The sequence below is a fragment of the Gigantopelta aegis genome, chromosome 6, assembly GCF_016097555.1.
Source record: "Gigantopelta aegis isolate Gae_Host chromosome 6, Gae_host_genome, whole genome shotgun sequence".
NCBI classification, from domain to species: Eukaryota; Metazoa; Mollusca; class Gastropoda; order Neomphalida; family Peltospiridae; genus Gigantopelta; species Gigantopelta aegis.
This window is the reverse complement of record NC_054704.1, coordinates 43,691,790-43,763,878: the sequence shown is the minus strand read 5'-3', so window position 1 is coordinate 43,763,878 and position 72,089 is coordinate 43,691,790. Positions and strand designations below refer to the sequence as shown.

General features: G+C 35.7%; 1 protein-coding gene and 1 non-coding gene across 7 annotated transcripts; both read right to left on the bottom strand.

Annotated features, from left to right (window-relative positions):
• Positions 1–1,441: 1,441 nt before the first annotated feature.
• Trnan-guu lies at positions 1,442–1,515 on the bottom strand. The gene has a single exon. It is a non-coding gene; the product is annotated as a tRNA-Asn (tRNA).
• An 18,171-nt stretch (positions 1,516–19,686) lies between these two features.
• Positions 19,687–63,238, bottom strand: LOC121375852 (amino acid transporter AVT3B-like). Of its 6 annotated transcripts, none has more exons than XR_005958362.1 (19): positions 63,024–63,238; positions 57,040–57,089; positions 53,285–53,477; positions 50,716–50,743; positions 47,847–47,912; positions 46,179–46,245; positions 45,817–45,897; positions 41,851–41,928; positions 38,792–38,842; positions 34,735–34,804; positions 33,982–34,046; positions 33,335–33,401; positions 31,499–31,547; positions 30,830–30,898; positions 29,883–29,956; positions 29,078–29,229; positions 28,229–28,382; positions 27,524–27,583; positions 22,324–22,400 (listed from the first exon to the last, which is right to left on the bottom strand). XR_005958362.1 is itself a non-coding variant. In XM_041503521.1 (18 exons), exons 1-18 carry the CDS (start codon positions 63,141–63,143, stop codon positions 22,139–22,141), a joined length of 1,587 nt encoding a protein of 528 aa, XP_041359455.1. In that variant the 5' UTR covers positions 63,144–63,238; the 3' UTR covers positions 19,687–22,138. The 6 variants fall into 6 exon arrangements, 4 of the variants coding, with proteins under 4 accessions (XP_041359455.1, XP_041359454.1, XP_041359457.1 ...); XR_005958363.1 differs by lacking the exon at positions 22,324–22,400 and adding an exon at positions 25,568–25,624; XM_041503521.1 differs by lacking the exons at positions 28,229–28,382; positions 38,792–38,842 and adding an exon at positions 40,228–40,263 and having other exon boundaries at positions 19,687–22,400.
• Positions 63,239–72,089: the final 8,851 nt, after the last annotated feature.

The following is a 72,089-nucleotide window of genomic DNA, read 5'->3' as shown; positions in this document are numbered from 1 at the left end:
ATTTTGCTCTTTAAAAGACCCAACGCTGTTGTGGTTTCAGTACCATATTTTACATAGAATTATACCAACAAATACCTTTTTATATAACATAAAACTGATTGATTCTAGTATGTGTAACTTTTGTTCACATGATCCAGAAACACTGCAGCATCTATTTTATGACTGTCATAAAGTCGTTGAACTCTGGAGTATTATAGAAAAATGGTTATTACAAAAAGGTGATTATACCCAGTTGAATAGGAACACAGTCTTATTTGGAATTATAAATAGTAAACATATATTTGTAAACTCATTAATTGTTAACGTAAAATATTACATATACAAATCAAACTTACAAAAGCGTACACTAAATGAAACTGGTATCAACAATTTTATTAAAGATAAGTTACAAATAGAAAAATACATATATTACAAAAACTGTTTACATACAGAATTCGACGACAATTGGGAACCATGGTTAAAAGTTCTAGAAGGCCACAATTGAGACACTTAGTACTTTTTTAAAGTGTATAATTTTAAATATGACGCCAGTTTGGAAGTATATTTATAACTTCATTTTAAGTTTTCTCTTTTCAATCTTCTTTTTATTTCCACTTTTGTCACTGCTCCTTTTTTATATATTAGCATATTGTCTGCTATGTACTTTGTAAGGTAGTGAATTCAGGACCCAACCCTGACACTATCATAACATATTTCTGGGGCAATAAACTATTTATTAAAAAAAAATAATAACAAAAATATAAATAAATAAACTAAAAAATAAATATTAAAGGGACATTTCTGAGTTTGCTGCATTGTAAGATGTTACCGACTAATAAAATATTTCTACGATTAAACGTACATATTAAATATATTAACTTGTTTAGAATATCAGTGTGTTTTTGGTCGTCTTAAAATGGTCGTCTGGAGTTTGTCTTCAAATAATTTCGTAACCCCCCCCCCCCCAACATATTACATATTTTAGGAAATAAAATGAAATTTAACCTAGTACAAATATTAGAACGATCAGAAACATGTTTAATATACAGCCACTAATATGATATACAGAACAATATATTTGATATATAATTACAATCGTTAAAAAGTCTCTGTTAGTCGATAACATCTTTAAAATTGCAGCAAATTCGGGAATGTCCCCTTAAAAATAATTAAAAATATATGTTAAGAGCGGGTTTTTTTCTCCAAAATAAATAACAAATCAAAATTAAAAACAATTAAAAAGATATATTGAAACTTATCGGAACTATATATTTTATATTTACGCAAAAAAAAATAATTAACTTTTCATTTTATATGAAGCCAAACTAAAATAAATGGGGGGTGGGGTGGGAGAAAGGAAGGAAAAAAAAGAAAAGAGACCGCCCACCATAACATTATTGGCTGCTATGTTTGAAATGTGTAGATAATGCATTTTCATAATATAAATTAATTGCAAAACGTTCGTCACTGGGTGGACTCGAACCACCAACCTTTCGGTTAACAGCCGAACGCGCTAACCGATTGCGCCACAGAGACTTCATTGTTATAATCAAATGCAAACACTTGATCAGAGTCATAGGGTTTAACGTGCCACATTCAGAGCAAGCTGTTGTAGTGCACGCCTGTCTTGGGAGCATGTGTCGACATTTTGCCGGCTCCTCCATCCGGGACAAGTGCAAACACAATAAACTATAATGCTTATGTACATAGCCCGAGTACACTGCCGTTCGAGAGAGAGACGGACTTTTATTTTCCATAGTTTGACACCCAATACACTTCATTCATTCATTTAGACGGACATTTGAACGGTTAATGTTTACTCTCTCAGCAAGAAGAAACCCGACAGCACCCCCTTTCAATAATGTTCCGGTTGAATACGTAGGTGCTGACTGGATTCTTCGTATAGTGTGTATATTCGTGATTAATATGTTAATATTTGCTATCAGCGAACTCGAAAATGATCAATGTTCAATGTAATCATCACAGTAATGGTATTCAATGTCAAACATAGCGTTATTGTTGTATTAGAGCGGTAATCGTTGCCTACCCTGTGGTAGGTAGCAATTCCGTGTTTTCGCTGCATAGTTATCTCTGGCTGATAGAGCGATCATAACCGTCCAAATGTCCGATTCGGAGTAGGTAGTGTTAGGTTCCCCAAAACACACATACAAGAAAGGAACAGAAATGTGAAGAAAATAAAACAACGAAAGAAATACAAGTATAAACAAAAATAGAAAACGTCAGAAAATTTAAATGTAGAAGGACAACACTATAAGAAACCCACCTTCTCCGGGCAATATATCTTCTTGGTGTAACCGATATGTACTTGTATGTTTCTTGGCTTGAGTCTTCTGTTCTAACAATGTGACATCGCCAAAGGCTTTAACATTAATGTATTGCCCGGGGAGGTCCTTAAAGCAGCAATATCGCCTTCCTATCTTAAACGTCATGATCATATAAGATCGTGTAATAGAAAAGAAAAGGAATATTTCTGCCAAGAACATATTTCATAATAAGACGCAAATAAGACGTGACCCGTAATCCGCACATGTATACATATGCGTGATCCGTAATCCACATGTGTAAACGTATCCGTAATCCGTAATCCGCATGTGTATACGTATGCGTGATCCGTAATGCGTTATTCGCATGTGTAAACGTATGCGTGGTCCGTAATGCGTGATCCGTAATGCGTGATCCGTAATCCGCATGTATATACACATGCGTGATCCGTAATGCGTAATCCGCATGTGTATACGTATGCGTTATCCGTAATGTGTGAACCGTAATACGCATGTATATACATATGCGTGATCCGTAATGCGTATCAATCACTTCCTGTGTATATGGGTTGAGTATATTCCATTCACGCGTCCTCCTAGCGCGAGTGCTCCGTCAGTAAGAAAGCTAGACGGACACTAGGACAGTTGTTAACACTCTCCTTTTTGTTTGTTTGTTTGTTTTTGTTTTGTTTTTCAAATTGAAGAATTTCAAACCAGATCTGTGCAATGACTTATATATGAATTATATACTCCCAATGGCGAAGAAACTATCAAGTCAAATGGTTTCGTTCTTATAAGTATTATTTTTGGTCATACAGCACCCTCAACTAGCGAGTTGCTTAAAATAATCATTGGGTGTTTGGGGGAGGGGGGGGGGGGGGGAGCGAGTCGTAGCCCAGTGGTAAATCGCCCGCTCCCTTTTTGTGAGCCCATTGGGCTATTTCTCGTTCCAGCCAGTGCACCACGAATAAGATATCAAAGGCCGTGATATGTGCTGTTCTATCTGAGGAAAAGTGCACATAAAAGAGTCTGCTAGTGGAAAAATGTAGCGGGTTTTCTCTGAGGACTACGAGTCAAATTACCAAATGTTTGATATCCAATAGCCAATGGTTAATAATAAATTAATGTGCTCTAGTGGCGTTATTAAACAGACAAAACTTTAACATAATAACTTTCGTAACATTTCAGCATAAAAGGAAGCCAGGTAGACAAATTAGCACGTCATTCATTAAATGCAGTTCTTCTTAATTATATCATAAAAGACTCTACTGCAAACGGGCACAGCTATAACTGGCTACAAAACTTAACACGCCTATTAAATAACCTAGGCATGTCCGATGTTTATGTCGAAAAATTTCCCATCCATAAAAATACAAACTGAGCATGTTAAACGAAGGCAATTAGAACAGTATCTACAAACATGGCATAACAACATCAAGTCTACATCCAATGGTAAACCATGCTGGGGCGGATCGGGGGGGGGGGGGGGGGGGGGGGGGGGGGGGGGGGGGGGGTGTCCAAGGTGTCCGGACCCCCTCAAATTTGAGAAGTGATTTTTTATTTAGGATATTTAGGTTTTTTACAAATTTATTTAGTTGTTTTAAATTATTATTATTTTTAAAAAATCTAATTATACCAAAGAAAATCCATGTGAACCGTGTGTAATTTTTCAATAGTGCCATTTCATAATGTTATGGTGCCCTTTTTGTCTTGGACCCCGCCCCCCCCCCCCCCCCATCAGAAAAGCTGGATCCGCCCCAGACATGTTTTATTTTTAAACAAACTTTAAATTTGGAAAAATACTTTATTAAATTATCCGCAAAAATTGTGGACCATCCTTCTGAAATTCAGAACATGTAATCACTATTTACCCATAGAAACAGGACGCTGGAATAGCATCCCAGTCTAAAACAGATTATGTACAATGTGCGACGAAAATGATATTGGAGATGAATATCACTACTTATTTAAATGTAATTATTTTATGAATACACGCAAAATGCTTATAAAGTCATATCATTATAAAAAAAAACCCCACCTAGCACACTTAAATTCAAAGAACTGTTTAATTGTAATAACATAAGCACCCTCCGTAAAATGTCAAAATTCATTTCTGAAATTACAAGTAAATTCAGTAAACCATAGATAAACATCTTCAATATCATTTGATACTTTTAAAAGTACTGACTTGTAAAAATATCTCTGCTATATTTGAATGTCTTGTCTTCATTTTTAAAATGTGTATATAGCTATTTTAAATTATGTTTGTGTATATTCTACGAAGAACTCCTGTTGTCATCTTGTCACTGTAAATAACTATTGTACAATAATTCCTCATATGCTGTCGTTTGACGGCCTGGGTGAACCGAAATAAAGTTTCAAGTTTCAAAGGTACCAATGTACTCATTAGGCGTGACAATTCGGGCAGTTTTTATCTGGGTAAAATTTCGGGCAAATCAACCCCTCCAGCCCCCCCCCCCCCTAAATCAAAGAGTCCCCATACGCCCATGATAGCAACATTACGTAACTTGATTTTATCTTAAAAGGTTGGACATACGGATCGCTAGTATCACAAAACTGTAGGAGGCTCCCCCCCCCCCCCCCCCACCGACGCGCCTGCCCCGTGGAAATCCGGACCAGCTACCCTGGGCTTTGCCTGCCTGTTGGACCGCAGACCGGATTGGGCGCGATGCCCCCCCCCCCCCCCTTTGCGAACCCTTTTTCCTCCATTGCTTAATTAGTAATATTAATTTAATTAATAATTAAGTATTATTAAATATATTATAAATTTAATAAAACATTTTTATAGACCAGCCCGACGGAAATTGGTACCTACTAAGTGTAATTTTAAAATATATACCCTGCATATATTTATTTTGTATTTAACCGGGTGCATTTTAAAATTTAATTTTTGTAACTCTTCCCCCCCCCCCCCCCATTACATTTAGACCATCTAAAAAAACTTTCTAAATTTCCCTTTCATCTCAACTAAACCCCCCTCCCCTCCCCCCTTCCTGCCCCGGAATTGATCACTGGCGAAGTCAGAAGCTAAGTCCGGGGTGGGCGTGCCTGAACCTAAATTGGATATGGGCACGTTAAAAAAGTTCCACATTCCACACATTCAGAAAAGTTTTATTCTCCCTTGAAGCAAGCCTCCTGCCGATAACAGATACAGCTGGATAGATACGGGTCTAGATAGGGGAGAGAGACGGGCAATCTAAGTCTCGTAACGGCCTCAAGCTAGATTTAAAAACAACCAAAAACATGTTTTATATTCAGACTATCAAATATGTAACATGGCGTGCTTACAAATTATAATACTAAACTGCCAGGGACTAGGGCACTCTCAGAAACGAAAAGATATTTTAAATTATCTAAAATGTAAACAAATTGAAAATTTATTGTTTGCAAAATACCCATTTCACACTTGATTTAGAACCATATATAGAAACACAGTAGGGATACAAATATTTGTTTAACTCTTTTTCCAGTAATGCTAGAGTAGTTGCAATAATATTAAATAATACATTTGAATATAAAATACACAAAATGAAAACTGATTATTCAGAAAACTTTATAATACTGGATATCACTATCAACAAAGAACAAATAACAATAATAAATATATATGGACCAAACAATGATAATCCGAGTTTCTTTGTAAATATTCTACAAGATATAGAAAAGTTTGAAAATGACAAATATATAATATGTGGAGATTTTAATTTAGTACTTAATCAAGATCTAGACACGAAAAACGATCTACATAATAACTATCCTAAAGCACGAAAGAAACTTTTAGAACTTATGGAAACATTTGATTTGAAGGATCCTTTTAGGGAGTTGTATCCAACACTAAGAAGATATACTTGGAGGAAACCAAACCCACTAAAACTAGCTAGATTAGACTTTTTCCTTATTTCGAATAATTTGATGCCACATGTTGAAAACGTTTTAATAGTGTAATATTGCTCTTAAAGTTAAATACAATTCAAAAGGGTCATGGTTTATGGAAATTTAATAATTCATTGCTGTCAGACAACGAGTATGTAAAAATTACTAAAAATATTATAAATAACATAACTTCTCAATATGCCATTTTAATCTATAATCCAGAATACATCAACTTGCTTCCAAAAGATGAAATACAGTTCACAATAAATGAGCAATTGTTCCTCGAAACATTATTGATGGAAATACGGGGAAAAACAATATCCTATTCGGCCTATAAAAAGAAAACAAATAATGAATTAGAAATGAATTGATGTGAAGAAATAAAATAATTGGAAGAAAATAATACTACAGACATAAACAATTTAGAAGATAAAAAAACATGAACTAATAGAGTTGAGAAGAGAAAAAACTTAAAGGGCATTGCATCCGAGCCAGGACAAAATGGATTGAAGAGGGCGAAAAGCCAACTAAATATTTTTGTAACATGGAGTCCAGAAATTACTATAGTAAATTAATATCAAGGATAGAATTAAATAACGGTACAGTAGTAACAGGCCAAAAAGATATCTTAACAGAAACCAATTTTTTTTTTACCAAACCTTATATTCTGCATTAACTGAAAAATCAAGTACTAACATAATTGAGGAGCTATCCAGTTACAATTTTAATAAGCTAACAAATGAAGAAGCACAAGCGCTAGAAGGAAAAATAACATATGAAGAAGTTTTAAATATGAAGAACGAGAAACGCCTGGCTCAAATGGATTCACAGCCGAATTTTTCTAAATGTTTTGGGCTGATTTGGGACATTTTATAGTCAGATCAATGTATTCCTAAGCAAAATAAACCCAGACAATTTCTTAAAAATTGGCGACCAATAACTCTTTTGAACTCTTTTGTATTGCAAATAGAATTAAAACGGTTTTAGATAAAATAATAGATAAAGATCAAACAGGTTTTATAAAAGGAAGGTATATTGGAGAGAATATATGTTTGATATATGACTTAATGCAATACACTGAAACGCACAATATACCTGGTCTGTTAGTACTAGTGGATTTCGAAAAAGCCTTTGACTCGGTATCATGGACTTTTATTGAAAAAGCGTTAGAAATATTTAATTTTAAAAGTTCAATAAAATGTTGGATTAAAACATTTGATAAAAATTCCATTTCTAGCGTTCTGCAAAATGGTTATTTATCAGAAACGTTTAAATTAGAAAGAGGATGTAGACAGGGAGACCCCCCTGTCACCGTATATCTTTATAATTTGTTCTGAAATCCTCTCAATTTTAGTTTAAAATAATGCAAATATCAAACGTATCACTATTGATGGCGAAGAATATCTAATATCTCAATATGCTGATGATACTACTTTTACTCTTAACGGATCTCCAGAGTCTCTGTTCAGTACCATGACATTACTTGATTACTATTCTAGAATGTCCGGTCTGGATAGGCAGCAAAAAACATAGTAAAGAAGATAGTAAAGAAGTCTATCACCATACACGTTGGAAATTAGAATGGGGAGGAAATCAATTTATGTTACTTGGAATTCATTTTACAATAAATTTAAAAGATATGATAACATGTAATTTTACCTCTAAGTTAAAACTTTGGACACCAAGAAAGCTGACTGTCTTAGGTAGAGTTACAATTATAAAAACATTAATAATACCTTTAATTATCAAATCCGTCAAAAACAAATATAAAAAGAACGTTTTACCTGGTAAACGTTGGTTAAAGGTACAGGCTTAGTGCTTATAAAACTTTTAGAGTCTACAAATTACATGCTTGTGACGTCATTTGAGATTGAGTCTGGACTCTAAAAGTTTTATAAAGTTTTATAAGCACGGGCCCAGGTTTCAAAGTAATCAATAAATACAAAGCCGAAAATTAACGGTCTCATTCTGAAGGCATTACTATAATATATCTGTAGTTTGACGATGCAAACATTTATGAAGAGTTCGATACATAGATAATAATACATGAGAGCCGTTAGTTACTATTTATCTCACGAGTTGTTTTAAAATGTATCTAACGAGCGAAAGCAAGTTTGATACGTTTTTAAACGAGTTGTGAGATAAATGGTATCTAACGGATACGAATGTATTATTCTATTTCTTACATATCCTCAGAAACCAGGTTTTAAGCAAATTTCAACATCTTTTTCGACTAAAAGTTATTTACAGCCGTTGAACTTGTAACTGACTTACGCGTCACAGGCCCATAATTGTCAGGTTAAGTATACGTCACATTATAATCGATTTCCATCGCGCTGGTTTTTTATTGGACACATTGGTGACCTGGTCATCACCTAGGTGCATTTGTATTTGTCTGCAAGTCACTCTCCACCATTGTTCCGCAATATTGTATACATTGATGTTTTTCATTGTTATAATGCTGATAAGTTGTAAAAATTTAACGCAATAAAATAACTTGAACTTGAAAAAAATGTCTTGAAATTGTGAACACACATACATGTGTTAACAAGTATGTGTAATCATAAATAACATATGGTGTTCTCACCAACGGGTGTGTAAGAAAAAGAAAAACAAGCGATATGGGATAATATTTTATAGGGGGTGGGCGGGTGGGTGGAAAGGAGCGTGCTCCGTGTTTGCATTCTCTGTGTTTGCTATTCCTAGTTCTGATGCAGGGTTGTTTTACCCGATGGTGACGAATGCAGCATATGTATTCTGGTAGTAATGGTTTCAAGTCTAGATCTATATATCATTTGCGCTTTACAAATACTGAGATAGATTTTGTTGATAGTTTAGTGCTGTGTTGCTTTTGGTTTAGTTCAATCATATTTACAGCGTTACGTAATTGTTGCCTGGCCTCTTCGTATGAGTTATTTACACCCAGACACCATGTCACTTTGACGTATTGGTTATTGTCTTCACGTTGGCTGATAATAGTGAAACATCAGTCTAATTAAAATTAGCTCCACTATTACATGTGGATCTAAACTGAAGACTGATTTAGTTGGGGTTTTTTTTATAAATAAATAAATAATTTTTAATGTAAAATTGAAGACTGATAACCCATCCCGTACGTATTGGTATGGTTCGCTGTACTGCGGCCACTAAAATAGACTCAGTGTTGTTAGCAATCTGATTAAAATTAGTTCTACTGGTCTAAATAAGGCATTCGTAATTCACATGAAACATCGTATACCCTCAGGATAATTCGGAATATTTTCAAATTATTTTCAAATCACTGGCATGATTCTGCAAGTAAGGTTTTGATTGGTGGACATGAGCTCCAACTGGCTGCTGTTAAATCCACATGTAATAGTGGAGCTAATTTTAATTAGATTGGTGAATCATATGTGTCAAATATTCTCTAATGAAATCCGCACCAACCTATAACGGATGCCGTATCAGTTATAATTTTAAAAAAGAAAAAAAGAATTCATATCAATCATAAGAAAATTTAAAGTTAAAGTTTGTTTTGTTTAACGACACCACTAGAGCACATTGATCGGCTATTGGATGTCAATCATAAGAACGTCACAGTACAACAAATGTTGGCGTTTGCGTAAATACGTATACGTAATCCACAATTTTTAACCCGTAACAAGAACTTTCTATGCAAACAGGTTAAGCAATCTAATTAAAATTAGCTCCACTATTACATGTGGATCTAACAGCAGCCAGTTGGAGCTTATGTCCACCAATCAAAACCTTACTTGCAGAATCCTGCCAGTGATTTAAAAATAATTTGAAAACATTCCGAATTATCGTGAGGGTATACGATATGTTTCATGTGAATAACGAATGCCTTATTTAGACCAGTAGAACTAAATTTAATCGGATTGCTAACAACACTGCGTAGTCCCCAATGTCCAGGTAACATTTCGTCTGTAAATAATAATTTAAATATTGACCAATCACACTTCGCCTTTTATAACGTTATTTGGGAGCATACAAATTCTAAAAATATCGGGCGAGTCTATTTTAGTGGCCGCAGTACAGCGAACCATACCAATACGTACGGGATGGGTTATCAGTCTTCAATTTTACATTAAAAATTATTTATTTATTTATATGAAAAAAACAAAAAAAACCTAAATCAGTCTTCAGTTTTACATTACAAATTATTTATTTTATAAAATAAAACATGTTTTAAGGCATTCGTAATTCACACGAAACATGTCGTATACCCTCAGGATAATTCGGAATATTTTCAAATTATTTTCAAATCACTGGCATGATTCTGCGAGTAAGGTTTTGATTGGTGGACATGAGCTCCAACTGGCTGCTGTTAGATCCACATGTAATAGTGGAGCTAGGTTAAGTAGATTTCATTTAAATGCGTCCAGTGGGCGAGTGTGTATGCGTCTTCGATCACTCTATGCATTATATATTACGTATACGGATAAAAGACGATTTTTACAATATAATTTGTGCTTAAAATTCTGAGCGGGCGGAATCCAAGTATCGTGTATCCATTGGACGGAATCCAGATCTAGAGTAGCAACGATTACAACTGTTGTACAAATTTCCGGATTATACTATACGTGCCTTTGATCCCCCCCCCCCCCATGAATGAAATGATCTTTTAACTTCGTGCATGATTTTGTCAGTAATCTGATCCTTTTATTTCCATTTTGCTTGCTGGTTTTTTAGCAGGAATTTCAAAGTTACCAAATATTTGACATCCAATAGCCGATGATTAATAAATCAATGTGCTCTAGTGGTATCGTTAAACAAAACAAACTTATCTTATTGAGCAGAAATTAAACCATAGACAACTTGATATATCTATGATTGTTCTCTGTAATGTATTTCTCCCTCCAGCCATTGCACCACGACTGGTGTATCAAAGGCCGTGGTATGTGTTATCATGTCGGTGGGATGGTGCATATAAAAGATCCCTTACTGTTAATAATAAAAAAAAGAAAGAAAAAAAGAGTACATGAAGTGGCGACAGCGGGTTTTCTCTCCCAATATCTATGTGGTCCTTAACCATATGTCCGACGCCATATGACCGTAAATAAAATGTGTTGAGTGCGTGGTTAAATAAAACATTTCCTTCCTTCCTTCTCTATCATGTAAGATCTAACATGATAGTAGTTTCACGTATACCTGCTACATCACACACACATTTCAATATTTCGACATTTTCCGTAACGTTACGAAAACTGCCGGACACGTTACCATATAACGTAAAAAATTTCATAGATGTGACGTCAACAGTGCTTTGACTTTTTAATATGCGTATTGATGTCAAAGCGATACTACGTACATTCCTCTGAATATAGTTTTATCTTCAGAAATGTGTGAACAGAATCTCTGTTTGACATTTATAATCATATTTGTTTTAAATGTGTATAAATATAAATGTGAATGGATGATCTAATATTAGTTATTACTACCCAATGACGACTGCTAAACACACTGTGCTGTTCTGTTGCAATATTTTCTACGCGTGTTCAGTGGATCCGATAAATGATAAGATAAGGTAAGTAATGTGTTTGATTGATTGATTGTTTGTTTATAAGGATCCTTTAAGTCGGAGTAGCATTCATTTCAATTCAACTTGTTTTCGTGCTTATACCCAATTAAAAAAGTTTTATTTAACGACGCACTCCTCGCGTTTTATTTGCAGTTATATGGCGTCAGACATATGGTTAAGGACCACACAGATATTGAGAGGAAACCCGCTATCGCCACTTCATGGACTACTATTTTCGAATAGCAGCAAGGGTTCTTTTATATGCAGCATCCCACACAGTAGTATATACCAAGGCCTTTGATATGCCAGTCGTGGTGCACTGGCTGGAACGAGAATATATCTAATTAAGGTTCAAGCACGCTGTCCTAGGCACACACACATCAGCTAGACTATCAGTCCAGGACAATGGGTTAAGCGTAGTTGTTAGTGATTAGTGAGAGAGAAGAGGGTGTTACTATAGTGGTCTTACACCTACCCACCGAGTCGTTAAAACTCGCTCTGGGTGGGAGCCGGTACCGAGCTGCAAACCCAGTACCTACCAACCTTATGTCCGATAGCTTAACCACACCACCACCGAGGCAGGTGGAGTAGTATTGACGGATCCCGGCTTTTAAAGCCGCACACCCTAGTTCCATCCAGCGAAAATAAATTATAATTTGGTTAATCTACAAACCTGTAACAGACTTAGATCACGTTTTTTATCAAATGAAGTGAAAAAGCAGGTTTTATATCGTTAAATACCATGGGAATCGCCATGTCCCAATTGCTTGAAATAATTTTTAAAGTTTGTATTCTGATGTCACCGGTAGATGTCGCTCGAAGCACAACAATGCCTACGTCACGACAAATTTCACAGACTTGGGGTGCGTTCTTTTCACCTCTCCTGGACATGTTCCAACTGTTCTGTCCTGGTTGTATCACCTCTCCAGATATCGTAGGACTTAGCAAAATTATTGGTTTTAAGGGTTTGTAACGTTTTGTATTGAGATACTTACTTGTCTGAACTTTATTGTTACTGAAAATTTTCACGAACAGTGAAGAAAAATCTCACAAATGAACAGCAACAAATCGGATGTTGATTGCGCGAACCGTGCACGAGAAAACAAACCGAACCAAAATGATAACGGTCACATGGTATACCAACGTCTGTGACATTGAAATGGAAATATCCCCTCTAAAAATAGATTAGACCATGTCTGCTCAACGTTTTTTTCTCAAACGTGCGTCCGTTTTTCAGAAATACGAAAAATGCATTTTGTGGTATTACAAACACCAGGATTACCAGGATTACCAAAAAACACTTCAGGTGAATGGAAATGTATATTCTAAATAATAAACGGTAAGTAAAGTGCAATTTTATTTGTGAAAAAAATGGGTTTAATAGCGAAAAACAACGCTGTAATGGTTAACAACTAGCCGTAACTAGGGTGTGTCCCTTTAATGGAAGACAGGAAAATATAAAAGGTGGTAGAAAATGGAGATGTGGTTGGGATAATTTGCCGCCATGACCCACCACCACCTCCACCCCTAGATCGAATATTTCTGTCTCTGTAAAGCTATATTTCATATCATATATATTTTTAATTATTTGTCATTTTAAATCAAATTTAATTATTTACTAGCTACTTACGTCTGTGTGAAGTACAGAGATTATAATGTGTGGTTCAATGTCAGTAAGATGTTAGGCAGAAGCAATTTATCCTGTAGTGTTTGGGGTAACGCGATTTCTGTATAAACACACATTTGAACTGTCAATTTGGGTAAACCGATTTCTGCATAAACACACATTTGAACTGTCAGTTAAAGTTGAAAGATGCTAACAAAAAAGTAACGATCACAATTATATATAAATTTATTACTTTTCCCCCTCATTTTTCACATTATACATACTGTTTATGCAACAGATGCATAACATAAATGTTCAGTGTTAAACAGTATCCATTCAGATCAATTAAAAACAAGAAAACAGGCCCGTAGGAACCTTTTTAAAATTATTTTTTATCACATTAATGTTTGCCATTGTAACTGAAATCTGATATAGACTTTATACCCGATCTGTCAGTGCCCCTCCCCCCACTCTCAAAGTCGTTCCTACGGGCCTGCAAAATAATATTATTAATATTGATAAACATCAATAAATTTGTGAACATAGAAATTAATTTTCATGAACAGAAGTTATATTTAAATTATTATACGTTTGTCTTTGACGGTTGTATTATGGTATGGCATTGTCCGTCCATCTGTACATAAACTTTTCATTTCCGGACCATAGCATATCTTTATAACCAATTCATATAGGATCATCAAACCTTGCAGTATGTCACGTACCATAAATAAATAACTGTGACCTACTTTTCACACATTACCACACATTAAAGAAAATCTTTATCCAAATCATATCTTCCTTATCAATTCATGTAAGATCATCACACCTTGCATACAAGTACAACTTGAGATTGTGGTGTGTTTTGTGTGATAACTAGGTCACTGTGACCTACTTTTCATCAAACTTCTGACAGGTGTATCATGTACCTCTCAGGTACTCGTTTAATTTTGTTACTTTTCAAAAAATATGACCAGACCATCCTTTAAAAATACTTTTATAATATTAATAATAATAATAATAATAATATCATCAATAAAATTATATATAAAAAATAGTAAAACCCAAGAAAATACCACATCTACCACCATCATTTTAGCACAATGTTAGTCCATGGGCTTTTGAAAAATTGTGAAGGAATTACATCTGAAACAAGAGAGTGACTTTTACAAGGTTGTTCTCAAACAAATGAACTGAAAGGATGCATTATTTAACTTTTCAGAATGCCAATTATAGTGAGGCCAATGGTTTGCTAACAGATCATTAGTTGTCAAGTTTTTATTCTCCTAACATAGCTCATTTTAAACTTGGTATAAAGTGACAAGTTGAAGGACAGTGATCTGTAGTAAATGAAGTTTGTTTTGTTCAACGACACCACTAGAGCACATTGATTTATTAATCATTAGCTATTGGATGTCAAATATTTTGTAATTTTTACATATAATCTTAGAGAGGAAACCTGCTACATTTTTTCCATTAGTAGCAAGGGATCTTTTATATGCACCATCTCACACAGGATAGCACATACCACAGCTTCTGATATACCAGTCGTGGTCCACTGTCTGGAACGAGAAATAGCCCAATGGGCCCATCGATGAGGATCAATCCCAAACTGACCACGCATCAAGTGAGCACTTTTACCACTGGGCTATGTCCTGTCCCTGATCTGTAGTAGCAATGCCATCTGTAGTAACTACGTTTAGCCTTGAAGATCACTGTCACTCAACTGTATTAAACAGCCAACTGTTTACAGTAATTCCTGTACATAAATTGCCTAACACAGATTTGACTCGAATAATAAAATGTTTTTGGGAAAAGCCTAAGCGGCCCATTTTAAAGTGAAAATAACCAAAGAAATTGATTTCTTACACACCAGTTGGTGAGAACATCATGTGTTATTTTTAATAACACATAGTTATTTACACATGTACGTGTGTTAATAATTTCAAGACATATGACTGGCTGCTCCTAGGTGATGACCAGGTCACTAATGCCACACATCCAATAAAAAAACAAAACAATTACACTGTGAGTACAGTTAACGTGACAATCATGTGTCTGTGACGCACAAGTCAGCTACAAGTGCAAAGTCTGTAAATAACCTTAGTTGAAAAAGATGTTAAAATTTGCTTAAAACCTGGTTTTTGAGAATATGTAAGAAATAGAATAATACATATGTGTCGTTGTTTAAAAATGTATCTAACTCACTTTCGCTCGTTAGATACATTTTAAAACAACTCGTTGTGAGATAAATGGTATCTAATGGCCACTCATGTATTATTCTCTATATACACATAATATCATTGCCTTTCACCACCCAGTGAGTAGCTTATAATCATCCCACAACTTGATATATTTAGTGAAACATTCTGCAGAAGACAACACTATTTACAAAGTTTTCCACATCCTAGTAATCAAAACACTGACTTTCTAAAGAAAGATGTTGCATTAATGTCATGGATAAAAAGATAAAAGTCATAAAACTGTACACAATATACAACAAAACATTTACATTTATCTTGGTTTAAAAATATATATTTCTAAAAATAAAACACTAAATACAGATTACTGGTACCATATTCACAAAACCTAATAAATATATACAGTATGTACAAGAAAAATATATACATGTAATTCCAATACCAGGATGATTTAAATATTACCAGATGTTGAAAAATATTTATTATTGACGTTTATTGCCCACATGTTAATAATATAATATTAATATGAAGATTTAAATACATAGATACTTGTATCTAAACATCCCCCATATCAAAATAATAAAACATATTAATTCAAATTAAATAAAAGTGTAATAAGCACATCTAAATTTATATGTAAGTACATAAGTTTAAATATAAATGTCTAAACAATAATAATAACATTTGAGGAAGACAAATACACATATATATATCAATCAACATTATAGATGTTGATAAATAATTTTCAAAACTCTCCAAGATGGAGAAAAACAGTACTAAATAATTGTAAATGAATAAATATACCTAGACCCAGTGAATTTCCATTTAAAAGAAAACTATTTTCCATTTCATAATTTTGTAAATTCCGTTTCAGAATACAATATGTAATTAACAATTTAACTAACACAAATCATGATAAATTAAAGTAAAAAATTCTATTTATTCATGATTCTTCTGGTACATATTATATTTAACAACCAACCAACTTAATAGAAAGCGATAAGGTAACAATGCATTGCTATTTGTTGTTAAAAATTTTCACGTACATGTTAGTAACAAAAAATTGCATCAGAAGCAAAGGTCACAATTATAACAACTATATAAAGCATAATTGTCCAACAACTAACTACACGTTTTACTCAAAGGGGCGCAGGGTTGACAAATATTTATTTTTATCAACACTTTGACAGTCTCGTCATCTGCAATGTGAAGCAGACTAAGCAGTAAACCCGGTAAATACGACACTATGCGTTTGCCAATAGTACTGTAACAGGATTAATCATCAGTTTTACAGCGAGTGACAAAAGTAAAATGGTATTTTTTTCGCTAAAAATCGTAATTCTTTTTCCAAATGTAAATTCTGTTTTACACTGGGAATTCCCCTATTTCTGTCTGTTTTCTGTGATCACGGAAAATCAATGGGTCTACATGTATATACCAATCAAGTTCAAATAATTCACAAAATCAATATGTACTTTAATATATATGGTGCTGTGAAAATATTTTATTAAGGTGCATTGTAAAATCAATTCTAAAAAGAAAATACCCTGATTTAAATTCACATGCTATAAAATGTGAGGAAGAATAAATCAATTGAAATTTATTGTATTTCTTTGGACTAATGATAATTATACTCTAACAAAATTAATCAAGAGCCAGTAGATAAATTTGGGATTTTTCTTTAAATGTGGCCAACACCACCCCTCATAAAAAAAACATTAAAAAAATCCCAACAAAACCCCCTAGCTCTTTCTGTTGTACGGTGTCAGACAACATGGATTGTTGATAAACGTAACAATTTAAACGACAAGTTAGAGCAAATAAAACGAACCAGCGTGTAACAAATTCTAGCCCAATTCATAGTTGGTTTTCATAAATGCACCAAAACCACCATGTGTAGGATTAATAGAATCTATCACCATTGTGTAAAGCAATTCCAACCCAAGGGACAAACTGTTTTTGTTATGAAAACATTTTGTTCCGAGGGTTGGAATTGCCTTATCTATACCTCACAACGGTGATGAATTTTTGTCTTGCCCATTTAATTACAGTAACAAAACATAAATTTTGTAAGCTACGGTTTGTTTATTGTAGAACGATTCATAAACATTTTAAACTCCTTTAATCATACGTGGAAAAATATAGTCCACATTATGGAACAACATAAAAATTTAAAACTTACATATAAATATAAATTTGAAAATATTAATATGTTTAAATATTTTAAAAACAATGACACAAAATTAAATGACAAACAGAATTCTGAAAGAAAACATGAGTTATGACATCACGCGTACATAGAAATCGTCTAGCCCTCGGGTCCGACAGATTTATCTAGCCCTAGGGTCAGACAGATTTTTCTAGCACCCTGCAAAAGCTGGATAACACTGTCCAGTGGGCAAGAAATTTGCGTATATCATGGGTCACATTTTTCTGAAACAATGTTCAGATGTCGTTGTCTATGATCAAAACTTGCTAAACTAATATGACACCAGCAAAGAATTATCAAAATGTTTCCTGGCCCCTAATTAATTTTGTTGTGTATCATAACCAAATAATATTTAACAAATTGAGGAAATAATAATATATGTCTATTTGAACATATTATAAATAAAACACCCGGATAATAGTCTCATATATTTACACAATGTTATTAAAATAATTTGAGCAAGCAATGATTGTAAATATTCTGATAAACATATACTGACATCCAAAGACACTTTACAAACATAAAATTTTAATAATTTGATAAATATTCTTGCTAATAAAAAAGAACCAATTTAGAAACCACCTTACAAACACTTTGTATGTATCATGAAGTGCATTGTGACGTTTAGATGCTACACTCCATGACACTTTCACATGACACCTTACTCTTTGTTTATTTTCTATAATACAATCTCAAGCTTTGTAAAGTTTCTCTAGTCCGTCAGTATATATGCAACAGAACTAAATATGATATGACCTACTTTAAGCTGATATGACTAGTTCTTACATATGAAAAACAACAGTAGTGTACATGTATATTTATGATGTACCTCCACTCACCGATTCCACACCAATTATATTACTAGCTACACTACTCAATAGGAAAATATAGTTTGGCAATGATACCTTTCAAAATACATTTTGAAATTATCAAGTTAAATATAACGAAAATGCCTTAACTGTTATACTTAGACAGTTTTACTATTCAAACTAGTGTAAAACAAGCAACTAGCAATCTAATCTTTGTTACAAATTATATGTATAAGAGATCACTCTATGAACATGACAAATTGCCAAAAAAAAATCTAAATGAACTACAATTCTAGTCAAATTGGATTCAGTTTGCAGATGTTGAATTATTAATATCATTCAAATAATGTTATATGAAATTAAGTTTCAATTCAGTACATATCTGAAAATAAACATTGACACCTCTTGAACAAATATAGCGAGGTGTAAGAGACAAAACAAAAATAGGGGTTATTAAACTTGAAATCTCCTTTCATCTCACATACAACTGGCCAAATATTTAATTTATAATGACACTATTAACTGATACTACTCACGACTCGACTTTTGGATGGTCAGTTAGTCCAATTTTTTTTTTATAAAGGACTCCCGTCCCGAGTCAGGCCCTGATCATACTGGAGGTCAGACTCGGGATGGGCGTGTTCGAAACCCCAGTGGTATATGAGCATGTTAAACTAGTTACCTACCTACCTTAAAAAGTACTTGTAAAAGCAACTGAAGAAAAAAATATACTGTTCTCCAATATAAAAGAAATAATGGCTCTTGGCTTTGCTATTTATTACATACCTATTCAATCTTACTATAGTGATAAAGACACTTTCAAACCATGTAATAAATTTATTATGTATTACACATATGTGCAATCTGGACTGGAACTTTTAAATGGGGAATTCCCTTTTTATTTTTACTGCAGTTAGCGCCTTTTATTTACTTACGTCATATATGATTTACAAATTACGTCACATCGTATTTGAAACATTACATAAGGCTGCCGCAGAGTATGATTCTTAACGTTAAGCAAATCCATGAAAGGAGTTTTGATAATAGATTTAACAAAGTGTTGTTGTGACGTTAAATTAAAAACCGTTTTTGTAAAACATAAAAGAAGGTATGTAATAAATACAGAACTTCACATACGTTGTTTTCGCTTCCTATTTATTGCACTTGTTTATTTTGCGAAAGAACATACCACTCGACCGCTACACAGTCTCATGGTATATATTCTTATGCAAAATAAACTCGCGCAATAAATAGGAAGCGAAAACACTGTATGTGAAGTTCTGTATATTTATTACATAATATAGAAATGACATGTTTGCATTTCCAAATTATGTAAACTGATATCATGGAACATAATTAGTTCTTAGTAAAGGAACATGAAATTTTTAGAAGCTAGAACCTTAACTTTTTTGTGCGTGTAATACGGGTGTACATATAAGTATAACACATGCAACTGAATAATAATAATAAATGTTAATTACCGGTAACACATAAATTGATTATCAATAATCAATTATTTTAATTATAATTGTAACAATTTTAACAACTTTACTTTTAAATAATTAAATTTCTGTTACATTCATTACAACATAACATCATCCCATTGGTCCAAACTTAGCAACTGGAGTTTGTTCATATGTAAAAATTACATTGTCGGGGAACATCATATCTGATAACATCATTTTATATGTGCAAGTTGTCTTATTGAGCGTTATTGTTTATGAATACAAAATAATTCAAAATAAAGTATGATGTTTTAGTGTTATTATTAGCCTGTATGATGCAAATTTAATTGTAAGTATTGTTTGTTATTTTTTTTACGTTCATCTGGGTATGAAAACAAAAACATCTGCAAACTTTTGTGAGAATGGCTTCGCCAATTCACACAGTTTGCTGATGATTTTTGTTGTTCATACCCCAATGAATGTAAAAGAAATAACAGACAATCCTTAACAACATCAAGAATTGTCTTTCAACCACATACTGGTAGTTCTTCTCTACAAAATCAATCTCAAAAACTACCAATAATAGGAGAAAATCCAGCTGACCTGAAACCATTAACATTGGACCCAAGTGTTTTGGTCAGCAGGCTAAAGATTTAGTGATAACTTTAATTAACAACTTTCATGAGACATTATTTTGAACTGGAGTGCCATATTTATTTTAACAAAGGAGACAATCCTTTTACTGGGTATATTGTAATTATGTTAATTTACACACTATGTAGACTAAAATTAATGAAACATACTTAATGTATGTGGATAACTGAAGGAATATTTTTGTTTTCATATCAGAATAATTATCAATACATGCAGTGTGCGATTTTGAGGAGTCTGGAACCCGAGGCTCGTAAAAATCATATAGGACTCTCTAGCTTGGCTAGCATACGAGCCTGCATGCACGGCTCATAAAAATTATTTGTACAAATTACATTGATTCTTCGAAATGACACAGTAAACATATATTTCAAAATACTAGGAAAGCACAGTCTTGAATAGTGATCTTTTCCATGGTTTCATGCAAAACATTTAGTGTCTCTTCTGTTCTACTGGAGATGCATGGCAGGGCTCACTGGGTTGGTGGTGGGCTCCAAAGATTTGCAAACCTTATGACACCTAAAAAATTTAAACCAAAATCGCACACAGACATGTACTCTGAATTGATATCAAAATGCAACAGCAGAACCTTACACTATCCCTACATTTTCTTTCTTTGCTTCTGGAATACCACACAGTGAAAAAAAAAAAATGTGTTCATTAAAAAACAATCACCCTGTCTTCAAATGACATATTAAATATAAAAAATTGATATCAGAAAGAGATGTATGCAGTGGTTTTAGACACTTTCTTCACCCCAAAAATCTGCAAGTATTTTTAAAGGGACAGTTATCAAGAAGGATAATATGCACCAACGTCCTTAAATTCCACAATCTTGTATTAAACAATTCAAACAGACTTCTCCTAAATATATTCAGCTGTGTTTGTCAAAATCTGTTTATGACTTAATCTCAAACAATGTTTCCAGTGTCCATAAGATATACATGAACAAATACCTTAGTACACTATTTCGATACAAGCCCCTAAACCAGGCCTAGCTCTGGGGGAGCAAAACAATTCGCCAAACTGTCTATTAAACTTCAAAAATTACAGAAATTGTCATTTATTTTCTAAAAAAATGTCAATTATTCCATGAAAATATTTTCACTGCTTTCAAAATTCGCAATTGGCGAATTTGGCGAGTGCTATAGCTAGCCCTGCCTTAAACTAAGAATATCACCCAGGCAGTGTTAATCTGTTGCTCACCAAATTACCAAATGCAAATTAAAGTTGAATTTAAAGAATATATTTCATCACTAATTCACCAAAAAGCTAATTTGAAAATCATCTGTCATTCATAGATGTACCGCCATTTTTACTGTTTGGCTAACTAAAGCTTGAATTTGGCAACAGATTTTTTAAGCAAATTCACCAAATTGTTTTAATATTTTACAGTCTTCAGCCTAAACCCTGATCACCTCGTACACAATAATTAATTTTCTGCATCATATTCATTAGTCTTTGTTAAAAATATAATATTCATTAGTCTTTGTTAAAAATATTTATACATAAAGAGGCAGCATCAAGAACTGAACATTCAAGAACTACGTTGTTGGTGCTGCTACTGTTGTTGTTGTCTCTGTTGTTGTTGTCCCTGATGTTGATGTCACAGCTGCTCCTGTTGATATATTAAGTATGGTTGACACTGCATTTGACACTACAGATGTCAGGAAGGCAGATGCTGTAGATACTGCAGTAGACGTTGTATTATCTGTCACAAAACCATCTGAATCTGACTGTTCTGGGTGGGTTGATAAATTTGGTTCTGCAACACGCCTCAGAGCATCCCACATTCCAACTATGGTCCTGCAATACGTACAAAAGATGACATGGTTACAATCAGTTGTAAGTGAGTTACAAAACACCCAACATCTGTACATTTTCATATTGGTGGCCGACTACAAAGATTGGCAAACATTCAACTAGTCCACATTTGCTATTTCTTTTCTGCATAACAGAGGTTATTCAAGGTGGAACTATCGCTCAGATATCAGTTGATGCATGGAAATCAAGGTTTTGCTATCAACATTTGCAAGCAGACATTTTTAATATAGAAATTACGAAAACGTTGCTTGATGGTCTAAGATGGTGATCCTCTTTCAGAATGTATACAAATCATCAGTTGAAACCAGAAAGGCAAATCATAGTTTAAGTTTTGAATGGAGAATATGGAACAGACTAAAAAATCCAGAATTCTGGATACATCTGGAACATGTTCATCTCTGTTAATATATTAGTATGTCTGGTCCAAGTTACAGTTAGAGAGAGCAGAAAAACTATCATTAGACTAGTTTTTGCTTTTCACATTAAACATAATGACAGCAATGGAACCAGTGAAATCACTAGTGAATATTAGCATTCCACTGTTGCAGAATGCAGGCCTCACAGTGGTAGTTGGTGACATCCTAGCAGTGGTGTAGGAAGGTGCCAAAAAGTGTGTGGGGGCACACTTTTATATTTACACACTTTTACACTATTATAAAGCAAATATAAAGCAAAATATCTGAAAAGTGGGTGGCACATTGTCTGTCTCTCTCCCCCCCCCCCCCCCCCCCCCCCCCCCCCCACTCCTACGCCAGTGCCTAGAGATGACTTGACAAAAAGTAACATGAGGAGTGGCGCCTGTACTTACAAGTTGTTAGGTAAATAAATGTCCAAATGTCAGTTATGTGTATTTGACATTATTACTTTTTCAAAATTTTCCATGGCTTAATTTAATGCAGAGACATGATTTAGAACATTAAGTTTATTTTGTTTAATGACATCACTAGAGCATGTCGATTTATTAATCACTGGCTGCTGGATGTCAAAATTTTGGTTATTTTTTCCCAGAGAAAACCCACCACATTTTTCCATTAGCATGAGGGACCTTTTATGTGTACTTTCCCACAGACAGGACACCCGTTGATATAGCAGTTGTAGGGTACTAGTTGGGATGGGAAAAAACCCACTGAGGGTCCACTGAGGTGGTTTGATCCTACGATGTAAGCACCTCAGGCAAGCACTCTACCGACAAATAGATAACCATTTGGGGGTTTTCAGTATAACTATGCATTCTGAGATTGGATGTATGGATGGGTTTGGAATGCATTGATTGATGGGTTTGGGATGCACTGATTGATGGGTTTGGGATGCACTGATTGATGGGTTTGGGATGCACCGATTGATGGGTTTGGGATGCATTGATTGATGGGTTTGGGATGCATTGATTGATGGGTTTGGGATGCACTGATTGATGGGTTTGGGATGCACCGATTGATTGGTTTGGGATGCATTGATTGATGGGTTTGGGATGCACTGATTGATGGTGCACTGATTGATGGGTTTGGGATGCACTGATTGATGGGTTTGGGATGCATTGATTGATGGGTTTGGGATGCACTGATTGATGGGTTTGGGATGCACTGATTGATGGGTTTGGGATGCACCGATTGATGGGTTTGGGATGCATTGACTGATGTATATGTCAACGGATGCACAGAGAGATGGATGGATATATAGACACATGGATCCAATAGAAGGATAAACATATGGATGGATACATAGACAGATGGATGGAACAATAGATAAATTGATATAGTCAGATGGATGGATACATAGACAGATGAATGGATACATATACAGAGGAAATCTAGTCTAATGATATATATGGATATATAGACAGATGGATGGATATATATGGATGTATAGACAGATGGATGGATATATAGACATATGGGTGGGTAAATAGACAGATGAATGGATACAGACAGATGGATGGAAAGACAGATGAATGGATACATAGATGGATGGTATACATAGATGATGGATACATAGACAGATGAATGGATACATAGATGGATGGTATACATAGACAGATGATGGATACATAGACAGATGAATGGATACATAGACAGATGTTATACATAGACAGATGAATGGATACTAGACAGATGGATGGATACATAGACAGATGAATGGATACATAGACAGATGGATGAATAGACAAAACATATAGATGGATGGAAAGACAGATGATGGAAAGACAGATGAATGGATACATAGATGGATGGTATACATAGACAGATGATGGATATATAGACAGATGAATGGATACACAGACAGATGGATACATAGACAGATGAATGGATACATAAACAAATGGATGGACAGAGAGACATGGATGGATACATATATAGATGAATGAATGGATACATAAACAGATGGATGGATAGATACATAGATAAATCAATGCATATACAGATGAATGGATACATAAACAGAGGAAATAGATATACAGTCAAACTTCGTTAACTCGAAGTTGAAGGGGACGACGAAATAGTTCGAGTTTCTTGGAGTTCGAGTGTTCGAAATTCGTACAGCAGACCTCATAGTGAAACTGCATTGCAGTATTATCATTTCGTTGATATCGGATGTTAGTACATTTCTTCTGTGTATATGATAAAACTAAGTAAATATTAACAGAAACGAGATAAATCCGATCAATTTGACGTACATCTCTATGTACTTTTATTGTATTAATTGACAGTAAAGTAAAAAAAAAAAAAAAAAAACAACTGAAAGCACGTACTTACATATAACCGGAAGTAAGCGATAAATTAAAGTTGATATATTTTTCAAATGTCAAAACAAGGCGGAACGTAACGTTGTAATAAATTAAAATACTGAATGTCGATTAGCACTAAGTACGTTTGTTTACCAAATAAAAAATACACAATATAAATAGCAAAATTATTGTAAATCACAAAAATCATTTTAAAAACCCTCACTAACATAGCGAGACATAACATAACAAATCAAAACGCTGTATGCCAAATAGCACTAGGTTATGTACTCTTTTTTTTACATATAAAACATTCACAACAGTACAAAATAATTTATAGCTCTCAAATCACAAAGTACAAAGAGCAGAACTATCCGAAATTTTTTGTAATTAGAGATTGTTTGGCACACTTGCTTAAAAAATCGTCTTTTATTACTGTGTCTTAATCTTGCACAGACAGCAGCATTTCTTCCGAATGTTCACGGTTCTGCAAACAAACAGCGTTAATTGTTATTACAACAGTTCTTTGAAGATTACAAGACTATCCGTACTTTGTGTAATGAGGCCCGCTGCCATGTACAAACACCGACAACCCAACGCAGGCATGTAGGATCATTTCGTTCCGCATAGTCGGCGATCTATTATTCTGTAATTACCGCGTGTATCATCGATAGCCGAGACCAGTCCGGGCACTCACGCTTGGCTTGGGTGACAATTCATTTTTCTTTAAAGTATTACCGGTACAGTTAAAAGGCTCAGTCACTACACAAACTTCGAGTTTTGGAAGTGCAATATCCCTTATTTTGTTATGGTGGGACCACAAAATTACTTTGAGAGATAGAGTTTTTCGAATGTTCGAAGTTTGAGTGTTCAAAGTCTGTTATTACTAGTTTGTATAGCAGTTCGGCCGGGGCCGCCGTTTCACTTCGAGAGATCGACGTTTACGAAAGATCGAAGTTTGAGTTATCGAAGGTCGACTGTATATGGATATATAGACTGATGGAAATATAGACAAGATGGATGGATATATAGACAGATGGATGGATACATAGACGGATGGATATATAGACAGATGGACAGATAAATAGACAGATGAATGGATAAGTAGTCAGATCGATGGATATATAGACAGATGGATGAATACATAGATGAATACGTAGATGGATAGATATATAGACATATAAAAGGATACATAGAAAGACTGATGGATATATAGACAGGTGGATGGATACATATACAGATGAATTAATGGATACATAAACAGATGGATAGATTATGACATAGACACATGTATAAACACATATACAATGAATAGATAAATAGAGAGATGGATGGATACATAGACACATGAATGAATGGATACATAGACAGATGGATAGATAGATAGAGAATGTATGAATACATAGACAATGAATGGATACATACACATATGAATAGATACATAAACAGATTAATGGATAGACAGATAAATCGATGGATATATAGAGAAATGGATGGACAGATGAATGGACGTGATATGCTGTTCTTGGCGATCTCAAATGCATGACTTACCCTAGAATACTCAATATAATTAGAGACCAGTTGATAAAAGACTTACCCTAGAATATCCAATATAATTAGAGACCAGTTGATAAAGACTTACCATAGAATACCCAATATAATTAAGAGACCAATTGATAAAAAGACTTACCCTAGAATACCCAATATAATTAGAGACCAGTTGATAAAAAGACTTACCCTAGAATACCCATTATAATTAGAGACCAGTTGATAAAAAGACTTACCCTAGAATACCCAATATAATTAGAGACCAGTTGATAAAAGACTTACCCTAGAATACCCATTATAATTAGAGACCAAGTTGATAAAGACGTACCCTAGAATATCCAATATAATTAGAGACCAGTTGATAAAATACTTACCTTAGAATACCCATTATAATTAGAGACCAGTTGATAAAAAGACTTACCCTAGAATACCCAATATAATTAGAGACCAAGTTGATAAAGACTTACCCTAGAATACTCAATATAATTAGAGACCAGTTGATAAAGACTTACCATAGAATACCCAATATAATTAAGAGACCAATTGATAAAAAGACTTACCCTAGAATACCCAATATAATTAGAGACCAGTTGATAAAAAGACTTACCCTAGAATACCCATTATAATTAGAGACCAGTTGATAAAAAGACTTACCCTAGAATACCCAATATAATTAGAGACCAGTTGATAAAATACTTATCCTAGAATACCCAATATAATTAGAGACCAGTTGATAAAAGACTTACCCTAGAATACCCATTATAATTAGAGACCAAGTTGATAAAGACGTACCCTAGAATATCCAATATAATTAGAGACCAGTTGATAAAATACTTACCCTAGAATACCCATTATAATTAGAGACCAGTTGATAAGACGTTGAGACCGCGTTAGTGACCTACAATAAACACAAATATTACAGCTGTAAAACAAAACAAAGACAATTCTAAAAGACAACCATTACACTATTCAAAACACATTATCAATACAGCTGAGTGTATTACTTACCATATACAGTGAAACCTCTCAAAAACGGACCTTCTGTAAACTGGAATTCCCTTAAAACGACATTTTTTGCAGCTCCTTTATAAATATCTGTACAAAAGAGAACCTCTTAAAACCGGACTTGGTCCCGAGGGTGTCCGATTTAGGGAGGTTTCACTGTATCACTCTATTTAAAGCTACAATTTCAAGTATACTTTTAATATTTAGGTATTTAGATTTACTTAAGGTTCAAGTGAGTTTTCCTAAGCACACCATATACGTGTATGTGGGCTGCTTATACAGGACAGGGGTTAATAGCTGTTAGTGGTTAGTGAAAGAAAACTCTGTGAAATGGTCTCCCCAGTAATGGGCAACAAAATAAGCAATGTGTCTGGTGACCCTTGTACAAGTTACCACAAAATACCGGCCTGGTAACGTGGGTGTATTTCTATTATTACTGTTTTAAAATCCCTTCAGGAACACTTCGTTATTCATTCATATCACTGTTCTCACATTGCTGATACTGTATGTACCGGTATATATATAAATAACACTCAACTGATCAAACTTTAGATGGTGTAGTTTTAGTTTAATAAGCTTTCGTGGAGAACGAAGTACCATTCTCTACTTCCTTGGCATATAGTAACCACCTGGTAACCATAACAACTCTTCTTGACTTATTTTCATGCCTGAACCAGCTGTTAAAATTCATTCTGGATTGGAAGGAAGGAAATGTTTTATTTAGTGACGTACTCAACATATTTTATTTACGGTTATATGGCGTCCGACATATGGTTAACGACCACACAGATATTGAAAGAGGAAACCTGCTGTCGCCACTTCATTGCTTACTCTTTTTGATTAGCAGCAAGGGATCTTTTATATGCACCATCTCACAGACATAACACATACCATGGCCTTTGATGTACCAGTCATGGTGCACTGGCTGGAGCGAGAAATAGCCCAATGGGCCCACCAACAGGGATCGATCCCAGACTGACTGCGCATCAAGCGAACGCCTTACCACTGGGCTACATTCCGCCCCCAATTCTGGATTGGAGCCAGAAATACATACAAACTCAGCACCTTTAGGCCAATGCTTAGCCACTGTGACACTAAAGCCAGTCTTTTCAGTTACAAGCACCGAATATTTTCTGTACACTTTCTCACCAACAAGACAACATTTTATATTCTTATCATGAAGCACTGGTTTAGTGGAAACAATACACTCAATGAATAGAATATACTACACATACTGGTAAAGAATATAGACATATCACATTATATATACAAATATTCTACAATCAAATAAGAAACTTCTTCCAAATGTTTGTTACATATCCATTTATTGTTTATTACAATATCCATTATTTATTATATGTTGTAATCTTGAGTTTGTTTTACTTACACATTAAAAATCTTCAAGTGAAAGGCTCCAGGTAAGACTAATGCCAATAGGATACAACAACTGGCACCTATTAAAGCCATCAAAATCGCAAAGTTGGGTATTGCCATGACGATGAACCCTGTGATCACCACCAATATAGCACGCATAATATTCTACAAAATAGAAAACAGAATCTAGTTGTTACAACACAAACAGATATGTGATAAAGAACACCTTTTATTAAATACTATTTTATATAATTGCCATAAAATCAAATGTAATGTAATTTGATGCAGGTTTTAAGATTTATAAAATAATAATTTTAAATACATATTATAGACCCATCCATCTTGTTTTGTTAAATTGGTAATAAGAGTTCTAATAACAGATGTTAAATAAAAATTTGTTTGTCATTTTTGGTGCATTTATCGATGTATAACAGTCACAAATTGTATAAAATAGTGTAGCATAGCGAAACAATTTTATATTAAATTTGTGACTGGTATTCATCGATAAATGCACAAAAAAATACAAACAATTTTTATAATTACAAACAACACTTCTTTTGAGTTTAAAATACACAAACCTTCTGTTTCTAGTGTCCTGTCCATGACCTGTTTTACGTAATGATGTCTCATTTGACGTTATGACGTCACATTCTGAGGTTTATCGAAGGATAACATTCAGTGTTTTAGTCCAGTCAGAACAAAATACTAATTTCAGAATGGCTGATTTCTACAGCTGACAGTTTAACATTATAATTAAACATCTATATAGAAATATAAATAATTTAATCCTAATTCACATGGAGAAGAGATCCACTTACTCCTTTCCAGTACTGTTTATCAGCGTCTGGTAAAAAATATCTCTCCAAAATTTTTGTTACTGGAAACATCATAACTGCAATTATAAAAGCATATCCTTTAAACATTAGCTAATCATGTCATGAATAGATAAAATATAAAATTATAGACAAATCATGTTTTGATTATACTCTTACATTAATGACTCAACAAAATAACATGATCAAATGGTGAAGTAGTCTGGAATTATAGTTCATTATTCAGATTTGTATACTTACCTCCCCTTATACGCCAATAAATCAATGCATTCACAATTGTGATTATAAAATACATTGATGTAGATTAATTTACAATTTGAATAAATCAGAGATTATCTGGTACCAGCTATCTTTAATTTCAATTTCAATGCATATAAAGTATAACACAAATAAAGCGAAAAGATGGGTATGAAAATGTCAATCAATGACACTGGCTTATACATGTGTTAACCTTTAACAACTGTAATTATATAACAAATATATTTTGTCTGCATAAAATATTAGTGGCTGTATATTAAACGTGTTTCTGATCTTTCTAATATTTGTACTAGCTTAAATTTCATTTTATTTCCTAAAAGGATTTTTTTTAAGACAAAATCCAGTTTGGGCTTCTTACAAATATTAAGATGACCAGAAACACATTGAATATACAGACACTGATATTCTAAACAAGAAAATATATTTAATGCATATTTTTAGACGTTAAAAGATTTTATTAGTCAGAAACATCTTAGAATGCAGGAAACTCAGGACAGTCCCTTTAAGGTTGTGAGACAAAGTAAAAGTGATCACTATTTTCTTCACACACCACAATTTTTGCTCTGGTAATTTCCTTACTGTAATTGCCAAAGTTGCTATTGGATTGACAGAAAGATGCTAGGAAATACACAACCAACTGTCTGTGTTAATATGCCAGAGAAATGTATACTTACCGGGGTAAGTGAAGTAAAGGGCCAAACAGAGAAATGACTTGACAATCATACTGGAGTCAACCGACTGGCCTGAAAAACATAAATAACACAGTACAGAAAAACGTGCTCAAGAATTCACCTCCGTTATACAGCCATCTCTGGGGTTTTTTCTCTTACCAGCCAGTTAACTGTGACTTGATGTCAAGTCAGTAGTAGTTCATAAATGTATGCAAGCTCAAACCAGCCAGTGTTATGAACATTATGGTGGACAATCACATCACAAAACTGAAGACTACAATGTAGATGTGATTATCACATCTTTGCCCAGCTTACACCTATCGACTAACCAGTCAGGAGTCGGCAATAATGCTGAAGTGATGAGCCAGTTGTTAAGTGTTTGCTGAGCATTAGAAAGAAAGAATGAAAGAAAAAATTGAAAGAAAGTCAGAATGGATCAAAGATAAGAAAGAAAGAAAGATATATAGATAGATAGGTAGGTAGGTACATGTAGGTAGACAGAAAAATATTACACTTTAAAAAAAATGCTTTTAATTTATTAAAATGAAAAATACTTAGTGTTAATTACTATAAAGTCACATTATAATAATAAAGACTGGATACCACAAGAGGCATTATAACAAATGACTATACTTCACCGAGTAGTTAGTGGAATGCAATAACCAGTCTTACCATTTGGTAAATTCAGTGTGATTATCTGATTTGTTTCTGGACCAAAAGACTGTAAAGAATAAACAAAGTACAGATAATAAATTGTTAAAATTATAACCTTTAAACATATGGATAAATCTAACAACATAAAAATGCTAAAATCCTTGCAGATACAACATAAGTAATACCAGTATATTTTAAATAACATTACTTCAATACATAATATGATTTTGTAATTCTGTCAAAAATGGGTGAATTGCCATGACAGTCAAAACTTGATATGTAACAGTACATGATAAAGCTATACACAAAATTTCAGCTCAATATTTAGAGGCACTGTGAAAAAAAAAGAGAACGAAACAAAAAGACTGAAAAACAAATGTTCATATCTCCTTGCCATAAGTTTGTCAAAAATTGGTAAATCAATGTGAAAGTCAAACTTGATCTGTAACAGTACATGATAAAGTTATGCAAAAAAGATTGTGGAAATAAACCATCTGGAAAACTATATATGTGGGACAGACAGACAGACTGGAATACAGAAGGATGGCGATGAAACCTATATCCCCTTAACCAAAACACTACAGTAATAATATGTTTTGTCTCTTTAGTTGGTTGCAGCTTACTTGAAGATGTGTACATTTGTGATTTACTGGTCAGTCTCCCATCCAAACCAATACCCCATGCCTGGTATATCAAAGGTTGTGGTGTGTGCTGTCCTGTCCATGGGAAATTGCATATAAAAGATTCCTAGCTGTAATGGTAAAACTGCAGTGGGTGTTGTTTGTTAACCACTTGACAGAATTATCAAATGTTTGACATCCAATAAATGATGATTAGTAAATCAATGTGCTCTAGATGCGTTGATAAACAAAACAAACGTTATGCTGGTCACTTTTTAAAACTTCTTGAAGGACTGGACGTAGCTAAGTGACAGAGTGCTCACCCCCCCCCCCCCCCCCCCATGTCCCAAATAGTCAGTGGTGTATCTATGGAAAATAGTGCCTTATAGCAAGCACTGAAAATGTGTCCCTGTCCAAACATCGGACACCCATCGTTTAGGTAATGTCTGACTTTTAACAGAAACTACTCAGTGGTGCCCCTTTCAAGTGGCACCCAGGGAACATGCCATACCTGCCATACCCTAGGTATGCCACTGCAAACAGTGCCCTAAAGGTGATGCCACACAATACAAGTGCCTCGTACAAGAAAAGCCGGTTGTGACAAACATTACGATTTCATCAGTTGCGATACATTCATCTATTCTCATATGAGGCACTTGTATCATTTGGCAGTGCCTTAAGACTGGCATATCAAAAGCCATGGTATGAGCTGTCCCATCTATAAAAGTGCACACGTAAGATCGTTTGCTGCTATTTATTAGGCATGTGACGGAAGTCAGTTTCTTTTAGATCAAGTACACTCCAAAAATCTGTGGTTTAACATACGTGTTGAGAGCTAGTACTGCTAAACCAATACATGTTCACTACTGGACCCAACACATTCCCATACCTCCTACATTCAGGGGCCATAACTTTGTCAAAAATGGGTACATGATCAGTACAAATAAAGCTAAACACAAAATTTCAGTTTTGTATCTTAAGGCATTGCAAAACAAAGACTGGAAACTATATGTTGTACAGACAGACAGACAGACGGACAGATGGACAGACAAAGACAAAACCATATCGTTCCTTCTAGTTGAACAGGTAGGGGACTAAAAAACATTTCTGAGGAGTCGTCATATAACCAATTCTTTCTTAATTTAAAAAATAAAATAATTGTCACATTATTTATTACATGTTTTATACAAGAAAACCACTATCTATTAACAGAACTAGCTATCAGAATACGTACCAAATACCCACATGCTCCAAATGTTATATACAGTGTTGTAACTAAAACCATCGTGGAAATGAAATACCTGAAATACAATAAGTAATCAAATAAATAATCAAAATAATGATGAAAGACACACTAGATATGATTTTTGTGCACAGAAATGCATGTTTTTAACGTGTGGGGCTGGATTTAGCCCAGTCAGTTGAGTGCTCGCCTGAGGTGCTTGCATCGCAGGATCAAACCACCTCAGGGATTCATTCAACTGATTTTCTTGTTCCAACCAGTGCACCACAACTGGTCAAAGGCCGTGGTAATTGCTTTCCTGTCTGTGGGAAAGTGCATATAAACAATCCCTTGCTACTAATGGAAAATGTAGTGCATTTCCTCTGATGCCTACGAGTCAAAATTACAAAATATTCAACATCCAATAGCTGATGATTAATAAATCAAAATGCTCTAGTAGTGTAATGTTACCTAGTCATAAAACAAATGGATAGATGATATTCAATATTTCTTTTTGTGAGTTATGACACACATATACAAATATATCATGTTAATACTTACTGAGATGCAAATAAGACTTACCGGTATTGAAAAAAGCCTTCACAACTGTTATCCGTACATGTATATTAAATGTTGTATTTTATTTCAAATTTACTTACTTTTTGAACTTGAATCTCAAATCTTCATGAACTGAGGCTTCTAAAGATAAAATCATACCTGCTCCCTGTCAAAAACAATAGTAGCATAAAAACATTAAAACTAGTTAGTCATATATACTGTACACATTTATGGTATTGTTTTTCCAAATTACTACTTTTAGTAAAAACTAAACACAATTATAATGATAATGTAAAGTGTTTAATGCAACCGTAACCAAACACATACCCAGGGGTAGGGTGTGGTATATCACTGTGTATATATGCACCACAAATGGGAAAGTTAGAAAACAAATTAAAAGCATCATAGCAGGTCAACTTTCTTTTCAAAAATAAAAATTAATTTTTACTATCACAGGTTCACTTTTTCTAACAAAGTAAAATTGTGGCCCCCACCCCACCCCACAAACATACAAGCAGGAAAATAAGTTAAAATGACATGACTACTGTCAAACTGCTCTACACTAACCTGTATCAAACACTTCACCAGTAATTATAAAACAAACACAGAGTTGTCTTTATTCCTCATTATCAAACTGCTCTACACTAACCTGTATCAAACACTTCACCAGTAATTATAAAACAAACACAGAGTTGTCTTTATTCCTCATTATCAAACTGCTCTACACTAACATGTATCAAACACTTCACCAGTAATTATAAAACAAACACAGAGTTGTCTTTATTCCTCATTATCAAACTGCTCTGCACTAACATGTATCAAACACTTCACCAGTAGTTTTAAAACAAACTCACCTCGTAACAGTATATAGCTATGCATAAGAAAAATGGAAGCCCAGAGAATCGAAACTTCGCTGGATGTAAACTGAAAAAAAGAGAAGTTTACTGCTACACATAGGCATTAAACTTTATATACAATAAAAAAGATTTGACAAAAGAACTCCACACTGGTCTGAAAAAAACAGAAGGTACAGTACATATATATATAACATCAAACAGTCAAATACATTTGTTTTATGACAAACCGCACATTACAAGTTGTGTTTTTTTCCAGTACCTGATGACCCCTTTTCACACATTCTATTATCAGGAACATACTGAATGAAAACTAATGGGATAGTTTGCTCAATTACATTTTCATATAGCAGATAGAACTAAACATTCAAACAACATACATGTATACATGTACTTTCATATAATGTAACAGATTGGAAAGAAAGAAAGTGTTTTATTTAACGACGCACTCAACACATTTTATTTACGGTTATATGGCGTCAGACATATGGTTCAGGACCACACAGATTTTGAGAGGAAACCCGCTGTCGCCACTACATGAGCTACTCTTCCGATTGGCAGCAAGGGATCTTTTCTTTGCACTTCCCACAGGCAGGATAGTACAAACTATGGCCTTTGTTGAACCAGTTATGGATCACTGGTCGGTGCAAGTGGTTTACACCTACCCACTGAGCCTTGCGGAGCACTCACTCAGGGTTTGGAGTCGGTATCTGGATTAAAAATCCCATGCCTCGACTGGGATCCGAACCCAGTACCTACCAGCCTGTAGACCGATGGCCTGCCACGACGCCACCGAAGCCGGTGTAACAGATTGGAGTCGTATAAACTGAGATATGTTATACAAAATCTGTAATGTTCATTAAGTCTGTATATACAGGTAGTTAAACTTGCATTTTTATAATTCTGTGGTGTACTTAAAGTTTGTTTTATTTAACGACGCCACTAGAGCACATTGATTTTTAATCTTATCATCGGCTATTGGACGTCAAACATATGGTCATTCTGACACTGTTTTTAGAGGAAACCCGCTGTCGCCACATAGGCTACTCTTCTTTACGACAGGCAGCAAGGGATCTTTTATTTGCGCTTCCCACAGGCAGGATAGCACAAACCATGGCCTTTGTTGAACCAGTTATGGATCACTGGTCGGTGCAAGTGGTTTACACCTACCCATTGAGCCTTGCGGAGCACTCACTCAGGGTTTGGAGTCGGTATCTGGATTAAAAATCCCATGCCTCGACTGGGATCCGAACCCAGTACCTACCAGCCTGTAGACCGATGGCCTGCCACGGCGCCACCGAAGCCGGTGTAACAGATTGGAGTCGTATAAACTGAGATATGTTATACAAAATCTGTAATGTTCATTAAGTCTGTATATACAGGTAGTTAAACTTGCATTTTTATAATTCTGTGGTGTACTTAACCCAAGTAATTAATGCATTTAATATATTCATTGTACACTGTAATTACATATTAACTGGTCATGGCTAAATAATTACTTTAGAAGGGGGATAACTAACCAATGTGGAAAGATATGCATATAACATAATGTAACAAAATGTACCATGTCAGATTGGATGTTATCTAATTGATGAATTAATTAATTCAGTTACGAAATATGACAGCAATAAGATTTAAACAAATCATTGAAATACTATACCACTCAATTCAATTCTGGGAGCTCACTGTCTCTCTGTGTGTGTGTGTGTGTGTGTGTGTGTGTGTGTGTGTGTGTGTGTCTCTGTCAAAGTCTCTTGTTTGTTTATACTTATTATCATGCTTATATCCAATTAAGGTTCAAGCATACTGTCCTGGGTACGCACACCTCAGCTATCTGGACTGTCTGTTCAGGACAGTGGGTTAGTGTTTAGTTATTAGTGGTTAGTAAGATGAAGTCTGTAGTGGCCTTACACCTGTCAACCGAGTCATTAAACTCGCTCTGAGTGGGAGGCGGTACCGTTTTCAAGCTGAGTACTTACCAGTCTTGTGTCCGATGGCTTAAGCACTACACCACCGAGGCCAAACCAAAGTCTCTCAACTCAGCATCCCAGTGAAAGTGTGAGTGTGGAACTTACAATGCCTAATGTCGGGCGAACAGGGAACATTTTGGTTTTAAAATCTTAAAATTAGCTATATTTTTAGTGAATTGTCAATTGATTATCAATTAATGTTTAATGTTTCAAAATTGTGTAGTGATCTCTGAAACTTGCATAGCAAATCGCGATGCAATTTAAAATAAAATGTTCCCTGGTGAATAAAAACATGACACTGAAAAGAACCATCACCCAGCAACTTAACAGAATTCCAAGATTAACAAAATGATAACAACTTCCACCAGAGCATAAAATGGAACAACAAATTCTCAACAAAGAAAATGGCACCTGCCAATTAATAACATGGTTGTGCAGCTTTCACCAGACAGCATAAAAAGGAACCAACTGATTACAGAGTATTTACATATATATAATATGATATAATGAAACTGTTTTGCTTAGAAAGATGGTTCAACTTAATTGATCCAATCCATCTGACATGGAAATACATGTACATGTAAACAACAAAACGTTTATTAATATAAACTTGCCTGTGCAAAAATGATGTTGGTTTTTTGTATTGCTGAACTTTAATAATGTTTACCACAATAATGTACATGTACTTTAATTGAATTTAATTAACTTATTTTCAAGGTCCCACACCATGTTTGACTGGAATTCATCAATCAGGTGTCAAAATATAATAACAAACTCCTATGGAATGCTGAGTGAATGAAGGCATTACTGTGTCACATACATGTAGGTGTCTTTTTAAAATTAACAATAGTTTTCTTGTACTTTTCAAAAACTGAACAGTACATACCACAGCCTTTGAAATACCAGTTATGGAATGCTGGTTGGAAGGGCCTTACCTATAGTATAGGGATAAATAAAACTATGGGAAAAAAAGCCCTTTTAAAAGTCCAAACCACAATGTTAATTTAACAACTACGATAAATTACACTACCTTTAATTACTGTTAGATTTCCCCCACATTTTGTGCAGACACAAATCGTGAAAAAACCCATTACATTGACACAGATTCCACATACTAGAATGTAGCCATGTCACCTATATCAACTTTGCTGAGATTTCCTAGGATAAAAAGCACGTAATTTTTTGCCGTCTGCAATTTTGCTTTTTTATTGCAGTTGTTAACAATGTTAATTTAGTTTAAAAGTGCCCTTTTTAGTTTAAAAAATTACCTTTTTGTCCAGCAGAAAAGACACTGTATTGCAGTGCCTGGATTTCTTTTTATTTACTACCCACTGTCCAGATATTATAGGCTAGGTGTGGACTAAGTTGTATAATAACAGAAAAAAAAGGGTATGAACATCTTAGTAGCAACGACAAGGGAGAAAACAAAATGCCCGACAATGGGTTTGAAATAGCAACACCCCGACTTCAAGGTAGGTAAGTAATCCTAAAGGCCTATTAAAATACTTGGCACCCATGTCACAATAGCATTAAAACCTTTTTTTTGTCTTTGATAGGTTGGTAATTTGAAACTATTTATATCCACTTTCCCATAGACAGAACAGCACATACCATGTCCTTTGATATACCAGTCATAGGTCAATGGCCTGGACTGAAAGAAAACACAATGGGCCCATTGAGTGGGGTTGATCTTAGGTCCGATTGCTCTATAACAAAGCAATACCCTGCCTCATAAAAGTTGTTAATTCAGCTCATTAGTACCCAGGGCTCATCTTGTACATTGCCAAATTAGCCAAAAGCCAAAAAAAATTACGAAGTGGCTACACCATTTAGTCTTTGGCTAATAAAATTTGCCTCAAATTAACCACACTTTAATAATTTTCAAGTGTGAGCCCTGAGTACTTTTTTAAAACCATTAATACAATTAATTAAACAAACCAGTGATTTAGTTGTTACGTATATTTATAAGGCCATATCATATTGCTGGAAATGTGTTGCAGTGCAAAAGCCGCAGTTTTCTACCGCTATGACATGAATGCCAAGACTATAGCAACTAGTATAATGGTGAACATAATAAAAATATGTACCTGTGAGCACAGTGTCTAGACGATATCACATGTCCCTTCACATAACAATATCTGAAAATGTTAGCTGTCTTATTTACGTCTGTTTGCCGTGACTATAGTCATTCCTTTTCAAAGTATAAAATTTACTACAAGTTATTTATTTCTGAGCTGACTGTTTTCTAAATTACACACCAAAAATAGCGTGTTTTTGTTATTTCCAAAACACTTTTACTTTTCTTCTTACATGAAACCAAACTGAAATTATTTACAAAAAATATTTTTGTAGGAGGATGGGACAGACAATAGCTGCCAGTACTGAGTGTAATTATTCATTTACTAGGACTGACAGTCGTTTTTTTCTTCTTGAAACTTGTGTCAGAAAAACAATCTACAAAACGACTTGCACCAGAAACTATCATACATGTTCTAATAATAAATGTATTATCACACAGGTTATTATACAATACAAAATGTATGAAACTCTTTGTATGACCGCTGTCCGATGCTAAGATCATCGTAAGTGCATAACCACCATACACATGTACATATACACCTAAGGTGATCTTGGTGCTAAAATCACTTCATGGAGTGGGGTCCTGGTTAATATATTCACAAACACGTCATAAATGTTATATAGCTAACACATGTCATAAATGTTATATAGCTAAGACATGTCATAAGTGTTATATAGCTAAGACATGTCATAAGTGTTATATAGCTAACACATGTCATAAGTGTTATATAGCTAACACATGTCATAAGTGTTATATAGCTAACACATGTCATAAGTGTTATATAGCTAACACATGTCATAAGTGTTATATAGCTAACACATGTCATAAATGTTATATAGCTAAGACATGTCATAAGTATTATATAGCTAACTCGTGTCATAAATGTTATATAGCTAACACATGCCATAAGTGTTATATAGCTAACACATGTCATAAATATTATACAGCTAACACATGTCATAAGTGTTATATAGCTAAGACATGTCATAAATTTTATATATAGCTAAGACATGTCATAAGTGATATATAGCTAAGACATGTCATAAGTGATATATAGCTAACACATGTCATAAATTTTATATATCTAACACATGTCATAAATAGTATATAGCTAACACACGTCATAAATGTTATATAGCTAACACATGACATAAGTGTTATATCTAACACATTTCATAAATTTTATATATATATAGAAAACACATCATAAATGTTATATAGCTATCACACATCATAAATGTTATATAGCTAACACATGTCATAAATGTTATATATCCAACACATCATACATTTTATATATAGAAAACACATGCACACACTGATATATAATAATCTCTGAAACTGAAGACAGAACAGATCTCTGCATTCACCCAGTGATTTGAAGTAACATAAACCTTAGAAGAAAATAAAATGCACAGAAACTGTCTTTATATTTAGTCTTACCTGCAATTAGAATTATTTAACATTTTCTCGCTATATCTAAAATTAAAACATGTTTAGTAAATGGGCTGTGTTGTGCACAGATTAATTAAGAACTGAAAAACCCGTTTGATTGCATAGATCCTTAATTTGATCATATACATTATAACTGAGAATTTTTATTAATTCTTCAGGTCAAACAGGACAAACTACAAAATAAATAAATATTCACAGTGAATTTAAAAAGCTAATTACTCATTATACTGCTGAAAAAAGTGTCCAAGAAAGAATTGATTTCACTTGCATTGAATGTCCCATTCAAGAACGTCAAACCCCCCACCCGTCCCCTGTCTTTATTTCTTCTATTTTTATTAGTATTTATTTTATTTATTATTATAATAATTTTTTTTTTGTTTGTTTTTTTGTTTGTTTTTTTTTTTGCTCAACTAGTATTGAATATTTTGTTTGGTTTAGGTGAATCTTGTTTAACAATGCTACCTAATTACATTGTTAGATTTTTTTTAGGTTAAACCAGTGAAAAAACCACCCAAACCAGTTAGTGAGCATCCTTCCCCCACAAAAAAAACCCACAACCTCACCCCCCCCCCCCCCCCCCCCCCCAGATTGTCTGTTATTTCTTTTACATTCATCAGGATATGAACAAAACAAATCATCCGCAAAGTGTGAATCGGCGAAGCCATTCTCACATAAGTTTGTGGATGATTTTTTTCGTTCATACCCAGATGAATGTAAAAGAAATAACAGACAATACTTATAATTAAATTTGAATCATACAGGCTACTAATAATACTAAAACTTCATACTTTATTTTGAATTATGTTTGGTCCATAAACAATAAAGCTCAATAAGACTACTTGCCCATATAAAATGACGTCATCAGATGTGAAGTTCCCCGGCGACGTAATTTTTAGGGATGATGTTATATTGTAATGAATGTAAGGGAAATTTAATTATATGTGGGTGGTTGGGAAGTTATAATTTAATTATATGTGGGTGGTTGGGAAGTTATAATTTTTATTTTTATTACTGTAGTTCTTTTTATAAAGTGGAATATACATGTATTCTACAAGGCAATAACTGCACCACACGAAGGCTCCATATTTCATGCTGGTTTTAATATGTGTATTTGAGGAGAAATGCTGCTTTTAGCAAATTTCTACATTTCCATAAGTTCTTGGACTTTTTTATGTGGCCTTTCAAAGTGTTGCCTTGCAAAATACCCCCCCCCCCCCACAGAAAACCACACACTAAAACATCTTGTTAATTAAAACAACAATTATATTGTACAGGAAAACATTGTTACACAAAGTAACATTTAAATTTAGTTTTTACAATATAATTCCTGTGTTAAACATAGCATGACATTTCATATACATGTAACTAGCTGTTTCAATATCAGAAATTAATATTCTGCTGTAGTACACTTTACTTGTACACCTGTGACAACCACAATAATATGTATTCTACACTGAATTGATATGTTAAAATATGCTAATCTTCAATAGTAATTATATGCCATGCTGCATAAATGTTCAATGTAACAGAACTGGTAGATAAATCTAACAACTTCCATGCGGTTTTTATGCATACAAAACACTTTACCCGGTAGTTGTTAACCATACTTACTCAATGCTATAGAAGTGTTCAAAATCAAACCAGAAGACCACACCAAATGCCATCAAGTTGGAACACTGGGCCATCAAACTAAAACACAAACAAAATAATCGGAAAACAAACTTAAGATACAGTGAAACCTCTCAAAACTGGATGTCCCTCAAAACTGGGCATATTTTTCATGGTTCCTTATCTGTACAGAAGAGAACCTCTCTAAACTGGATACATTTTACATGGTCCCACGGGTGTCCGGTTTAGAAGACTTTCACTGTACATGTACTTATTACAATGAAACCCCTCTAAACTGGACACCAAAGGGACTAAGTTGCAACCCACTTTAAAGGGGCATCTGGTTTAAGAGAGCTTCTGTCATGTTCTCATATTTAAAAAGGGCCTTGAAAAAAACATCTGGTTTTGAAGAAATTCTGGTTTACAGAGTGTGTTGTTTTGAAGGGTTGCATTATGGATAACATCTAGTAAAATCTCTAAAAGTACTAGTGAAATAACAATATTATGAGCCACTAGTGAGTCTTGGTATCACCACTGTGAAAAAACGTTATCATTGTAGTTGATGTCATTTACCAAAACTAGCACCACTGATATCACACAATTTATACTGATCATTCAGTAACAGCAGCTGAGTAGTGCTAGTTTTGTGTCAAACAAACTTCATGGTAGATAGATCAAAGACGTCTAATAAATAAATAATTGTATGCGTTCAGTCAAATATGACTGATCAATCAATATCTCATGTGGTGATGCTAATCATTTTATTATCATGCTTGTCAATTTCTAGACTGCTCATCAATATTAGACATCCAAATTAATCTTAGAATCTATGTATGTTATACCCTACCAGGCATAAATTTAGGTGGAAGTCAAGGTGTCTGGGGCTCACCCACCCTCTTATTTTTTAGTATTGTACTGCAAACCAGATTAATATTGCGACATGATTTTTTTAAAATTTGTACCTTATAGTACTGTCGGAAACAGAATTAAAATGATTTTCATTGATTATTTCTTACATATTAAAACTACATTCCCTGGAATATTTTTATTATTTAAGCATATAGAACAGAAAATCCAATTACGTTGGTGCATATATGACGCCACACTCCGCATTGGTTTCACTACGCTGGCTTATCCAGGTCAAAAACAAAGCCAGCATTTTGAAAGTGGGACACTTTTGATGGGCTTGTACCGATCTCGGTTTTCATTGGCTTATCACAAGTATAGAATTCCCCAACAAGAGATCACGTGAGATTTTGCAATTTTTGGACAAATTTAACTGTCTTGATTGAGGGGTCGTCTCATATCTCCAAAACATATTTATATTCATAGAGGTATGCTACAACGCCTTTCCAGGGGTCGGTGAGTGGGGGATTTGCCTTAAAATGTTAACAGTGGCCAGCTGTTGGCATATGCGTTACATGTAAGAGGTGTTACTAATTACGTAACGCTCTAGGGGTAGAGGAAGAGGGTACTGTGTTCGATTTACTAACATTTTTCAAGACTATATGTTACTATAAGGTGTTTTTTGGAAATGCGCGGTCAGTCTAGGATCGATCCCCATCGGCGGGTATACAAAAAGACCATGGTATGTGATATCCTGTCTGTGGGATGGTACATATAAACGATCCATTGCTAAAAAAAACAAATGTAGTTTCCAAGGCGCGTGTGCAGGGATTTCAGCGTGGTTGGGGTTATAGACTGTGTTGAGCGAAGTTTATATGGGGGCCATGCTCCCCCGAAAAATACATTTCAATTTTTTTAAAGCTTAAACAAGTAAGGGTTTCGACCTCCAATACCCTCCCCTGCATATGCACCCGATTCCTCTCTAAAATTATACGTCAAAATTATGCTTTATCTTTGATGTCGTTACACAACCCCCTCCCCTCCAACTTTACCCTTTCCAAACGAAATAATATTTATTTGAATTTGTCGATTTTAACACGTAAAATTAAGAAGTGAAAACGTTCATTGTCTACTTTAGTATATTTTATTTTAAAAATATATACATAATTAATGTGTTACTAGTATACAAAGTAAACTTTGAAAGTTCTACTTATAAAATATCAATTCTGAAATAGAAAGGTACGACTGTCGATACGTTGTCAAGATCAAACCGATTTTAACTAAAGACTCTAGTACCGTATCCTCAACCGAACGTTCTTCGTACAGCGCAAGATTTCTCTTTTAATTTTTTGAGACGAACCCTACAATCTGAAATCGGCAAACCCACGTGTTAACTGAAACTGACAACAGGCTGTCGTTTGTGCTTTGCCGAGCTATGGCGGCACAGGCGACGAATCAAGTGTATACTTTTGACAATCTCCGTTCATAGCGAACACACACAAGTGTTTTAAAAGTGCATTTGAGCTTGTATTTCATATTTGTACATGATTTTATAATATGGTAACCAGAGAATGTAACTTTAAACAGACAAGTAAATATTTTGTAAATATCTATTGAATGATAGTCTACCTAATTTAGCATTTACTTGTTTTGGCTCTCATTGATGTACAAGGTGGTGTTTACTCTTGAAATTAAAAGAAAGATGTCGGTAAACAGGTGATTTGACAAATTTTGTCAACGTGTGTCAATTTCATTGCTGTTACAATATGTGAGGGACCCTTTCTGATGACCATGGTTTACCCTTATCCCTCTCCAAAACAAAATATTTGTAGACATTTATAAGTATCTTTTGAGCAAAACTGTCAAGAACCATTCTAAGTTTGTGATCTATTATACCGGTATTAAAGGTGCTAACTCAAAGTTGCATAATGACATCTATTGCAAATCATGTTTTTATTAAATTTTGCTTTTACATTTAAAGACTACACCTTTAACTATATGCCCATAAATGATTATAGGAAATAATTTTATCTACTAGTAGAAAATACATTTTTAATGGAGAATCTTTATCACAAACAGATGCTCACATATAACTTCTGATATTACACCTTTAAGTGGTTGCAAGATTGTGTAAATTTCTAATGTACTTATATTGAAATTATATTCACTAAATATGCTGGTTATAATTAATACTTTATGCTACAATACAAAATAATCAGTTAACTTGCAGTTTTAAATTAAAAATTTGTTTAAGGGTAAATGAAACTGACACATACTGATCAAAATGTGTTATAGTCTGTTCCAATAAAGGTTACAAATCTCCTGTTTACTGACATCTTTATTTTAATTTCAAGAGTAAACACCACCTTGTACATCAATGAGATGAGTAAATGCTAAATTAGGTAGAGTATCATTAAATAGATATTTACAAAATATTTACATGTCAGTTTAATATGAAAGAAATAATTGACGAAAATCACTTTTATTCTATTTCCGACACTACTTTAGTACATGTTTTCCACACGTAAAGTTGGAAAACAATAATGGGTATCTGCAATGCATATATGCAATACATATATGCAATGAAAATAATGCATGTATATAAAATTCAAAACTTGGGCATTTCATTTCAATTCAACTTCTTTCGGTGCTTATATCCAATTAAGGTTCAAGCACACTGTCCTGGGCACACACCTCAGCTATCTGGGCTATCTGTCCAAGACAGAGGGTTTGTTGTTAGTGGTTAGTTAGAGAGAAGAGGGTGTAGTGGTCTTACACCTACCCATGGAGTCATTAAAACCTGCTCTGGGTGGGAGCCGGTACCAGGCCACGAACCCAGTACCCATCAGCCTAATGTCTGATGGCTTAGCCACGACACCATCGAGACTTAACCATGAAAGACACACAGAATTTATACATATTAATTTTTCCCCTAGTTTACTATAATTAATTGTGCCTTCGTTTCACATGTTTATCAATGCTCCTGCCTCTGAACTACAGTACATCAATCTTACAACCAACTCATTTAAAAAACAAAATCCTAGATCCATGATCATCTACATGTACTATAGAAATGACAGTAATGTGAAGAGTGCAATTAAATGACCGTTAAACAGTACGAACCTAGTAATAGCCAGACTGCCTAGATGACGCAGCATTGTCAGCATACACAAGGTAGGGAGCAGTATCATCAGCCAGTGACCTCTGTAAACAAATGAATGGAAAAAAAGCAATGTTATATTAACCATAAATCACTTTCATCACAACTTGCTCTCTACATTTCAGGATTTTATATTGGGGGGGGGGGGGGCAGGCAACCCACTATTGGGGGGCGTAACCCACACTATGTATGCATGCATGATTTTATAAAATTTAATACAGTGAAAAAAAAAAAAATGAAAAAAAAATAAGGTATGATTGGGGGGCCATTGCCCCTGTGGTGCCCCCAAAAAGATATTAAAAATACATATTTTAGTAAAACTCACAATTTCATTCCCGCCATGTAATCAGACAGGTTCTGGGCAATAAATATGAGGTATGCACAGCAAAAACCTGAAAAGAACATTTTACAAGACATTAAACATTGTTATGTAGGTACTTAGATTGGCCACAATACATACATGTACATTATTATTTTTATTTTTATTTTTTTTAAACACACTAGAAACATATAACACAGAGAAAAAGACATTTTTAATGTTTTTGGACATAACAAACATGGATGATGATGAGATGACGCAGCATTGTCAGCATACACAGGGTAGGGAGCAGTATCATCAGCCAGTGACCTCTGTAAACAAAGGAATGGAAAAAAAGCAATGGTGAAGCAGCAGCATTTCCATTTCGGTATGGGACTACTTGACAGGTCCATGCTCAATGATTGCTGGCAGTTGAGCTATCTCGGTATCACCTGAGCCCGGGGTACACAGAACCTGCAGTGCATGCTGGGTAATCATCCCCCATGTGGGGTCATACACTCAGGAGACACCCATAATCACACCTATGAAGTGGGTGAAACTCGGTGTATGTTGCCTTACACCTACCCATTGAGCCTAGTGGTGCACTCACTCTGGGTTGGAGCCGGTACTGGCATGAAAAATCCCCCACTGCCTCAGGTGGAATACAAACCCAGTACCTACCAACCTGGAGTCTGATGGCATAACCACTACACCACCGAGGCTAGTATGTACATTATTGTTAACACTTTCAATAATACTTCAATGTATAGCAAAAATAACAATACATAATTTGGTTTCACTTATATTTAACAACAACCTTTAGGAACTGGTCAGCAAATTGGGCCATGGAAAAAAAAAAAAAGTGTCTTCGGGCACCGACCCTACCTAAGAAACAGTGTGACAGTAATTTTATTTTTATCGTTTTTGGGGGAGTTTTTTTTCTTCAATATATTAACATGTACATGTAAGTACAAAATACTCTCTGGACCCATACACACATGTATGTGTGACAGAAGTAAAAAAGAAAAAAAAGAAAAGCTTACTACGTACCCTACCTAATTTTTTTCAGCATGTTCCCTGAAAAACACATTTTTTTAGGTGCTACAGGTAAATGAAATTAGTTGGATGTAATTATTATAAGCATGTAGTTCCAGGTATAATCTACTTTTCTGACCAATCCATTGAAATGGGGGAATTGTCACTTGCGAGAGGTTAAGTCGAAAAGAAAAATTAATTAATATATTTTATGAGAGACAACTTTGATAGCCATACTCTAATGAACTGAAATGAATGAAGGAAATGTTTGTTTATTTAACGACACACTCAACACGTTATCTGGCATCAGACATATGGTTAAGAACCACACAGATATTGAGAAAGGAAACCTACTGTCGCCACTTCATGCATGGGCTACTCTTTTCAATTAGCAGCAAGGGATCTGTTATATGCACCATCCCACAGACAGGATAACACATAGGTAGTACATATCACAACCTTTTATATACCAGTCGTGGTGCACTGGCTGGAACGAGAAATAGCTAAATGGGCCCACCGATGGGGAGCAATCCCACACTGGCCGCACATCAAGCGAGCGCCATACCACTGGACTACGTCCCGCCCCTCCATACTCTAATGACAACCATACTCTAATGACAACCATACTCTAACGACAACCAAACGATACTAATTAGATACCTATTTGTGAGAGAACAATCGCCAGATCGACTAGAAATCGTCCTGTATGGCCCATAGCTTGATATCCTGAAACAAGAAAGTTCAAAGGAATTAATACATTTGCATATATGTTAAATATATAAATAACTTTTTTTTTACAGTATTTATTTCCAATATTGGAAGTGGAATTGGTAAACAGTTTTGTTTAATGACACCACAAGAGCACATTGAAAAGTTAGTTTGTTTTTGTTTAATGACACCACTAGAGCCCATTGATTTATTAATCATCGGCTACTGAATGTCAAACATTTGGTAATTCTTACATATAGTCATCAGAGGAAACCCACTACATTTTTCCATTAACAGCAAGAGATCTTTCACATGCACTTTCTCAAAGATAGGAAAGCACATACCACGGCCTTTGACCAGTTGTGGTGCACTGTTTGGAATAAGAAAAAACCTATCAGCTGAATGGATCCACCAAGGTGGTTTGATCCTGTGATGAAAGCACCTCAGGCGAGCTCTCAACTAACTGAGCTAAATCCCATCCACAGAGCACATAGATTTATTAATCATCAGCAACTGGTTATCAAACATCTGGTAATTTTGACATACACATTTAGCGAGGAAACCCACTACATTTTTCCCCATCAGTAACAAGGCTTTTATTATATGCACCATCCCACACATGGGTTAGCACATACATGACCTTTGATACACCAGTTGAGGTGCACTGGCTGGAATGAGAAATAGCCCAATTGTTCCTCCGATGGGGATCGATCCTAGACCAAGCATGCATTAGGTGATCACTTTACCACAGGGCTACGTCCCACTCTTTGGTGAACAGATGCACACCTATATAATATTATTAATTAATATATATCCTTTATAATTTCAGTATACATTCAGGAACATGTACTGGAGGGGAGGTTGGAGTCAGAGAATTTGTAAATCAAGAATAAACAGTTCCAGAAATGAGTAATGAAATATAATGCTACATTTTTTATGTTAAAGATTACTAATTTTAATAGACATGTACATTTATTCCACACTTCGAGCTTTATTAATTTTAATATATATAATAGTTATGCATGGATCAAATTATCCTGTTTGACTCATTTATGACTAGGCACTTGACCCAGTTTACATGCTCTTCAAAGGGTATTCAAATGAAGATTTTATCAATGCTGTAACATATGTTGTTCAGTTCAATTATCACATATATAATATTATGTACACTGCCATGTTACAATATTTATACAAAAGTTTGATCTTTAGATTAATCTGTACTTCAGACTCTTTAGGACAGTTTAACACAGGGCTTACTTTTTTGATTAAAAATATACTCTGTCAAAAAAGAAACACATAGGCGAAATATTCATGGAATTATCTCTTTAATACAAAGTGGCATAATTTTGTTATTTATGATCAATCACAGTAAAATTTGACATGAGTATGTCACAATCTTCTTGCTATGGACTGACGGCAGTGGAGGCGTTTTCGTCAACAAACAGTGTCACATGAGGGCACTGAAATCTTAACCTTGTGTGGCCACCAACAGCAGCAATCACTGCGTGACATCTCCTTGGCATAGACTGAATGAGTCTCTAAATCTGGGTACATGGAATCTTAGCCCATTTTTCCTGCAATGCATGTGAAAGTTGCGGAAGCGTCTGAGGCTCCGGGTCACGCTGGCGTACATGTCTGTCCAGTTCGTCCCATAGATGTTCAATAGGGTTGAGATCTGGTGATCTTGATGGCCATGGCAGCACATTAATGTTCTCATTCTGTAGGAAATCCATTGCTATACATGCCGTATGCGGCCTGGCATTGTCCTGCTGAAAGAGTTCTCGCTGTCGATCCAAAATAGGAAGCATGTGACGGCGAAGAATTTCATCCCGGTAGCGTACAGCTGTCAGGTTGCCTTATACAAACACAAGTTAACTTGGGCGATGCAGTCTGTAAACACGTCGTCGTCCATCACGTCACTATAGAAGGAAACGTGACTCATCGCTGAACCATACTCACCGCCAGTTTCCCAAGTTCCATCCCTGTACATTCGTGCACCAGCGAAAACGTAAATATCGATATTGACATCGCAGGATGGGGCCAACATGCGGTCTCCTAACACGTAAACCAGCTTCTCGAAGTCGGTTCCGAATGGTTTGTGCAGACACCCTTCTCAAACCAGGTATGTGTCCAGCAGTGTTTGTTGCTGTGGCAGTTCAGTAACGCAAGTGCAGAACCCGGATGTAGCGATCTTGTGCTGCAGTTGTTATACGAGGTTTTCCACTTCTGAGCCAGTCTTCAGCTGATTGAAACTGCTGGTACCTGTCCCAGAGACATGAAATGGTGCTCTGATGGACGTTCATGTGGCGTGCGACTGCTAACTGCGATTCACCTAACTGGAGGTGGCTTATTGCAATGTTTTGATTCGGCAGGCTTAGTCTTGGCATCTTGTAACTCGTCTACGTCGAAATGAAACTGAGGCATCATTGCGAGCATTGCAGCTTTAAATACCCATCAATACCCCAATCTTTCCCCCTAGTTTCATGTGCATTCGCCAAAATCTGACCATTTCACGCCGGTTTCCTGCAACTGTCACACAACGTGCGTTAAATTTGTTTTAGGGTGCATTTGGGCATGCTATCCCCTTCCAGGAACATTAACAAACATGGTCATTCAGCAACATTGTACAAAAAAAACTACATTTTGTAAAATCAAACACTTTTCTTCTTTCCCTATCACCTATGTGTTTCTTTTTTGACAGAGTATATGTACCATACATATTCATTATCCACCACAGAAATTAACATTTTAATTGAGGAAGTCACAGAACATTAAGTTTCGAAGTTTGATCAAGACTGAAATATGAGGAAAAATACCTTACCCACATCACCATAGGACAAGTCTTCACCCTACAAAACATTAAATTAAATGAATAATAACAATTAGAAACAATTCTGATGATATATACATGTATTATGCATGATAGTGTACTTTTGTATACTGTAGGTGCCCTTTACCAAAATTGCACCCCATCCCTAACAAAATCATGCACCTGCTCATGATAGCTATTATATACAGATATGGTTGAATAAAGTATATTTTAGACAAACCCAACTGATATATTTTCTCATTATACCACATTGGACCATTTAGGACAGGTTAAAGGCATAGTACCATAGACAGTTGATCTACCATACAATGTATCCGGTGGGTCATCTGTGTATGTTATTATGCAAAGCTTAAAATTCATTTTGTGAAGTGGGATGCAATGTTTGCTTCTCATAGTTTATTCTTGAAGCAAAAGCTGGAAATTGAGAAGCAGTTCTAGACCACAGATATTGTGTGGGTTTTTCTTGATTATGTGTTAAATCTCAATAACATTTAAAACTGAATTAAAATTTTTAATTGATAAAAAATTTTAACAATTTAATAATAATTTAATACATTTTATATCAATTATTAATTTTAAATCAGTTTTAAATGTTAATGAGATTTAACAAGCATTCTGAGAGTACTACTAAAGCAATGTATGTCCCCTACAGAGCCCCCCAACAAATGTTCTTATCTCCTAACTTCAAGGGCAAAAAATAACTGAGAAAAATTGGTAAAATGCTGTGGATATCAAACTTCATCTGTAACAGAACATAATAAAGTTATACACAAAATGTCAGCTTGATATCTTGAGGCATTGCAAAAAAAGAAGAAGTCAGATTTAGGGGGGTTAATCTTATAATTTCAAGGGCCATAACTCTGTCAAAAATCACCATAAAAGTCACATTTAATCTGTAACAGTACATGATAAAGATATACACATTTTTGTAATTTTTTAAAAAACATCCGGATAACAAGTTTTCGTATGTCCTAAGTTCATGGGCCATAACTCTGTTAAAAATGGGTAAATTGCCACGAAAGTCAATCTTCATCTGTAACAGTACATGATAAAGCTATATACAAAATTTCAGCTTCATATCTCTAGGCATTGTAAACCATGTAGAAAACAAATGTTCAAGGACCATACATGTAACTGGGTAAATCACCATAACAGTCAAATTCGATCTGTAACAGAACTTGATAAAACTAAACACAAACTTTCAGCTCAGTATCTCAAGGCATTCTAAAAAAAATGCCAGAAAACTATATGTCAGACAGATGGATGGACAGACAGACAGACAAACAGACCGACAGATGGAAATGAAACCTATCGTCCCCTCTGGTTGGACCGGTAAGGGACAGACAGACAGTGACAGACAAACAGACAGATGGAGATGAAATCTACAGTCCACTCTAGTTGGACTGATGGGGGACAGGCAGACACAGATGGAGATGAAACCTATAGTCCCCTCTGGTTGGACTGATAGGGGACAGGCAGACAGACAGACAGGTGGAGATGAAACCAATAGTCCACTCTGGTTGGACTGATAGGGGACAGGCAGACAGACAGACAGATGGAGATGAAACCAATAGTCCCCTCTGGTTGGACTGATAGGGGACAGGCAGACAGACAGACAGATGGAGATGAAACCAATAGTCCCCTCTGGTTGGACTGATAGGGGACAGGCAGACAGACAGATGGAGATGAAACCAATAGTCCACTCTGGTTGGACTGATAGGGGACAGGCAGACAGACAGATGGAGATGAAACCAATAGTCCACTCTGGTTGGACTGATAGGGGACAGGCAGACAGACAGATGGAGATGAAACCAATAGTCCACTCTGGTTGGACTGATAGGGGACAGGTAGACAGACAGACAGACAGATGGAGATGAAACCAATAGTCCACTCTGGTTGGACTGATAGGGGACAGGCAGACAGACAGACAGACAGACAGACAGATGGAGATGAAACCAATAGTCCACTCTGGATGGACTGATAGGGGGACAGGCAGACAGACAGATGGAGATGAAACCAATAGTCCACTCTGGTTGGACTGATAGGGGACAGGTAGACAGGCAGACAGACAGACAGATGGAGATGAAACCAATAGTCCACTCTGGTTGGACTGATAGGGGACAGGCAGACAGACAGACAGACAGACAGACAGACAGATGGAGATGAAACCAATAGTCCACTCTGGTTGGACTGATAGGGGACAGGCAGACAGACAGACAGACAGACAGACAGATGGAGATGAAACCAATAGTCCACTCTGGTTGAACTGATAGGGGACAGGTAGACAGACAGAAGTGAAACCTACATGTATAGTCCCCTCTGGCTGGACCGGTAAGGGACTAATAAGTTACTACAAAAACTAGGACAATTACAAACACACAGATATAAGACGCTGATGTTCTAAACAAGAACATTTATCAAAAGTGTCATTTTAGTCATTAAAAACGCTTATTAGTCAGAAATGACTTATGTTGACAGAAAACTTAGGACAGTCCCTTTAAATAATAAATGTTACAACAAAATATTTGGTGGTATGTGACCTAAATTGTATGGGTGTTACCTTGGAAAGGGGAGGATCTTTAACCCGAATGACGAGGTGTTCTTCCCCTCTCATCAGATCTTGTAATTCGTCCTTTGAGCCTGCTGTCTTCAGCCCATCATCTTCTTCCCTCATTCTGCTGTAACTAGACTTGGAACCTTGATTTTCCAGAATTCTGTACTTGCACTCGATTAACAGGAGCATAGCTTTGATGCTGAAATAAGCCAACCACATGTAGTCAAAATCAAGTTGTTTTTTTTTACACATTTTATTTACAGTTATACATGTATGTCGTCAGACATATGGTTAAAGGTAGGGTCAAATCAAACAAGAGCCTTATGTGTTGGAAAGATGCATACCCGGACCACCAACACATACTGACACTTTAGCAAATGAAAAACGCATAATTTTAGAGTTAATAAAAAACTGTGATTATTCCTGCTAACTGGGGGCAGCCATTTTGTTTCATTTTTGTGACGTCCGGTGGGATAGCTTGGGGCGAAGTGACGTCAACTCCTGACCATCTCCTGTATGTACAGTGTAAACAAAAGCAGTAATTTTCGACAAGGCACTTCTCTTTGATCAACCTGACTTGTAAAACAGCATAAATTACATAATAATATAATAAACTATTTAACTAAATATATTTCAAGTTGCATTAACGGAACAAAATGGGGTTATAGTATTTTTCTCTGTTTAATAATCCAAAGGAAAAATGTACACTATTAGGCCTATTGATATGCTACGTTGGAGCAAAAACGACAACCCACGATACCCAAGTGATAATTTTCTTTTCTTTGGGACTACGTAATTGGTCAGTTCTGTGGTTTTAGATGGAAAAGTCTACTTAGCCAATAGTTTTACATAACTATTTACAGTAATAAACCATGTCCATTACAATTTTAGGGGCGACAGGTAATATTCCACAATACCGGTATGTATTTTTGTGTCTAGACAGCATCAATTAATTGGCTCGTCTGGTTACCAATCAAATACACACCTGCCAATCAGGAATCACAGGTAGAAGCAACTAACAGCATAGACCAATTAACTAAGAAAATACTCCGTGTATCATTTCAGTACGTAGGTTAATGCATGGGCAAAACATTGTTAATTGTTTCGACTTGTTGTGTAGCCACTTTGACAATGTTATTTTATTTTGTATTGAAAAATAATATATATAGTGCTGGATATACTTATTGCTGGCTTACTGGGATGTGTATTATTACAGAACATTGCAATGTATGACTATTTATCATCCCGCAAAAACCAGGTAGATTGTGTTTCTCTAGTTCTAAGGCTCATTCCTGACTTTACGTGTTAAGTATTACGTAACCACCAGCTCGTCTGAGGGCGTACTCACTGAGATGGTACAAAATGGCTGCACCCGTTATATATAATAGCTGTCACATTTAACCGTTTTATTAATTAACTATATGATTATACGTATTGATATTAAGCAATAATGTGCATTATATATCGTTGAATATGCATACCAGGCCAAATGCCTTAATTGTCCTCTCCTTTAAGGACCACACAGATATTGAAAGAGGAAACCCACTGTCGTCACTTCATAGGCTACTCTTTTCGATTAGCAGCAAGGATCTTTTATATGTACCATCCCACAGACAAGGTAGTACATACCACAGCCTTTAATATGCCAGTTGTGGTGCACTGGCTGGAACGAGTATAACCTAATGGGCCCACCAACGGGGATCGATCCCAGACCGACTGTGCTTTGAACGAGCGCTTTACCACTGGGCTACATCCCGTCCCAAATCAAGTTTAGTCATTGTAGCAGTAATAGAAATAAGCAGAATTTTCCATTTGTCCACCAGATATGTAAATCTACAAATCTACTTTTATCACCAATATTTTCATTTTCCATAATAATGGTTATTGTTATAAAAGTAATTTTCACTTGTTCACTGAACACCTATTGTGGCTCATTTGAAGTACACTGTGCTTATCCAACTGCAGCAATTATCTGTGATAATTGGAACTACTGTGGAAATTGCAACAGCTTTTAATCCATTGCAGAACATTTTTTGCTGTGGACATTTCTATTTCTATTGCAAGTGCTTATTTCAAATGCTGTGTAGTGGCTGTATACCCTTGTGTGCATTCAGGAAAAGGGCACACACACACACACACACACACACACACCAACTTATGAAAAGGACAACACAATGAATATTTTTTAAAGCCAGAAGAAAGAGGCACATATATATATGGGGGGGGGGGGCAAGTCCCTGCCCCCCACCCACCTCTGATACTTCCACACTGCTGTTAACTCCTTCTAGCTGGGAACTGTTACTGGAATGCAAATCTAGGTGTGGATCTACAGGTTTTTAATGGGAGGGAGCATTACGAAACATTAGTGTAATGTTGTATGATGGCATAGATCATTTAAGTTAAAGTTTGTTTTGTTTAATGACACCACTAGAGCACATTGATTTATTAATCATCGGCTAATGGATGTCAAACATTTGGTGATTTTTACATAGTCTTAGAGAGGAAGCCCGCCAGACTTTTCCATTAGTAGCAAAGGATCTTTTATATGCACCAACCCACAGACAGGATAGCACCTACCATGGTCTTTGATATATATATATATATATACCAGTTGTGATGCATTGACTGGAAAGAGAAATAGGCCAACGGGTCCACCGATGGGGATTGATCCTAGACCGACCAGGCATCAGACAAGCTCTTTATCACTAGGCTACATCCCACCCACCCCATCATTACTAAAAGATTCCTGACCTTACACAAGCACAGCTAATTACTTGATCAAAAGGAAGGAAGTGGCACCCACTACCAGCCCACTATAGCATTGACATAACCTTTTCGTGTATGTGCTGGAATGACATCAATGGTCATTGACTGAACCTTTGTGTGATATCAAACTAATTACAGCATGCAGCATGCCAGCAAATCCACAATGTAATTAAGTTGAGGGTGTGTCATGAAGTTTGTTTTGTTTAACGACACCACTAGAGTACATTGATTTATTAATCATTGGCTCTTTTATGTCAAACATTTGGTAATTTTGACGTATAGTCTTAGAGAGGAAACCTGCTGTCGCCACTTCATGCATGGGCTACTCTTTTCAATTAGCAGCAAGGGATCTTTTATATGCACCACAGACAGGATAGCATATACCATGGCCTTTGATATACCAGTCATGGTGTACTGGCTGGGACCAGGGGATTAACAAGGAATGAAGAAAATGTTTTATTTAACTACGCACTCAACACATTTTATTGACGGTTATATGGCGTCAAGACATATGGTTAAGGACCACACAGATATTGAGAGAGAGAGGAAACCCGCTGTCGCCACTTCATGGGCTACTCTTTTCGATTAGCATCAAGGGATCTTTTATATGCACCATCCTACAGACCATGACCTTTGTTACACCAGTTGTGGAGCACTGGCTGGAACGTGAAATAGCCCTATGGGTCCTCTGACGGGGATTGATCCTAGACCGACCACACATCAAGCGAACACTTTACCACTGGGCTATGTCCCGCCCCAGGGGACTAACAGTTAACCCCACTAAAAATATTCAATTGCCCTTTTCCCCTCTTTTAATCTCCAGTTCCCCCCCTCCCCCCCTCCCACACACACACTGGTATGCCCTTTTGATGAGTTGCTCCATGTGTTCTTTTCTCATTAGTCCCCATGTAAACTATTTTCTTGATCCACCCCTGGAATGTGTATCTGTAAGAGCTATATATATACATACATGTACAGAATATTAATCCACATACCTTATAATACCAACACCGGTCATCACCAAGGTTCCTTCAATGATTCCAGCCTATATAAATACAAAAATATAACAGTCAAATATACCGACCTCGGTGGCGTCATGGTTAAGTCATCGGACACAAGGCTGGTAGGTACAGGGTTCACAGCCTGGTACCGGCTGCCACCCTGAGTGAGTTTTAACAACTCAATGGGTAGGTGTAAGGCCACTACACCCTTGTCTCTCTCACTAACCACTAACAAGTAACAACTAACCCACTGTCCTGGCCAAACAGCCCAGATAGCTGAGGTGTGTGCCCATGATAGCGTGCTTGAACCTTAATTGGATATAAGCACAAAAATAAGTTGAAATGAATGAATGAATGAATGCAGTCAAATATTCTGTGTGTGAACATGTACCTGCAGCAAATTTCTGAATACACAACAAAAGAAAAGAGACAATTATTATTACTTAAAAAAGTAACGGGCCCTAGTTTTTAAAACTCTACGATGTATGTTTTAAAAACTACTATATTAAAGCCGCTTTTGATTTTAAAACTGAAATTAGGCATTACTTAAAAATATTGTATTGTTTAGAAGATCCATTTCCATACATCCGATGTGTTTATGGTCATCCTGGGTTTTGTAATGCACATTTATAATTCTACAAATGCATGTACCTTTGAGAAGTAATGGCTATGAAGACAAGTCTTTATCTATTTTTATTTTCCCTGTTACAATGTCACAGACTCTTGTTGAACTATTAAAACTTTCTGCACTGTTGCTGGTTTGTAGATTAACCAAACTTAGTGTCTATTTTTACGGGTTCAAACTAAGGTCTCAGGGCTCACACGACCGGGTGAAGTGAGCCCAAACTTCGCTCTGACCAGCCTGACTTCCCTGTGCTAGTCACTGTAAGGTGAAACTTGTGTCACCTTTTCAAAAATAGCTATCACTTGCAATGTACACAATCATGGATGAATGGTGAATAACTTGATGAACACCTATTCATAGATAATAATTAAGTGTGAAGTGTCTGAGAGTTTGAAGAGATTTTGGTGCCACAAAATCATGCGACAGGCTCACAGACAGACGGTCTAGCTCAGACAACACCTGTGTCTGGCACTAATACTTGGCCTAATGGTGTTACTGACTGTTGAAGCATATTGTCAGGCGAATGTGCTGGAAATTGTACAAGGGTGGGGATCTAGATAATGACCATAGCATTTTTAAGGGAGTTTGGGTTATGATCCTCTGGAAAATACATTGAACAAAAAATATTCATTTGGAGCAGCAGACCTCCAAGTGAAAAAAAAGGTGGAGTAATTAACTAGTTTTATGTAGACTTTGTGAATAAATTCAACCAAAAAAATCCAGATGTTGAAATTATAAAATAGTAATGTCAATAGTAATTTACGGTATATGCACTCATAATAAGCGGTGATCTGTCCTACACACCCAGCGGCCACTTACATTGGATCCCCAAGTCGCTAAAATGCCCGTGTTAAGCGGCCACTGTAAATTCTTTAAAACATTTTTTTATTGTAAACAACAGTGACAAGGTGCAGCAAATAAGCAATTTTCACACCTTCATGGATATTAGTACCCATTCAGACTGACAAAACCGCAGTGTATTAATTAAGAAACTGACGGTAGAACGCATTTAATTGCCTCTGGGTAATCTAAGCTTGACCGTGATAGATTAATCTGCTAGGACAATACTCTGCATGGAGTAGGTATTAAATGAAATGACAAGACGAACTTGTGGGAGAATGAATTCTAAATGGTTAAATTAGTGCTTTTCAATTACATTTAATTATTTCTAAAGAAGGCGACATGTGGAAAGGCGATTTAAAAAACAAACATAATGAGCACATATCCATCAATGAGCAGTACAGACGGTAAAAAATAAATAAATAAATAAAATACAGATTGTAAAAGTTGCACCTGTACTAAGATAACTTCTTTTTGCGTATTCTATTTTTTGGATTAAAAATTCAAATCTCCCTGTTGTTAAAAACTTCGCTCTCTCTAAAGTTTGAGAAAGAAGTGACTTCGCTCTATGATTATGACCTCACGTGAGCCCTGGGTCTGCGACTATAATGAAAATTAAATTATAACTAAATATATACAGTGAACCCCTCTGAACTGGATACCCTTGGGACCATGTAAAATGTCTGGTTTAAGAGGTATCGGATAATCCGATTTAGAGAAGTTTTGTTGTTTACTGATTTTTAAAAAAGGACCGTGAAAAATGTCCGGTTTTGAGGGATTTCCGGTTTACAGAGGGTCCTGTTTTGAGAGGTTTCACTGTAATAGAGAGCTTTTCATTTTCGTTCTATATAATAGTTTTACTAGACAATTTTTTTTTTAAATCACAGAATGTACAGCTTTTACCTAAAGCTATCATTTACCATGTACTATTTATTTATTCAATGTTTCAATTATACTCACTGAAACATTACAACCTGGATGTATTGCATCCAGTCAATGACCCACTGGGGTTATTTTCAGTTCTGACTAGTGTCTCACAAAGTCTAAATTTTTGCAGCATTGCAGTTCTTTGCATTTCACAGAAATAATTAATCTTTCTGGTGATGTGTCGGTAGTGTATCGGCAACATCAGGGAACCGAAAGTTTTGTTACCCATTATCATGTTACATAATTAACCAATGCCAACAAAAGAAAGAAAGAAATGTTTTATTTCACGACACACTCAACACATTTAATTTACGGTTATATGGCGTCACACATATGGTTAAGGACCACACAGACTTGAGAGGAAACCCGCTGTCGCCACTACATGGGCTACTCTTTCCGATTAGCAGCAAGGGATCTTTTATTTGCACTTCCCACAGGCAGGATAGCACAAACCATGGCCTTTGTTGAACCAGTTATGGATCAATGGTCGGTGCAAGTGGTTTACACCTACCCATTGAGCCATGCGGAGCACTCACACAGGGTTTGGAGTTGGTATCTGGATTAAAAATCCCATGCCTCGACTGGGATCAGAACCCAGTACCTACCAGCTTGTAGACTGATGGCTAACCACGACGCCACCGAGGCCGGTTCCCAATGCCAACATTACCAAAAAACAGTTTCTGGTGTGTTTCGATAATAAAGGGCACAGAACCTAAAAAAGAGTTTCCCATAAAATTTAAAATCCTGTGGCCTGCATTGGCCTACTATAAAGGCTTATCTAAGATCTGAGTTTTGGGGGGATGGGTATAACTATAAGTGAGTTTCACAAACAAATTGAAGTGTGCACTCACACACCTTTGTGAAGATGGAACATAGCCCAGTGGTAAAGCTCTTGCTTTATGCTCGGTCAGTCTAGGATCGATCCCATTGTTGGACCTATTGGGCTATTTATCGTTCCAGCCAGTGCTCCATTGTTGGGCCTAGCTATTGGGCTATTTATCGTTCCAGCCAGTGCTCCATTGTTGGACTTATTGGGCTATTTATCGTTCTAGCCAGTGCTCCATTGTTGGACCTATTGGGCTATTTATCGTTCTAGCCAGTGCTCCATTGTTGGACCTATTGGGCTATTTATCGTTCTAGCCAGTACTCCATTGTTGGACCTATTGGGCTATTTATCATTCCAGCCAGTGCTCCATTGTTGGACCTAGCTATTGGGCTATTTATCATTCCAGCCAGTGCTCCATTGTTGGACCTAGCTATTGGGCTATTTATCATTCCAGCCAGTGCTCCATTGTTGGACCTAGCTATTGGGCTATTTATCATTCCAGCCAGTGCTCCATTGTTGGACCTAGCTATTGGGCTATTTATCATTCCAGCCAGTGCTCCATTGTTGGAACCATTGGGCTATTTATCATTCCAGCCAGTGCTCCACAACTTGTGTAACAAAGTACACATTTGGTTAGAATTAAATATGAACATAAGAAGGATTTAAATGAAAAACACTGTGCACCTATTGTTGTGTTCACCAACATAGACCTAATAAACACAATTTTTACCTTTGATAACAATTTTTTTTTTTTTAGATATATATATACATGAAAACAATTCCCAACATATTTACATCAATTTCATCATGTAAACTGGAGTAACAATTACAATTAAACTGTGCTGCAATTTTTTTATGAGACTTTTTAATGATTGTAATTACATATGAAAAATATTAGTGGCTGTATTTCAAACATGTTTCTAATAGTTCTAATATTTGTACTAGGTTAAATTTCATTTTATTTCCTAAAATGTGGGGGGGGTTTCATACGTACGAAATTATTTGAAGACAAAATCCAGTTTGGGCGTCTTACAAATATTAAGATGACCAAAAACACATTGAATATACAGACACTGATATTCTAAACAAGAAAATATATTTAATATGTAAGTTTAATCATAGAAATATTTTATTAGTCGGCAACATCTTACAATGCAGCAAACTTGGGAATGTCCCTTTAACATTTCCCCACACATACAATTGTGTATTTTTCTAATCGATCATCACATTGGCAGAGCCAAACCGAACAATTTTTGTTATCATAATCGATCATCATTAGCAATCTAATTAAAATTAGCTCCACTATTACACGTGGATCTAACAGCAGCCCGTTGGAGCTCATGTCCAGTTGACCTTTTATTCGACCAATCAAAACCTTACTTGCAAAATCATGCCAGTAATTTGAAAAGAATTTGAAAACATATGGGATTATGCCAAGGGTATACGAAATGATTCGGGTGAATTATGAAGTATACCGGAAACTAATTTTAATATAAAATTTGTTTCAAGATGGAAAAAAAAACCGTGATAGTATAGCCATAAAATCTGTTTATACTAGTATACAATCCAGAGTTTATTACTGCATTTCCCCCCGTTTATTCAATGTTGATACAATGCAGCAAACTTCGGAATGTCCCTTTAACATTTCCCCACACATACAATTGTGTATTTTTCTAATCGATCATCACATTGGCAGAGCCAAACCGAACAATTTTTGTTATCATAATCGATCATCATTAGCAATCTAATTAAAATTAGCTCCACTATTACACGTGGATCTAACAGCAGCCCGTTGGAGCTCATGTCCAGTTGACCTTTTATTCGACCAATCAAAACCTTACTTGCAAAATCATGCCAGTAATTTGAAAAGAATTTGAAAACATATGGGATTACGCCAAGGGTATACGAAATGATTCGGGTGAATTATGAAGTATACCGGAAACTAATTTTAATATAAAATTTGTTTCAAGACGGAAAAAAAAACGTGATAGTATAGCCATAAAATCTGTTTATACTAGTATACAATCCAGAGTTTATTACTGCATTTCCCCCCGTTTTTTCAATGTTGAAATAGACCAACAAGTTTGCCTATTGCATAAACAGTCTCACCTGATATTTTTAGAATGTGTATGCTCCCCAATAACGCTATAAAAGGCAAAGTGTAATTGGTTGATATTTAAATTGTTATTTATAGATGAAATATCACCTGGACATGGGAGTCCACGCAATGCTGTTAGAGCTAATTTTAATCAGATTGTCATCGTTAGATCACTACATGTAGCCGAGTGTGTGGTTAATTAACAAAGTTCCAATGACTGTCATAGGGTGTCATAGGGTGGTAGTGAAGCTGAATGTCAAATGCGAGTAAAAATTCTGACGGACAAGTTAAAAAATGCAAATACCAGTCCGACTGTCTACCTGTCTTTTTGATTTGGTTTGCCACATGATGTTAATCACTTACCAAATGTTCTTAATTATGTTTTGTCATATCTATATATAATTTAAAGTGAAGACACTGTATATTATAATATTGTTAATAATATATTGTTCTATAGACTGGCGGGTTAGTAGAAATTCTGGTGGGCTAGTAGAAATCTGGCAGGCTAGTAAATTGTAGTTGGTTCTGGTCTGACACAGGCTAGTTAAACATTTTCCATTTCTGCACCCCTGTATATATATAACTGGGGGGAAATCCGGAACTCTTGCCGTATTACAAAACCAGGGGTTTTCTGGAGGGGGTTACCATCAACTTAAACTTACCTCTTTGAATGCGTATGGCAGACCAAGTACACCAGCTCCAATAAACGATATGAAGATGTTCGCAAATATCTTTACGGGATGTTTCAAACCCCCAACACTCGAACCCCCTCCTCCTGCCATGTCTGGCTGCGACTTGTGTAATGTTTATACTCCAAATATGCTATAACATTGGTTGGTTGTTCAATTGTTGTCGTCTACGGATTGTCAAACGTGGAACGCAAAAAGCCCTCTGACGTCTGTCTAAGGGCAACAACTCTATTTATAATCTATCGATGAAACAGCTGGTTGGTAACAGATGCAACTTTTCTCATATGCCAAATTGTTGTCAATCATAAGCATACGAGACAGGGGGCGGGGAGAAAATCATCAAATTCGAGCAAAACGATAGAGAAATTCTAGGGGAAATTTGTTCACCAAGGTAAACATCTACGGTCCGGGTTTTTTACATTTTGACATTTACTGGACCTCCGATATAAACATCACAATAATAAATATCGTGCCGGAGACATTTATCTTGATGAACTAGGGGAAAATTAGCTGGCCTGAACCATATTCACCATATCATGATATATTTCGATAATTTTACCCACAATATTGGTTGTAATCCATGTAAAAATATTTTTAGTGATTCGTTTGCAACCAAATTAAATTTTAGCTGTGTGGCAGTATTGCTAATACAAATAAATGTTGTTATACAGATTCGGGCATTTTCGTTGAATTTGGGCAAAAATCGGCTTGGCCCCTTACAAAAATGGGAGTCCGTACGCCTATGTTGTCAATCCATTACACAGTCAGTCATAACCTCATTGTTTCTGGATTTATTACATTAAAAAAATAATAATCATAAAATATAAAAACAACCTAAAAACAAAAACAACAAAAAAAAAAAAAACAAACACGCCAAAGTATTAATAATTTTTAATAGTACAATGTGCAACTATTAACAATAAAACTATGTTCTCTGTACTTGCGGTAATAACTAACAAGTATACAATGTAAAACTAATTTACTGTTAAATGAAAATGTATTACAAACGTAAACGTACTTTGTAACACTGTGTTGCCTGCATGGTTACAGGCTGGTCAAGCTGATATAATACTTGCTACTGAGTAAAGTGGGTTTGCGGTTATAGGCCAGTCAATCTAACACAAAAAATTGCCTAACCCACCACAAATTGCAAGATTTTTAAAGTGACGTTTTTTTTAAACCTTGGACCCACCTAAGTAACATAGTAAAATTCTACTCAAAAATAATGAGTGGAACATTGTTTATTTTCAGTTTCTAAATGTATCATTGTGTACCTCTGCTTGGGTCACTGCAATTGCTCTTCCAAATACTAGCTGTAACCAAATCTTCACTTCACCCACGTGTTCTTCCACCCACATCCTCAGCTACCAAATACCATAGTCTCCGTGTGTTTCACCAGGTTCAAGAAAGGAAAGGACACAAACTGAATGGGGTTGGAAAATATCTGATGGGAGGATGATCCCCATACATTCAGACTTGGCCGCAGCACCAGAGTCTCTTCTTAAACTTGTGAGGTGTTCTTGCAAAGGGGGTTGTGCCAACAAGCGCTGCAGTTGTCGCAGTATTGGTTTGCATTGCATGATTGTTTTTGTATATATTTGGTGGCCATCTTGAATTTGTAAAGATAAATAATCAAAAGATCAGTTGGCAACATTTATTTTTGGATTCAGCAACCATGAATTATGTAAAATCAAAAGAGTTTCCATTTTTTAAATACCAAATACCATAAGGCCTGTTATTAAGCATGTTTTATAAATATGGTCAAATCTACTACAAAAAGGTACACAATAATACATTTAGAAACTGAAAATAAACAATATTCCACTCATTATTTTTGAGTAGAATTTTACTATGTTACTTAGGTGGGTCCAAGGTTTAAAAAAAACGTCACTTTAAAAATCTTGCAATTTGTGGTGGGTAAAGTCGTAGATTGACTGACCTATTACGGCAGATTCGAAACAGAAAAAAAAGAACGAAGTTTGTTTTGTTTAACGACACCACTAGAGCACATTGATTTATTAATCATCGGCTATTGGATGTCAAACATATGGTAATTTTTGACAGTCATAGAGAGGAAACCCGCTACAGTTTTTCATTAGTAGCAAGAGATCTTTTATATGCACCACCCCACAGACAGGATAGTACATACCACGGCCTTTGATATACCAGTTGTGGTGCACTAGCTGGAACGAGAAATAGCCCATTGGGCCCACCGACTGGGATTGATCCCAAACCGATCGCCCATTAAGCGAACGCTTTACCACTGGGCTACGTCCCGCCCCTTGGAGATAAAAAAAGTGATAGGATCAAACGGATCTCAAGTATTACATGAAATTTTTTAAAAATATAATTACAGTATACAGTGGCGGATCTGGGGGAGGGGGGGTGCATACACCCATACATTTTGCGACAGTTGTATTTTGTTATTTTGGAGAATTCGAGGAATCTCTTCTTCGGAAAAGAGCACGTCGACACCCCCCCCCACCCCCCCACCCCACCCCACCCCCACCCCCCCCACCCCTCCACCCCACCCCACCCCCACCCCCCCCACCCCACCCCACCCCACCCCCACCCCCCCCAAAAGGAAGAAAAAAAGATTAGAAAAGAAAAGAAAAACGGAAAAAAGAAGGAAAAAAAAGGAGGATTTTCTGGATCCGCCACTGGTAGATATCTTCATATATATACTACTCAAAAGAATTTAAGGGTCAGACGATATTTTCGGCATTATTTTCTGAATGTCAATTATATTAGCTAGACCATAATGTCACGCATGGTATTGTTCCATTTTGACGAAAGTGGGTCTAAGCAACCCATAAATGAATTAAAATCCACTGTCATTGACACTGTCGACTAGTTCTAATGGCGAAAACATGCTTACATTTGCACGTAAATTAGGGCGAAAGCGAAAGGTCTGCTAAGTGCCCATAACTTGCTTTTTCACAAAGCGCTTCATTTGCACGCTTTGCACGTGTATTCCATGTTCCCAATGCTGAATTTCCGTATAATTGGAGCTTGCGTTCGTGTACGGTGCACACTCCAAATTCGACAAGTACGACTTCAACTGACTATCGAAAATCGAGGAAGGGCTATTGCTTGGCTTCAGGATGGCAATACGCAAAGAAATGTTGCTCTGAGACTTGGTGTCAGTCAGAGTGTCGTTGGCCGACTGTGGCAACGGTACCAAGCAACGAATTCTGTTCGAAATCGTCGAAGACCCCGAAGCACTACAAATAGAGAGGACCGCTACATCACCAATATGGCTCTACGTCAACGCACAACCACTGCACGCCGATTACGTGACGCCGATTACGTGATAATCTGCGGACTGCGACTGGAACTCGAGTGTCTGATCAAACCATACGCAATCGTCTGAGAACCAATAATCTACGCTGCCGTCGCCAGGCTGTTCGACCACCACTCCTACCACGTCACAGAACGGCCAGACGTCACTGGTGCACGCTTTATCTGCGGTGGCAACGTATTCAGTGGGGTCGAGTGATGTTCACTAATGAGTCCAAGTTTAGTCTCCAGTTCAACGACGGTCGGGTTCGTGTCTACAGACATCCTGGGGAGCGCTTCGCTGACGTTAACGTTAGACAACGTCACCGGTTCGGTGGTGGCAGCGTCATGGTGTGGGGCGGCATCTCTATCCACCATAGGACCCCCTCTATGTGGTGGATGGCAATCTGAATGGAATCCGCTATCTGAATGAGATTATCCGGCCGTTGGTTCTCCCAGGCCTTCAGCAGATTGGCGGCGGGGCAGTTCTGCAGGATGACAATGCCAGACCCCACCGCGCCAGGGTGGTAACGGACTTTCTCAGACAACAAGGTATCGCCAGGATGGATTGGCCAGCATATTCGCCTGACTTGGCCCCAATAGAGCACGCCTGGGACGAATTAGGCAGGAGAGTTCGGGATAACCATGCCCCTCCGGCCAACCTTCATGATCTGGGTCAACTTCTTATGGCAGAGTGGCAGGCCATTCCCCAAGAGTTCCTCGGACGTCTGATCAACAGCATGAGGCAACGATGTGTCGAGTGTATTCGCGCCAGGGGTGGATTCAAACACTATTAAACGAATGTTCTAATGTGTAAAATCCATGTTTGACAACCTTCAACTGACAGCATGTCATGTGACTTTCTTGTATACCGTGACGTTTATTTGTGGTTTTTTGTAAATATGGAACAATAAATAAAAAAATTGGTGTAGTTTACATCATCAATCTAATACACTCTGAAACTTATTTGGTTATAAATTTTTGACCCTTAAATTCTTTTGAGTAGTATATATATCCATAAAACGAGTGAAACGATTACATTTGTATAATATCGTATACTAATAGAATATATATCATACCTTCCATTGGTAGCCTTTATATTCGTAACTAATGTTATGTGACATGCACATGCAAATAACTAGGTGTACAGTTATTTAAACTTAAAGAATATTTTAAACATAAGATACATGGGTTAGATGGCCGTCGATTCAGTCGATGCTGATGGACCGTCAATTTAAAAGGTCTGCTGTGTGAGTTAGAGTGCTGTAAACTTATATTAAATGAATATAATATATATATAATAATATATATATATATATTGTTTTACTCCAGTGGAGTAAATGGAAAACAAAACAAGCTTATTGAGAACGGTCAAGTTAATACATTCCAGTCACCTTAAATATACGCAGGTAATCAGCGGTCACCTGTCTTAAGCGGCCACTTTTTTCCCTCCCAAACGATTTTTAATGTAAATGCACCTGTAATAAGCGGTCACTTGTCTAACGCGGCCAGCGGCCACCTAAATCGGATCCCAAATCGCTAAAATACCTGTATTAAGCGGCCAAAGTAAATGCTTACTGTTATGTGAAAGATATATTTTAACAACAGCGACAAAGACAAGATGCAGCAAATAACGGATCTTCACACCTTTTGTTTAGGAATACTAGTACTCATTCAGTCCCGACATCTCTACTTTGTATCATTTTAAAAAAGTATGACTCTGGAATGCATCTAATTGCCTCTGGCTGTGCTAAGCGTGGCATTTAACAACTTGCTATAACAAGACACTGAATAAAGTAGGAATTAAGTAATTAAATGGAAAAACAAAACAAACTTATTGAGAACGGTTAAATTAATACATTCCAATCACCTTATTTCTAAAGGAGGCGACATGTCGAAAGGTGATTTATAGTCAACTGTGGAGCACACAACCATTAATTAGCAGTACAGACGGCAAAAAAAAAAGAGAAACAACAACAAGAATGCATATGTGGCAACCTGTAATCAGCGGCCACCTGTCTTAAGCGGTCGCTTTTCTCTACTCCCTTATGTGACAGCTTAAGACGGGTTTGACTATAATATATCTATCTATTTATTTATGTATCTATCTATCTATCTATCTATCTATCTATCTATCTAGCTATCTATCTATCTATCTATGTGTATGTATACGTATATAGTATATGTGTAGATATGGATAGATGATAGATATAGAATATATAGGGGGTGTGGTATATGAGATAGGAGAGATATAGATAGATATATAGGGATAGCAGATATATGTATAGGGGAGATATAGAATTATAGATATTATAGATATAGAGATAGAGATGATAGAGAGTATAGTATATAGAGATCTATATAGGGTAGATAGGAGCATATATATACATATAGCAGATGATAGAGATATATAGAGGCAGCGATACATTATAGATATCTATAGATAGATACATATATAGCATAGATAGATAGATCTAGAAGTCCTATATATAGGCAGATACTCTGATATATATACTACACACTTCTATGCATATACTATCGAGCACCTATATAGATCTATATACATTATAGATATATAGATAGATATATATATATATAGATATATATAGATATAATATATATATACAGAGTAGATACATAGCATATATATGATACATATAGAATATATAATATACATATATACGTATATAGATATATATATATATATATATATATATATAGATATATATATATACATATATATAGAAGTATATATATATACATATATATATATATATCTGCTATATATATATATATATATATATGTATATATATATATATATATATATATATCTATAATATATATAGATATTATATATATATATATATATATATCTATATATATATATATATATATATATATATGAAATGAATGGAATGAATGAATGAATGAATGAATGAATGTTTAACGACACCCCAGCACGAATAATACCTCGGCTATTGGATGTCAAACTATGGTAATGCAAACAAATAAGGTGATGATCAACATCAATATAAAAATTCAAGATTTAAATAAAAACAGTGTAAAGAACTGTGCAAAAATATAAATATTACAGACAGAGACCGACTTTTACTCAGAATTTCTATTTGTGCTGTGACTGGCCATTCTCAAAGAGAATGTTACACTCCTGCACTACGGTGAGGTTACAGCATACAGCATACAGCATACAGTATATATTGTAAACCAGTAAACCATTTATTAAAAGTAGATCAATGGGAAAATAACTTTTGAATTACTCTTTATGAAAGCAGTCGCATGAGTTTTCTCCCTTTCTATTTTTAAACATTGAAGTTTAACTTTGCCATCTAATGAATGATATTCGTTTCATATTGTATATTATCAGCAGTTCCTTCTGTACAATAATGACTTAGTTTATTAAATACGAATACCCATTCTTTCCTAAATAACTGATAGTCTTGATGAGTGGCAGTCCTCCTACAGGCAGTGCAGGAAGGACGAAATAGTCTTGTGTCGCGCTCGGATCGGTCATACATACTTGACCCATTCATTTATCTTGAAGAAGGATCCCCCACCTCAGTGTGAGCACTGCCAGTGTACTCTGACGGTACGCCACATGTTTGTGGAGTGCAAGCATCTGAAGGAAATTAGAAAATATATTTTTGGTCAAAAAAATGTGCTGGAATCCAAAACTTTTATTAGTTTCTTCGAGATACTGAATTTTATTGATCTGTGATATTTGTATTTTTTGCACAGTTCTTTACAATATGTTTTTATTTGACTTTTGAATTTTTATGTTGATGTTGATCATTACATTCTTTTAGCATTTACCACAGTTTGACACCCATTAGCCAATATATATTTTTTTGTGCTGGGGTGTCGTTAAACGTCTATTCTATTCTATTCTATTTTATTCTATTCAGTAGGTTATCGTTTTGGTGTGTGTGTGTTGGGGGGGGGGGGGGGGGTAGCCACACCATATATGCAGAAATAAGAAGACACCATGTTTAAGCTAAGTAACATACCATCAAGCTAAATAATTTCGAATTTGCAGAAGTTGTTGTTTTGGGGGGGGGGGGGGGGGGGGGGGGGTATTAATAAATTCACAAAGGTTTTAAAGATTACTGACATTTTTGCATGCAGTTGAGGAATTCTTTAAATTTAATGTCATTAGGTCATAATTATTTTCAGCAGTCTCGTTCGATCTTTTTTAAAATTTGCATAATATAAGAAGGTTCTGAAACTAATTTCCGATATCGCACAATAAAGATTTTGTTGCAGCTATCTTCAAATCAGTCAACCCTTTGACACGTGCCTACGTCCACTGAAGGTGGTGGGTACATCCTCATTTCATTCATGTCAACTTATTTTCGTGCTTATATCGAATTACGGTTCAAGCACGCTGTCTTGGGCACATATATCAGCTATCTGTCCAAACAGTTGGCTAGTTGTAAAATCGTTAGTAAGAGAAAAGTCGGTGTAGCGGTTTTACACCTATTCATCTAATCATTAAAACTCTCTCTGGGTGGGAGCCAGTACCGGGCTGTGAACCCAGTACCTACCAGTCTTGTGTCCGATGCCTAAACGCATCGCCAGCCCATACGAGGGAACCGGTGACACAACTATTAGAGATCTCCAGAAACTGTATTCAAGACGGAGGAAGTGACAGTTTTCCAAGGTCAATTATTCGCCATACATCTTTCTGTGAGTTATCCGCAAGCTGCGGACATGTTTTTACGATCAAAACGACCCGCGCCTTAGAGAGTTGTGACCTCACGTGCACCCGGGGACAAACGTAATGACCGGTCCAGGGGGGGGGGGGGGGGGGGGGGTCAGGCAACATTAGGTGTTTAAAACCATCAATCAGGATCAAAATAAAACGAGGGCTTAGAGACAAGCTCAAGGGACGTGGACGCCTTACAACAAATTATTAATCCTGTAACCAGTTGTACGGAACTGCAGTATATCAGCTCTAAACTGTTAAGTGGACTTTTAATTAGTAACACAATGCTTTTGTTTGGAGGTTGATTCGCACTGAAATAAATTATTGATACTATGTTTGCGCCACTTAATTTACACACCGAGCTATAAATGCCCCGCGGCATGGAGGCCAGGATAAAAATTAACGAGCTGTGGAAAGGGCATTAAATTAGTAGTGAAAGATATACCGAAGTGGTCCCTGCGAATCTAAAGTGACGATACGGAAGTAATGATGGTCTCGATAAATTTATGTACTAATCTGAACATGTCAAACATTCTAGCAGGTGGCATCTTACCCATAATTATTAGCCTTTGGGGGTTTGGCTTATGTGATATCCCCGCGCACACATTAAAACCAGTCGGTATTTTATTTGATCGACTTGAGATGGGCATTCAGTTTATACCTTTACTGATGCTTGCTAATTTAGAGATTAATTCTGCAAAAGATTAAAGGGACCTTCCTGGAGTTTGCGCAATTTTAAAGATGTTATCGACTACCTAGAAACTTTTTGACGATTGTAATTATGCATATCAATATATTTTGCTGCATAAAATCTTAGTGGCTGTATATTAATATTCTAATATTTGTACTGGTTTAAATTTCATTTTATTTCCTAATAAGTATTTTTTCGTAGCGTAGTCGAACCATATTTGCAAGACAAACCCAATTTGAACTCTTTACAAATATTAAGACGACGCAGAAACACATTGGCATATAGCAGAGCACTAATATTCTAAAAAAAAAAAAATTTAATATGTTAGTTTAATGCGTAGAAATATTT

Excerpts from the sequence above, each read along its gene's own strand:
- LOC121375852 (XM_041503520.1), bottom strand. The coding sequence starts at position 63,143 with ATGGCAGGAGGAGGGGGTTCGAGTGTTGGGGGTTTGAAACATCCCGTA. Across the intron at positions 31,548-33,334 it reads TTGGAGCATGTGGGTATTTG|TCTTTTGGTCCAGAAACAAA; the intron begins GTACGTATTCTG and ends TATTCTTTACAG. Across the intron at positions 27,584-29,077 it reads CACTTGAAGATTTTTAATGT|GTCACTAACGCGGTCTCAAC; the intron begins GTAAGTAAAACA and ends TGTTTATTGTAG.